The sequence below is a fragment of the Triticum aestivum genome, chromosome 6D (assembly GCF_018294505.1).
Source record: "Triticum aestivum cultivar Chinese Spring chromosome 6D, IWGSC CS RefSeq v2.1, whole genome shotgun sequence".
In the NCBI taxonomy this organism is placed as follows: Eukaryota; Viridiplantae; Streptophyta; class Magnoliopsida; order Poales; family Poaceae; genus Triticum; species Triticum aestivum.
This window is the reverse complement of record NC_057811.1, coordinates 477,760,950-477,833,038: the sequence shown is the minus strand read 5'-3', so window position 1 is coordinate 477,833,038 and position 72,089 is coordinate 477,760,950. Positions and strand designations below refer to the sequence as shown.

General features: G+C 46.1%; 1 long non-coding RNA gene across 1 annotated transcript; it reads left to right on the top strand.

The window, feature by feature from the left end:
- The first annotated feature begins 41,463 nt into the window (after positions 1–41,463).
- On the top strand, positions 41,464–44,734 carry LOC123142145 (uncharacterized). The gene is made up of 3 exons (XR_006470534.1): positions 41,464–41,929; positions 42,066–42,168; positions 42,502–44,734. It is a non-coding gene; the product is annotated as an uncharacterized lncRNA (long non-coding RNA).
- Positions 44,735–72,089: the final 27,355 nt, after the last annotated feature.

The following is a 72,089-nucleotide window of genomic DNA, read 5'->3' as shown; positions in this document are numbered from 1 at the left end:
TCGCCCGCGCTGTGAGCCCCTCTCCTCCAATTGAAGCCGCCGCGCCGCCGGCGCCGTAGGTGCACACGCGCACACGCGTGCACACACACGCACATACACACACACACACGCACACACACACACACACGCACACACACACACACACGATTCTGTTTTTAGTTTTTTCTGTTTTTTCTCTTTTTTATACAAATGTTTTAGATGAATTAATTAATTAGATTAGATTAATGTCAAATAGTATATAGAAATGTTAGAAATGTTAGAAATTTTAGAAATGTTAGTTTTAGCTAGATGAATTAGATTAATTTCAAATTGTTATAGAAATGTTAGTTTTTTGTTTCTTATAATTTTAGTTATAGAAATTTAGAATTTGCATATAAGTCACAATCCAATCATTTAAAAAATGTTACTTTTTGCGGGCATATAGTATTTGTTCTCGACGATGCTCGGCCCGCATCCTCGCCGTCGACCCGTTCGCGATGACGTCCGACTGACCCATGTCAGGGCCTGGGCTCCGCCGGGCTGGCACTGGGAGGTGCTACCTGGAGGGGCACGCCGCTTGGTGAGGAACCCGGCCTCGGGTCCCGTCGTCGACCCTGATCTCCTTTGGTGGCATTCGCGTGGGCTACATTCGGTGCAGATGGAGCCGGCCCCACCGGAGGTGGTACTTCGCCGTGTCAGGGAGGAGGACGAGCACGTCCATCACTACATGGCTGTTATGGACGTCAGGTTCTCCAATACCTGGCAGGTTCTTTAGGCAGATGACCGGAGATATGATCCTGTGATGGTTCCTTCTCTTTGGGTGTCCACCGCCCGCGCCCCAGGAACCGCGAGTGGCCTAGATTCTTCTGTAGTATTCGATCTTTATTAGCTACCTAGCCAGTGATGTATTCGATATATAATATTTGAGACGATGTATTCGAGATTATATATATTACTAGAGACGATGTACTCGAGATTATATATTATTTGAGACGATGTATTCGAGATTATATATTATTCGAGACGATGTATTCGAGATTATATATTATTCGAGACGATGCATATTATGTACTATATGATTCAGTTTTTCCTTATTGATTGCATCCATGCATTGTAATTTGAATAATAAATTGTTTTATAGTTCTTCTGGATTAGTTAAATAAAAGCTATGGCGGACAATACCGGTAGAGAGGGAGAAGAGGCCCTGTTCGAGATCATACGCAGCCCTAACAGGCCAGATGATATGAATGAAGCGGATGACGGCTCCCAATATCTGAACAATACTGGGGAGGGTGATGATAAGATATTCGATCTCGACGACCGAGCTGATGAAGTCATGAACTATGATTATGATCATGATGACGCAGACAATGATTATGATGACGCATACAATGTTGATCTTGAAATAACAAAGACTACCGGCGAGGTATATTTATATAAGCAGGCATCTAGTGATCATCACATGTTTTTTTTATTTGAAGATATATTAACGAATCGATCTTTCTTCTTTCAGCCCTCCGGATCGAGCAAATTTGCTTCTACAGACAGCAGGACAAAGCGAGGCCCGGGCAAAAAGTTGAAGGAGGGTGTAAAGTACAACATTGATTCCATCAAAGCTAGTGGCGAACCCCTCACGCCTAAGAACATTGCGAACAAGTTCGTTCGTCAGTGCGGAGTTCTTGTGAAGGACCAACTCCCGATCTCCATTCAAGAATGGAAAGAGCCAAAAACTAAACGTCCAGATGTTACTTGGGTCGACGACATAGCAAAAGAAAAGCTTTGGGAATCTCTGATGGAACATTTCACCCTACCATATTATTTCACTGATGCAGATGTGCAGAAAGTCAAGGACGCTGCTCTTAAGAAGATGGCAATTGCATTCAACACCCACAAGAAAATTGTATGGGCCAACTATGTCGCTGCTGAAAGGAAGACTCCAGAATTCAAGGGAACACTGGAGAAGCAAAGAGAACACTGGCCCGCTTTCGTGAAATTCAAGGAATCAGAATTATCTAAAGAACGGTCGAGAAAAAACAACGCCAATGCCGCAAAAAAGACGCAGTTCCATAGGCTGGGGCCAGGTGGCTACGCAGTGGCAATGCCTAAGTGGGATAAGTCTGAGCAAGAGATGGAGGATGCAGGGGTCACTCCGGTTACTAGGAGCTGGCCCCCCAGGTGCAGAACTTGGTTCTATGCGCATGGGGGGCGTTGGACCCGAAGACAGGCCTGGTTTCAAAGAAGGCAAGTCTAAAAGGAGCGGAACAAAATTTACTTGACGCAATAGAAGATGCTCGAAAGGGGGTGTTCACGCCCAACAGAGAGAACGACGAGCTTACGCGCGCCTTGGGAAATCCTGAACACCCGGGAAGAACACGAGGCAAGGGCGTTATTCCCTGGTATGAGGGCTTTTCGGAATGGAACAACGACTACAGGTGTCGTGCAAGAAAGAAGATGGAGGAGGAGAAGAAGAGGAAGCTGGAGGAGGAGCAGAGGAAGCAGGACGTAGAATGCCTTCAAGGCCTAGAAGCAAGGCACGCGAACTTGGCACTCAGATTCCAGCGGCAGCAGCAGCAGATCGACTCACTTAGCCAGGAAAGGGGGTCTCAGCAGCGGCAGCAGCTAGCGGATGATCGTCCAGCATTGGATAGCACCGTCCCATCCATGCCGAGAAGCAGCGTTGGTTCCGCCCCGGGCGACGCACTGCTGGATAGATACCCTGTGGATGACATCATAGAGAACACTAACTGTGAGCTACACTTCAAAATGAAGAACATATCCATGAAGGTGGTGGACGCCGTTGCTTTTACAAATCCCCCCGAAGCAACCTTCCATTGCAACGCGATTCCAGCTGGCTATGCTCGTGTCTTGGTTGATGAGGTGGTGGACCAATATTCGGGGCTAGAGCTTGACATTCCTGGAGGTGACGACGAGCACACACTGGGAGAGGCCATACATCGTATCATCCTATGGAGAAAGGATTGCATCATCTTTCGAAGGTCACCGACACCGCGTCAGCCGACTCCTCCTCGAAGTCCGCCACCGAGTCAGCAGACTCCCGCTCCTCCAAGTCCACGAACGCGTGAGCCGACTCCTCCTCGAAGTCCGTCACCGTGTCAGCAGACTCCCACTCCTCCAGGTCCACAAACGCGTGAGCCGACTCCTCCTCGAAGTCCGCCACCGTGTCAGCAGACTCCCGCTCCTCCAAGTCCACCAATGCGTGAGCAGACTCCTGCTCCAACTCAGCCACGTCAGCCATCTCCGCCGCCTTAGCAATCGCAGAAGAGACACGCCGCAGCTATGGTGCGTAGCGGTACGAGTCGAGGTAGTACAGGAGGTACAGGCGGAGACAAGCGATATAAATATGGTCCAAGCCTCGCTCCTGTTCCTCAGAGGCCTTACGACATGACCGAGGAGCAAAACAAAGCCATAGTGCGGGCCCAAGTGGACGCCCATTTTGGACCGAAACCGGCACCGCCGCCAAGGGAGAAAGTGCGTGAGAAAGTTATTGACCACTTTATTCATATGGCAAGAAAACCAGCTCCCAAGCCTGTTGACTCAGACTATGAGCGCCAAATCAGGAAGGCACATCGAGCACGACTACAGAAAGAAGCGAGCTCGAGCTCGAGCCAACAAGCAGCTGTCAAAAAATGCGGGAAAACCGTTCCCCAGCTGGGAGAACAGGCGGCGCAATCGATCCCCTCGCTTGTTGTGCCAACAACACATGAGAGTATGCGCGCCCTATATATATGTGGGCAAACCGTTAACGTTCCCCAGCTAGGCAATGTGGTAATAACCCAGGAGCATATAATGCAAGCTGAAATGCTCAAGATCACTGTTGGACAACTCTTCGAAATCGAGCCCATGTCTCCGCTTAGAGAGGAGGAAATAAAACGGAAATATGTCCGGGGCCAACCTTTGGTCGAGCCAGACGAGGTCAAGAACCTCCCAACGAGAATGTATGAATTGCATCAATGGTACATGAACATTACCAAGATTTCCAATCGAGAGTCCCTCATGGTGAATATCAAGGAGGAGCATTACTTCCATGAGGAAGCTGTATCCGTTGAGTATTCAGAACTATTTCAGTTATTCAATCAAGATGCACTCGACAAACTATCGTCAGTTGCTATTGTCTGTAAGTGATTTCTTTCTGTAATTGAAGTCTCAAAGCTAGCTGTAGTGATCATTTTGATCAATCATTACATGTAATTATCCTCACTATATTCTTTTCTGTGGTATTATGCAGGATGAAGATGTATGAAATGAAAAAATCTGGAAGCTATAGCATTGGGTTCATTGACCCAAATACCATTAATGAATACACATGGAAAATTCCAAGTTGTCGAGCAAGTTTAGAGGAAAGCATGCTAGAGTTCTTGAAGCGCCTCAATACCAATGAAGATATACTACTTCCTTACAACTTCCTGTGAGTCATACTGTCTTGTAATACAAATTCTGTTTTTGCTTACTAGCTAGCTAGATGTTAATAATTAAGTGTATAGGGTTTAGGGTAGTTGATTAGTGTTGTGCACATGCCCGCTTAATTAAGACATGCAAACATGTGCGCATGCAGTTTCCACTGAATCTTGTTAGACATTAAAGTTGACGAAGGAAAAGTTGAAGTACTGGACTCACTACTTAAAAAAGAAAATGACTACACCATCTTGAAGGGGATAGTCAACAGGTAATTTCAATCATTATTAACTATATCTCGGCCTATTTAGTTCGTCATTTCCCGATATGAACTATTTAATAACCCCTTTATTAATTTTCTTTGCCGGCGGGCAGGGCTTGGGCAAAGTTCATCAAGGTGACTCCAGGAAAATGGGCAAAAAAGCTGTTTTGGTATCGACCCAAGGTAAGTAATTAAGTAGTACTAGCTAGCTAGCTGCCATCTCTTTAATTCTTGTTTCAATACCATTAATTAATTATCATGCTTGATTAATTATTACCTGATTAAATTCAATTCTCGTAAAGGTCCTGAAGCAGGCGCCGGGGACTGATGTGTGTGCATTCTACGTTTGCGAGAACATTCGCATGATGGCGTCCGAAAGGAGCAGATCTGATAGACAGCAGTGGGTACGTTTCACAGAACACTATTCACAATTTTTACATGATTATCGATATTGATCTCCTTCTTAACAGTTACATGACGTGCGGGAGAAGCTCCTACCAATGGAGCGCATACGAGCACTTCAAGAGGAAATAGCGGGATTTTTGCTCGACCAGGTCATAGATCCCAAAGGAGAAAACAAAATTAAAGGAAAAATAAAAAATAAAACCAAAACCCCCTCAAATATTTTAGTACCGGTTGGTGTTACTAACCGGTACTAAAGGGCTCCCCGCCCCGGCGCTGGCTCGTGCCACGTGGGTGCACTTTAGTGCCGGTTCGTGCCTAACCGGTACTAAAGGGGGGACCTTTAGTCCCCACTCTTTAGTGCCGGTTGCGGAACCGGCACTAAAGGCCCTTACGAACCGGTGATACATCCCGGTTTTGCACTAGTAATGATAAAAAAAATATTTTATCATGAATCTAATGCTACTAATTTTATGACATAAATGTTGGTGTATTATTGTATAAATACAGTCAACCATAAAAAGTTTGATTTTTCAATAAAGTTGGAATTACACTCTCTCAACGACCAAGGAAATATGTGCATACGCATACGTACGTGCCGTCAGATTTTGAGAGGGTGATTATTTTGAGCTGGTGCATGCGCTGACTAGTGCTTACGATGGCAACACTTAGTCAGATTGGAATTATGCGTGGACGACGGTGAGTTGTTGAGTGCTGACTGTTGTGCTCGATCGACGTGTAGCCGGAGCCATTACTAAGCAGCACAAAACACGACTACTGTTCCGTTTCTTGCTCTCAAAGCGGTGCGCGCCTAGGCCTCACTTATAGCAAGGTGAAAGGCAACATCGCTTACAGGGAGCCGATGCTGGGATGGCCAGTCAGAATTTGAGTTCGCCACGTTGGTCTCAGCCAAACGTCGCTAATATAGTTTTTTATTTTTATTTTTTTTCATATTTTAAATGAATATATTTTACCAAAACTTAAATTCATTTCTAAAAAGTAAAACCATGAATTTTTTTTGTGGGAGTAAAACCATGAATTTGAAACGGTTAACATCGTATTAAAAAAAAGTTAGGAAACTTTAAGAAACGTTTATAGCTTTAAAACGATGTCCTTGACAATGAATAATGTTCGTGCGTTTCAAAAGGTTGCATGTAGTTTGTTTGATGCATACAACGTAAAAAATGTTTGCATAATATAAGAAAAGTTTTGTACCATTAAAAACATTTTAAAGAAATATTCTCGTGTTTAAAATATATTAAAATAGAGAATATTCAATGTTTATTTGAAAAGATGTTGACCAAGTATTCAAAAAAGTGTTCAAAAACTTGTATTAAAAGAAAAATGCACATTGTGTATTTGAAAAGCGTTCAATGTGCACCGAAAAAATATTCATGCTGACATCATGAAAACTTAAATTTATATTTTAAAAATAAAACCATGAATTTGAAAAATATTAACATAGTATAAAAATTGTTGCGCAACTAAAAAATGTGCACAGGAACGTGTTCGTGACAATGAAACAAGTTCCTGTGTTCGAAAAAACTGTATGGGAAATTTTTGTAAAATGTACACACAATTTTAAAATAGATGTCTGTGTAATATTAAAAAAATGTTTTATACCATTAAACCAAATATATGTAACGTTTTTAAAATTATTATTACATTTAAAAGAAATAATGGAGACATTTACAAAAAAAATTATAAAATGTAAAGAAATGTTCAAGTAGGTATAAAAATGTTTATTATCATAAAAAACTGTTCAACATGTATTTGAAAAAATACCGACCATGTATTCAAAAGTGTGTTCAAAACATGTATTAAAAGAAAATATATTTTGTGTATTTGAAAAATGCTCAACGTGCATCAGAAAAATGGTCAACATGTATTTGATAAAATGTGGACCCTGTATTCAGAAGTGTGCTCAAAACACGTATTAAAAGAAAATGCACGTTGTATATTTGAAAAATGTTCAGTGTGTATCAAAATAATGTTTTACGTGTACTTTAAAATGTATAATGTGTACTGAAGAAAATAGACACATGTTGAACAATACAGAAACTGATGAAAATCGATAAAGAAAAAACGAAAAGAAAATGAAAAACGATGAAAAATAATGCAAAATAGTGAAACCCGAGAAGGAAGCAAAGAAGAAAAAAGAAAAAAACGAGAAAAGAAACAAATAAAAACGAATAAGGAAGAAAGAAAGAAAATTGAAAAAATAGTGAAAGACGAGAAACAAACAAAGAAAAACAAAGAGAAAATAAAGAAAAAAAAGAGTAAAAACATGTAAGAAACAAACAGACCCGAGAAAAATAGATAAACCCACAAATAATTAAATAAAATACATATAAATAAATAGCCAGGACCAAACCAGTACGTCGACCGAGCGGAACAAGCGAGCGACCTGCACTAATGGGCCAACCCATATGCCCGCGCTTCAGGCAACACGGATGCTATACTCCTTATAAGCGAGATATAGTATTCGTGCTCAAAGCAGCCTTCCAAACAGTCAGTCAGCTGGGCTCAGATAATGGCCTGCAAGCAACTCTGGGCTCAGCCCACCGTATTGTTGGTTTTGTCGGCTTGTTTAATTTTGTCTAACAGGTTGAAACTGATTTTGCCTGATATTATCTCTAAAGAGCAGTCTGCGTTTCTCCCTGGACGTTTGATCACGGACAACGTTATTACCGCTTACGAGTGCCTACATTTTATGAAGAGAAATAAAGCTCAAAGAAACAGATTTTGTGCTGTCAAACTGGATATGATGAAGGCGTATGATCGCGTGGAGTGGAATTATCTTGAAGCTATCATGACCAAGATGGGATTTGCACCATCGTGGGTTGCTTCAGTTATGAGGATGGTAAGATCGATCAAATTTTCTGTTATGTTTAATGGTGGAAAGCTTGAGGAATTCACACCTTCAAGAGGAATCCGCCAGCGGGATCCTATTTCTCCATACCTATTTTTGCTAGCAGCGGAGGGCCTTTCGTGCCTCTTAAAAACCCAAGATGAATCATCGCACCACAGTGGAATTCGAGTGGCTCCGTCGGCACCGCCGGTAAGCCACTTGCTATTTTCAGATGATAGCCTACTGTTTGTCAAAGCCAGCATTGTGGGAGCAATGGAGTTATCTTCCTTGATGGAGAACTATTGCAATGCTTCGGGTCAAAAAATAAATCTATCAAAATCCTCGGTCTACTTTAGTAAGGGATGTCCAAATTCTCTTAGAACTGAGGTGAAGACTGCTTTAAATATCACCAATGAATCACTTTCTGATAGATATTTGGGAATGCCATTTGATGTGTCAAACTGTAAGAATGGGGCCTTCAAACTCTTAAAAGACCGAGAATGGAACAAAGTCAAGGGGTGGATGAAGAAGCTGCTGTCAGTGGGAGGAAAGGAAGTTCTAATTAAATCTGTTGCACAAGATGTTCCTGTCTACTCGATGTCATGCTTCAAACTCCCCCGTGGCCTTTGTGAACACATCAACTCGTTGATCAGGAAGTTTTGGTGGGGCAGCAAGGAAGGGAAACGGAAGCCAAGTTGGGTCTCATGGAGCATGATGACACAACCTAAATATTGTGGAGGTCTAGGTTTCCGCGACATAGAACTGTTTAACCTAGCTTTACTAGCTAGACAAGCATGGAGGATCTTAATGGACCCAGGATCTCTTGGTGCGCGCATTCTGAAGGCAAAGTACCACGCTAATGCTGAGTTCTTGCAGGCCGAGCTGGGTTCAGCCCCTTCTCAAATATGGCGGGCCATCCTTGATGGTCGTGAGGTACTAACTCAAGGTCTTATTCGGCGGATCGGGGACGGATAGACGACGCACATTTGGCAGCAGAACTGGTTACCGAGACCAGCGAACATGAGACCAATTTTGAGCAAAGTCGCGAACCCCCCTCAGCTGGTGGGCAAGCTGATCTTGCCAAGTGCAGAATGGAACCGTGCTGTCGTTGCTGACATTTTCTTGTCGACAGATGCCTCCGCGATCATGTCGATTCCTTTATGCACAAGACACATTGAGGACTTTTGGTCTTGGATACATGAAAATAATGGTGTTTTCTCAGTCCATTCTGCATATCGAATGCTTGTGGAGACAAAAATGAGAAGAGAGGCCTGGCTTGAGGGCCGATCAGATTCTTCAAATACGGGCAGAGAGCAAAAGTCTTGGGAGATGATGTGGAAGGTCGATGTTCCCTCAAAGGTGGAAATATTTTTATGGAGATTGGCCCAACAGTCAATCCCTACAGCTGACCTGTTACATCATCGGAATATGTCTACCACTACACGATGTGGGTTACGTGGTGCTGATGATTCTTGGCAACATTCTTTGCTTATTGCTCGATGTGTTTGGGCATTGCACGATCAGGATCTGGTGGAAGCACTGAACAATACCAAGGAGCTTGATGCAAAAAGGTGGCTGTTTACACTTTTGGACATGCTCTCTCCAAAAGAATTCATCTTGGTAACTGTTACCCTATGGGCGCTTTGGCACGCACGGAGGTTAGCCCTTCATGAGCATATTTTTCAGAGTCTGTTATCCATGTATAATTTCATCATGAAGTATATCCGAGAGATTGCGGAGTGTAAACCGAAGAAAAATCTACGGGAAGTACCTCCAAATTTTGTACGCTCGCAGCAAAGATGGATTCCGCCACCGCCAGGTATAGTGAAGATCGGAGTGGATGGGGTTATTTCACGAGATGGTATGCATGGATCTTTTAGTGCTGTTTGCAGGAACTCAACAGGAGACTACATGGGTGCTTCTGTCATTAAGATCCATGGAATAACGGACCCGGCGACGCTGGAAGCTTTAGCCTGCGGCGAGGCATTGGCACTTGCATCAGACTTGGGCCTGACACACATCACCATTGCATCTGATTGCCAAGGAGTGGTCAACAATATTAACCTCCACATGGAGGGAGCTTATGCTAGCACCGTAAAGAAGATTATGGAGACGGCGGAGTTTTTTGCCCACTGTACCTTCATCTTTGAGGGGAGGGCTACAAATATTGAGGCACACAGCCTCGCTAAACATGCTTTCGGTTTGGACTATGGGCGCCATGTGTGGCTGTTAAACCCTCCAGGCCTTCTTTGTATCCCTTTAAACATTATTGAGCAATAAATAAAGTGTGTTTAGACTAAAAAAACTAGCAAAAGAGCATGTCTGTTACAACGAGGGAGAAAATAACACACGCTCTTAACCCAATAACCATGACTCAAGATCCTAATAGGTCCACTTCCTTCATTTCACATGGCATCACATTTGTGTTATTGATGCTGGCCTCTGTGCTCACACAACGAAAACCCGTTTGAATGTGACAGTCCTATGGCGTCTCTCTCTCTCTCTCACTCACACACACACACACGCTCGCTCGGAATAAGATGAGAAATGTGTTATTTTTCCCGTGAGGTTTTCAGGTGTGCATGCGTGGCTATCAATGTTTTCTTTCCTCTCAATCTGGTTTCAATGAGTGTTTTTTTTGCGATTCAGATCACCGCTGGTATGAAAGAAAAACGCACCGTGCACTATAGATTAAGTTTGCACCAAAAATAATATTTTATAAATATTTAACAGCTAAAAATAACATTACATTTAGATTCTGCACATTTTTCTTATCAAATTTCATATATAATATGTTTAAATCGGAGTTACGGTTTTAAAGATATGGATAATTTTGTTTTAGACAAACTATGGGTTGATTAACCAAAAAGTCAGGGGGGTTTATGTTAACATGAAAAAAAGATTCGGCTGACTTAAATATCGATGGCGAGTTGATTACCTGAAACATGAGGGGGTTTTCTAAGAAAATACAAAAAACAGTTCGGCTATGACTAAAACATGTACTGCGGGTTAATTTACAGAAAATAAAGGGATTTTCTTGTAAAATGGAGGGACGGTGAGCGGGCAGAATCAAGAGCAACTAATTGAGGAGCGCTCGTTCGGGAGCCTACCAAGGGTCACTTGGGGTCGACTGAGAGCGCGCCACTTGGCGCTCTCTCGGCTGCCGCCACGTGTCGTGCTCTGCGCGACCCCTCTGGATTTTTATTTTTTTTTATTTTTCCGCACGCGGTTTTAGCTTTTTAAATGGTTTTCTTTTTATTTTTGGCTTTTTTTATTTTCCGCCGGTCATTCTTAGCTTTTGGACAAAAAATAATTCAAAAAGTATTTTTTTTTTTGCGTAAAAATTGCATTTTCCTTTGTTTTTTTTTGCTTCCGCAAGCGGCACAGTTTTGCTTTTGCGAGAGGAACGAATTTGCTTCTGCGAGAGGCACAGCCATGCCTCTCCGAAGCGAAAAAAACGCACTTTTTTCCTTTCGCGGGAGTCAGGGTTTTTCGTCCGGTTTTTTCGTGAAGAAAGTTCGTAAAAACCTATCAACATGGGATTTAGGTTTGAAGATCTCAACACAAGGAATTCAAAGGTGAAAACGATTTAAGATTTGGATGCATGGTTTAAGAGATAAAATGTTTTGATTAAACGGATGTATAAAAAAGGAAAAACTCTTAGGTTGCGACATGTGGCGTACATACAGCGCACAAGGTGTCATAATCTGAGGAGGTGAAAACAATCTTTGAAAGGAGTACCCATCAATTAGTGATTTTGTGGTGTATCCTATTTACTTCCCGCAAGCGTCAAATGGTGAAGGCGACACACACAGGGCGAGCTACTAGGGTCGGCCAGGTCTATCTTTCACTCACACGTGCTTGATTCGTTCGTTGCCCAGTTTTTTTTTCATTTTGCATTTTACTCGCACGTGTTGGGGTACGTTCGTTGCCCAGGTTTCTTTTCATTTCATTTCTGTTATGTTTTTTTTGTTTATGGTTTTGCTTTATTTATAGTTTTTTCTCATTTCTTTCTTTTTTTCATTGGGTTGATTTTCTCCTGGTTTTTCTTCCGGCATTTTAACATACTTAATGAAGATTTTTTAATATATGCTTCGTTATATGGTGAACATGTTTTGAAATATATACGGACATTTTCTAAATGTATGCTGAACATTTATTCTACGTATAGTGAACTTTTTTTAATGCACGATGAACTTTTCTCTACATACATTGAATTTTTTTTAATATAATGAACTTTTTGTAATATACATTGAACATATTTCAAATATAAATTGAACACTATTGTAATATATGTTGAACATATTTCTTTAATATATGATGAAAATTTTACATAATGCATGGTGAACTTTTGTAATGTATGGTGAACATTTTCCTAATATACAATGGTCGTTTTTATAATACATAGTGAGATTCTATTAAATACACACTGAAATTTTTCTAAACACACACAAAACATCTTTTATTAAATGATAAATCTTTCATAAAAATATATATTATTTTGAATAGGTCCTTATATTTTAAAAATCCTAAGAAGATTCAAGCACCGGTTTTTAGAACAAAACCGATCAGAAAACTGATGAAATAAATAACAAATAAAAGAGCAGTGCAACAGAGTGTGTCCGTATATACATGCATGATCCATCCACGCGCGAGACGGTTCGAAGAGCTGACCAACACGTATGTGCACACCTGGATGGATCCTACACTGACCACTGACACGCATGTATGCGACATTCCAGTGAGCGTCCGTACGTTTTTTAGGTAAACGGCGTCCTGGAAAGCGTCACCAGTGGGGACCCCCGGGCCTTGTGGGCCTCTTCTCCATTTTCTGGTCCCCCCTCCCCCTAACCTTCTAAGATTTCTTAATTTTATAAAAAAACATCGTAATTTTTTATCGTATTTGGACCTTCCTATATATGAATTTTCTGCAAAACCAAAAACATACAAAAAAAAGGAATTGGCACTAGGTACTAAATTAATAAATTAGTCTATAAAATAATATAAAAATTAATCAAAATCATATATAATTAATGTAAATATAGTATGAATACTTTATAAATTATAGATACGTTGGAGACGTATCAGCATCCCCAAGATTAATTCCTACTCGTCCTCGAATATGTAAATGGTAAAAGAAATAAGTTATGAAATGTGAATGCTAGAATAGTGCATATGTTTGATCAATGATAATTCTAATCACTTTTTCTAACATCATTATATATCATAAATAGCAACTGTTTCTCATAAAACTTCTCATAATCAAGTAACAATCTATTCACATGTTAAGTGTAGACAATAAACTCTTTTGAAATCCAATAAATTATGTTCTCAGTCATCAAACAATTCTAATTCATGGTATTTTTCAGAAGAGTCTATGTAAGAGCTTTTGTTTAGCAAACTTTGCATAACTATCATATAGTCTTTAATGATTGCTGGCACTCAAGAGCATATTTGAAGAACAGACTGTTTTCATCAGAGACAAAGGAAGATGGGGATTTAGTGTTTCTCCGCTCAACTTACTTATGTTAGGGGTAAATGTTAACATTAATAACTCATGATCATATATATTCAACTAGATATATGTGTTTGGATTTTTCCCCAACATACAATGTTTGCGAAGTGAAGAATAATGAGCTTGGAATAAGAAGTTGACTCAACATAAAAAATAAAATTGACAGAAATAGTAAAAGATAGGTCCTTCGCGGAGAGAAGTTGAGTCTTGTAAAATCCTCCACACCTGGCGTGCAAGCAAAGCGAAATTGAAAATCTCCATATCCCTGAAACACAATCCCCCTTTGTACTTCGGCATTACCATTGTATCCGAAGATACCCACGCAGTTTCTCGCTCTCCTTTTTTACTTCCCCACCAGAATTTCTGTAACAAGGAAGTGATATGTTGATACCCAGACTAGCGTCACCAAGTTTTACGACGTGGTTCGTCAGCTCGAGGCAAGGTGGCCATTGCACGCGGCAGAAGACGAGATCGTAAGTTTTTCTTTCTCTTGCTCAACTTGTTGATTGATTCATTCACTCAATGTTGGGCTACGCGTTATATCTAGCCCGCACACGCTGCCGTGGTGTACCACAAGGCAGAGGAACAGCCATTTACATGCACACACTGTTGGATGAAGCTGAAGGGGAAGTTTGTGCGGAACGACATGATCCGTTGATGAAAAACTTATCTAACATCCGGAATCTAGTCAAATTTAAGACGTTGTTGTGCTAGACTTAATTTGCATGCTATGTATGGATAATTTATGCTATGTCCTATCCGAACTTATATGAATATCGACCGGTTTGCATGAATTTTGTCCGATTAATTTAAATGTGGGTTGAAATGTATGCGGCTAGCTTTAGATGGCATCCTCCCACATCCGTGTCCGCTGACTAGTCCCTTTATCCACAGACAGATGCGGGAGGAATTTTGCGAGTTGGCCTTGAACAAGCCCTTAGTCCTCCGACAACGACAATCGCAAGATATCCATGACTCTTGCATGCAGCCGGCACTGGTGCGGTCAGCGTCTAGGTACGTCGGAGGCATGGAGCCAAACAACAAATGCGTTGTTAACCCTGATACTCCCTAAGCAGAGGCAGGAGCACCACTCAAACCTAGCCCTTTATTTAAAATGTAGTTTAGTCTTTTTCATTTGACCTTATCTAATCCAGTATCTGTCACTAAAAAAACAATTCCCAATCTGATCGTAATTCTCGGCTGTCGGAAGAGAAACTCCCGGGTACCGTTCGTGATGACCTCTACATTCTTTCGCACCACCATGGCCGCTGAGGCCGCCGCCACTTGCACGCTTGCTTGCATCTCGCCCGCATCGCTCGTCTTCCCTACGGTGACCACGCCGCAGCCATCTCATCCCCTCCGTGCGTGTTAACTAATCGATTACGAAAAATTGAATCAGATTTTGCAGTTCTTTTTTCTGCAGTACCGTGACGTGAGCATGAAAAAGGTTCAAGAATCCGTTTTCTTACAAGGGCTAAAATCACTTATCTTTTTTCGCTTTTTGATCCCATGTTATAGTCTGGATCTCGAAAGATAGGAAAGATCTCCCTCCAAGCTGTACATACGACTTTTATCTAGATCTCAATTAAGCAATATACCGGAGTCCGCCAATACCCGATACTGGCGTGCAGTTCATTAGAGCATCTCCAACAGCCGCGCCAAACAAGCGCCGCGCCGCAAAATTGCCCATTTTAGCGCGCGCGCAACCGGTATAGTGGCTCCAACGGGCGCGCAAAAACCGCGCGCGGGGCATATCTAGTTCAGCGCGCGGGCCGAAACTCCATCGCGTGCCGCTTATTTGCTGTGCTCGCTCGCAACTCACCCCCCTCCAGCCACGGCGCCGCTGCCGCCCGCGCCACCCGGCGACCGTTTCGGCGCTTCCCCGGCTGGCATCTATCCAAAGTGGCAAACCTTTTTGAAGCCGTTGAAAAAGCCGGAAGGTAAGAAAAATCTTGATTTCTATAATGCTCAGGCGGCGGCTAAAAATGATGTGGAGAGAGCTTTTGGGATTTTGCAAGCCCAATTTACTATTGTGAGAGGACCGGCTAGATTTTGGGATCAAAAAATGCTTTGATACATCATGCACGCTTGTGTGATCATGCATAACATGATCATCGAGAATGTGCGTGACTAAGATGTAAACTACTCTCAGTATAAGCTCTTGGGACATCCCGTGCGAGTGCGACGGAGGGCTGAAAGGGTGGCCCATTTTGTTGCCTCCTGTTGGAAATATGCCCTAGAGGCAATAATAAATGGTTATTATTATATTTCTTTGTTCATGATAATTGTCTATTGTTCATGCTATAATTGTGTTATCCGGAAATCGTAATACATGTGTGAACACATAGACCACAACGTGTCCCTAGTAAGCCTCTAGTTGACTAGCTCGTTGATCAACAGATAGTCATGGTTTCCTGACTATGGACATTGGATGTCATTGATAACGGGATCACATCATTAGGAGAATGATGTGATGGACAAGACCCAATCCTAAGCATAGCATAAAAGATCGTGTAGTTCGTTTGCTAGAACTTTTCCAATGTCAAGTATCTTTTCCTTAGACCATGAGATCGTGTAACTCCCGGATGCCGTAGGAGTGCTTTGGGTGTACCCAACGTCACAACGTAACTGGGTGACTATAAAGGTACACTACGGGCATCTCCGAAAGTGTCTGTTGAGTTGGCACGGATCGAGACTGGGATTTGTCACTCCGTATGACGGAGAGGTATCTCTGGGCCCACTCGGTAATGCATCATCATAATGAGCTCAATGTGACTAAGGAGTTAGCCACGGGATCATGCATTACGGTACGAGTAAAGTGACTTGCCGGTAACGAGATTGAACAAGGTATTGGGATACCAACGATCGAATCTCGGGCAAGTAACATACCGCTTGACAAAGGGAATTGTATACGGGATTGATTGAATCCTCGACATCGTGGTTCATCCGATGAGATCATCGTGAAACATGTAGGAGCCAACATGGGTATCCAGATCCCGCTGTTGGTTATTGACCGGAGAGGCGTCTTGGTCATGTCTGCATGTCTCCCGAACCCGTAGGGTCTACACACTTAAGGTTTGGTGACGCTAGGGTTGTAGGGATATTAGTATGCGGAAACCCGAAAGTTGTTCGGAGTCCCGGATGAGATCCGGACGTCACGAGGAGTTCCGGAATGGTCCGGAGGTGAAGAATTATATATAGGAAGTCCAGTTTCGGCCACCGGGAAAGTTTCGGGGGTTATCGGTATTGTACCGGGACCACCGGAAGGGTCCCGGGGGTCCACCGGGTGGGGCCACCTATCCCGGAGGGCCCCATGGGCTGAAGTGGGAAGGGAACCAGCCCTTAGTGGGCTGGGGCGCCCCCCCTTGGGCCTCCCCCTGCGCCTAGGGTTGGAAACCCTAGGGGTGGGGGGCGCCCCACTTGGCTTGGGGGGGAAGCCACCCCCCTTCCCCCTTGGCCGCCGCCCCCCTTGGAGATCTGATCTCCCAGGGCCGGCGCCCCCCCAGGGGTCCCTATATATAGTGGGGGGAGGGAGGGCAGCAGTACCACAGCCCCTGGCGCCTCCCTCCACTAGTAGAAAACAGGGCATAGGTCACAGGGCAGTTTTCACATTAGCCCCGGTTCAGTCACGAACCGGGACCCATGGGGGCATTCGTCCCGGTTCGTGAGCCCAGGGGGCCGGCCGGGGCCTCGTGGGCATTGGTCCCGGTTCGTATGGAACCATTTGTCCCGGTTCGAGCCACGAACCGGGACTAATGGTCCTCGCTCCTGGCCCACAACCATTTGTCCCGATTCTTGGCATGAACCGGGACAGAAGGCCCGGATTTAGTACCGGTTCATGCCACGAACCGGGACCAATGAGGTGCCTATATATACCCCTCGCCCGCGAGCAGAGCACTCCAGTGCTCTGTTTTTCTCTGGCCGGCGAGGGGAGGGCTTTGTGGTGCTCTAGCTCACCTCCTATGCACATGAGGTGTTCGATGAAATGCCCGAGCCACACTAGTTAAGCTTTGTCCTCTCGAAGCTCGACCTCAAAGCTCCATTTTCCTCGAGATTTGTCTAGGTTTAGCGGCCCGTCACGTCCCATTCCCGTCTTCACCGCCGTCGACCGCCCGCACCGATCTCGTCGCCGGCAACACCGTGGTGAGCCTCTTGTTCTTATCTTCTTTTTGAAACAAAAAAATTCTTACTTTAGATAGATACTTGTCTAATTTTCTTACTATTTTATTCCTTCTTATTACATAGTGCGATGGTTTTGGTATCCGCCCCCGTCGGCCCTCGTCCTGTCTATGATTCGGATGTGGTATATATTATCTTTTTATAACTATTTGATTCATTTATTGTTTATGACAAATATACCGACCAGCGTGACATAGATTTTATTTATCTAGGAGGTGGTTGAACCGGAAATTCTAACCGACCCTATTGTCGAGAGGTTAAATTTAGTTGAAGAAGAAAACAATTACTTGAAGGAAAAAATAAAAAAAATTGAGGAGGAGAAGATGATATTGGAGTTGCATGTTGCGGATGTCGTCGATGATCACAAGATCAAGATGGATGCAATGCGCTTGAAGATTAGAAAGATTAGAAAATATGACATTCATACCGAGGCTTGGTATCATTATGCCATTGGATCAATTGTTACCTTGGTTGCGATTATGATCGCATTTGTTTTCGCATTGAAATGTTTTACATAGTTTCAATGTATGGTTTAATTAATTAGATGCTCTGGAGAGCTATATATATGTTGTTAGATGAGAACTATGTATGTACTTTGGTTCTAATGTGATGATGAACTTTTATTAATTTGGTCACTTAATTATCTATTCATGATGTTCTGTAATGATTTTTGACACACTTAATTATATATAATGCACGCAGATGAACCGGCAATGGATGTAGGGTGACAGACAAACCTCCGAGTACATTAAGGGCGTGCATGATTTTCTCGAAGTGGCTGAGGCAAACAAGCAGAATGGTTTTATGTGTTGTCCATGCCCTACATGTGGGAATATGAAGTCTTACTCTGACCGGAAAATCCTTCATGCCCACCTGCTTTACAAGGGTTTCATGCCACACTATAATGTTTGGACGAGGCACGGAGAAATGGGGGTTATGATGGAAGACGGCGAACAAGAAGAGGACGATGACAACTATGTGCCCCCTGAATACGGTGATGCTGCAACGGGGGAAGCTGCTGAAGATCAAGAGGAACCAGACGATGTGCCCAATAATGCTGCAAGGGGGGAAGCTGCTGAAGATGAAGAGGAACCAGTGCCCGATGATGATGATCTCCGCCGGGTCATTGTTGATGCAAGGACGCAATGCGAAAGTCAAAAGGAGAAGCTGAAGTTCGATCACATGTTAGAGGATCACAAAAAAGGGTTGTACCCCAATTGCGAAGATGGCAACACAAAGCTCGGTACCGTACTGGAATTGCTGCAGTGGAAGGCAAAGAATGCTGTGCCTGACAAAGGATTTGAGAAGCTATTGAAAATATTGAAGAAGAAGCTTCCAAAGGATAACGAATTGCCCGACAGTACATACGCAGCAAAGAAGGTCGTATGCCCTCTAGGATTGGAGGTGCAGAAGATACATGCATGCCCTAATGACTGCATCCTGTACCGCGGTGCGTACAAGGATCTGAACGCATGTCCGGTATGCGGTGCATTGCGGTATAAGATCAGACGAGATGACCCTGGTGATGTTGACGGCGAGCCCCCCAGGAAGAGGGTTCCTGCGAAGGTGATGTGGTATGCTCCTATAATACCACGGTTGAAACGTCTGTTCAGAAACGAAGAGCATGCCAAATTGATGCGATGGCACAGTGAGGACCGTAAGAAAGACGGGAAGTTGAGAGCACCCGCTGACGGGTCGCAGTGGAGAAAAATCGAGAGAAAGTACTGGGCTGAGTTTGTAGCTGACCCAAGGAACGTATGGTTTGGTTTAAGCGCGGATGGCATTAATCCTTTCGGGGAGCAGAGCAGCAATCACAGCACCTGGCCCGTGACTCTATGTATGTATAACCTTCCTCCTTGGATGTGCATGAAGCGGAAGTTCATTATGATGCCAGTTCTCATCCAAGGCCCTAAGCAACCCGGCAACGACATTGATGTGTACCTAAGGCCATTAGTTGAAGAACTTTTACAGCTGTGGACTGGAAACGGTGTACGTACGTGGGATGAGCACAAACAGGAGGAATTTAACCTGCACGCGTTGCTGTTTGTAACCATCAACGATTGGCCCGCTCTCAGTAACCTTTCAGGACAGACAAACAAGGGATACCACGCATGCACGCACTGTTTAGATGACACTGAAAGTATATACCTGGACAAAAGCAGGAAGAATGTGTACCTGGGCCATCGTCGATTTCTTCCGACCAACCATCAATGTCGAAAGATAGCATGCCAACTTTGTAATAGACGAGTATGATACCATTGTCCGTTTTGTACAAGAAGTGCATCTAGTTTTTGCCATAACCCTCTCAACTTTCTTGCACATGCTATGTGGATGAAATGATGATACCATGCTAACTTTCAACCTTTTCAGAGTTCATTTGAAATGCTTTATAAGCCCTGAGTGCAGAGAGGTTAGGCCCGTAAGCCTGCTTTAGAGAGGAGCTCGACAGCTCAGGCGCACCGCACCTTATAAACAGGTGCGGCTCTCTCTTAGCTAGCGAGGTGGGACTAAACTCACCACCACGCCGCTGTGCAAGGCCATTGGTCCCGGTTGGTGGCACGAACCGGGACCAATTCCACCCTTTGGTCCCTGTTGGTGCCACGAACCGGTACTAATGAGGCTGTGGCCCCACGAGCACCTTTAGTACCTGTTCGTGGCACGAACCGGTACTAGAGTTTCTTACTAGCTAAGCAGTTTTTTAGTCCCACCTCGCTAGCTGAGAGGCACTAGGAGCGGTTTATAAGCACTGAGTGCAGAGACGATGAAGAAGAGGCGCAATGCTCACGTTGCTTAGCTTCAAGCCTTGAGGAATAAGGTAGACTGCATCGAGCTATGTGCAGTGCAGTCTACACTATTCCGAAAGGCTTGAAGCAAATCAACGCGCATTGCGCCTCTTTTTTATTTTTAATCATTAAAAGCAAAAAGAATTTTCATAAAGAACTTTTTTTGATAGAAACTTTAATAGCAGAAAGAATTATCATAAAGTAAAATAAATAAGTAATTAGAAACAAAATAAAATAAAATAAATAAGTTTTTTGTTGTAAGTAGAAATAAAACAAAATAAATATAGCAAAAAAGAAAATAAAAAAACTAAATACAGCAAAAAGAATTTTCATAAAGAACTAATGGCACTAATAGAAAGTTTATATGTTTTCTAAAACTAATGGCACTAACAGACATTTTATAATTTTGCTGACCTAAAAGCAAAAAGAATTAAAAAATAAAGCAAAAAACAAAAGAAAATAAATAATGCAAAAAATTTAAAAAACTGCCACCTATTGGGCCACCACGGCCTGAATACGAATAGAAACCCAACCTGGGCCAGGATTCAGGCCCGCAAAAGGCCCAATAGGCCAACAGACAGCACAGTGTGACATTAGGCCCGTAAGCCTGCATTTCAGAGGAGCTCGAGAGGGCAGCCGCAGTGGAGCTTATAAACCACTCCGAGCCCCTCTCAACTAGCGAGGTGGGACTAAACTTTTGGCCGCGGGCAGCGCAAGGCCTTTGGTCCCGGTTGGTGGCACCAACCGGGACCAATGCCCCCCCTTTAGTCCCGGTTGGTGCCACCAACCGGGACCAAAGGCCACCGCTTCCCGCCCTTTGGGCTGCTGAAAAGAGGCCTTTGGTCCCGGTTGGTGGCACCAACCGGGACTAATGCCCACCTTTAGTCCCGGTCGGTGCCACGAACCGGGACTAAAGGATTTGCTATATAAGTCCACACTTAGGAAATTTTCGACATACCTCGCCAGTTGCCCCCGACGCCGCCAGGCTGCCCGTGCTCGCCGTCACCGCCCGCTCCTCATCGCCGTCGCCCCGCGCCCTTGCCTCGACGGGTCGCCGCCCGGTGCTTGTCGCCGTCGCCCTGCCCCCACGCGCCGCCCCGCCTCGTGCTCCCCTGCTCGCGCGCGCCGCCTCGGCTCCCCGTGCCCCCTGCCCGGCCCGCGCGTGCTCGCCGGCGCCCTCGCCGCCCCCCCGTCCCGGCCCCGTGCGCCGGCGCCCTCGCCGCCCCCGCCGTCGCCATTGTCCTAGCCGCCCCCGCTGTGAGAGCCGCCGCCCCGGCTCTGTTTTTATTTTTTTATTAGTTTAATTTTTTTACCTACTGAACCCGGCGCAACCTACCACTGCCGGCCGATTCTTGAAGGATATGCTAGGGTGATGGTGGATGAAATAACGGAGGGATTTGAGGACCTCCAGCTTGACCACCCTAGCGGTGAAGGGGAGACTCGGCTGGGTTTAGCTCTGAAGACTCCATGCCTATGGCGGACGGAGCTCATCAAGCTTCCAAACTGGACGACTCCGGCGAGTAAGGGCACTCCGCCTCCTCCTCCGCCTCCTTCTCTGGCGAGTGATCAGGGCACTCAGCCTCCTTCTCCGGCGCGTGGCGGCACTCCGCCTCCTTCTCCACCAGCGCCGGCGCGCCAGAGCAGCCAGCCTCCTCCTTCTCCGCCTCGTCAGCAAAGGCGGAAGAGACCCGCCGCCGCTGCGGCTGCTCCGGCGCGTCGTAGTCCTTCTCCTCCGCCTCGTAAGCAAGGAAAGAAGATAGCCGCAACCGCTCCGTCTGCTCTGCCGGCGTCTAGCAGTACAGCTGCCAGAGGCGGGAGGCAATACAGATTCGGTCCTTCTCTGAAGACTCCAGAGAAGTTACCATATGAGAGGACCGAGGAGGAGAATGCGAAGATCGTGCGAGCCGAAGTGAAGAACTTCTTTGAAGGGGACAAAGCAAAGAAACATCCACCTCCGGAGGAGAAGGTAGATCCGGTGAAAGCAAAGCGCACTCTGGCTGCCCTGACAAAACCACCAAAGTCTCCGCCAAAAGGCAACTATGAGCGCGTTCTTGCAAAGGCATATGCCGAAGCGGAGCGGTCGGGAAGTACTGTTAGTGATAAAAGGATGAAAGAACGACGAGCTGGGAAAAAAATTGCCCAGCTCGGCGAACAAGAGAACCAATCGTGCCCCCCGCTCAAGGTGTCAAAAGACATCGTCGCTAATGATCCGGGTATGGTGCCCGGTTATACCGATCTTGGAGATTACCTGCCCGACGATGTACATTATGAAATCATGGAGGTGGACGAACACAAATACCATTACGGGAAGCCTCTCGTCAAAGATGTCAGTTCTCTAAGCACGATGATGCGAAGACTACATGATTGGTACATGAAAACCTGCAGAGAGTCTGATGGGATGAGTACTTTGACGCTGAGAGTTAAACCGGAGCATGACCTCGTTGGAATTGAACTGCTGAATGTTCCATTTGAGGATTTCTTCCAGTTTTACAATCTAAAGTCCATCGATAAAACAACGATCACTTGCTACTGTCTGTAAGTAGTACTACTTCTGTCATTAAGTCTCTCTATATAGGTCAGCTCTTTCATTGCATGTATTTATACTTATCCTCACTATATTATGCAGATTGAAGATCGCCGAATTGAAGAAAAGACAAATCGGTGATATTGGGTTCATTAACACAAATCTCATAGATGATTATCAGGTTAAATTTCATGCCAAAGATACCGAGGCCAACTTGCTACAATCGTTGGTAATAAATCAAAACAAAGATATAATACTCTTTCCTTACAACTTCAAGTGAGTGTTACTGTCTTTTGCATATTTGGTTTCCCTTTATTAGTCCAGGTTATGGTAATGTAATTGATGACTTATGCATGCATGCGCAGCTTCCACTATATTCTCCTAGAGATTAAGCTTGAGCCGGGAGTAGTAACCGTCTTAGACTCGAGACGAAAAGATCCCCAGGACTATGCGAACATGACTCAAATGCTCCAGAAGTAAGTTAAATCGATCATTATCCACCATATCAGCAACTTTGTTCATTTCCTGATATCAAGTAATTGTTTTCTTTGTCTGGCAGGGTTTGGAGAAAATTCACCTCAAAAGCCCCGGGACTGCCGAACCAGCTGCAATTTAGACACCCGAAAGTAAGTACTATAGTAGCATGTTCCGCGCATCTCCTAGTGATTCAAGCGCTAGTTTGATCAATACCATTTAGCATGCTTGCTTATCAGTTTGATTGACCTCTATTTCTTGTAAAGTGGTTGTGGCAGCAACCCGGGAATAATTACTGTGGATACTACATTTGCGAGTCCATCCGCTACCATACCTGTGAGCGGGGCTACACTGAAGAACAATATGAAGTGCGTAAGCAATAATATTCACAATTTTATTTTATTACCATCATTTGTGTTGAGTTTCATTTATTCATATATATATGTATTGACCCCCTTCTTCAAATTAGATTTTTCGGAAGCGGGATCAACTCCTAGCACCAGATCGTATGCGAGGAATTCAAGAGGAATTGGCGGCATTCTTCCTTGACCACGTGATCGCTGAAAACGGAGAATACTATGTGGACCCTGTGTTCCTACAATATAATTAGGAGATTGTATTGTAAGAGATAATTATTGTATATATGTAGCCGGTAGTGTCGGATAGATATACGAGAACTTGTTGTTCGACCAATATCTCGGAGAAGGAGAGGTGGTCGATATCACTTCTCTCTGTATGCATATATATATGTTCATGACGATCTTCTGTTTCCTTCATTTGATTACTAGCTAGCGTGTCTACTCCTCTCCATACGTATATAGTACGTAGCGTCGACAAAGCACGGAGATAAGAGAGGACACTTCTCTCTATTAATTAGCTAGCTAACACAATATATGAAACACCTAAATTAACCCCCCAAAACCCCTAAACCACCCCCTTTAAAAAAACAAAAACCTCAGCTCCTGCCAGGTGCTGACGCGTGGATGCCTATTGGTCCCGGTTGGTGGCACCAACCGGGACCAAAGGCCCTCCTGCCTGGGCTCCCCGCACCGGCCACGTGGACGGCCTTTAGTCCCGGTTCGTGTAAGAACCGGGACTAAAGGGCTAGGGCATTAGTAACGACCCTTTAGTCCCGGTTCCAGAACCGGGACTAAAGGCCCTTATGAACCGGGGTAAAAGCCCCTTTTCCTACTAGTGCTCTCCCCCTGCAACACCTCTCCCTCCCGCTTGCGCTTGGCGAAGCCCTGCCGGGATCCCGCTACTTCCACCACCACGCCGTCGTGCTGCTGGATCTCCATCAACCTCTCCTTCCCCCTTGCTGGATCAAGAAGGAGGAGACGTCGCTGCTCCGTACGTGTGTTGAACGCGGAGGTGCCGTCCGTTCGGCACTCGGTCATCGGTGATTTGGATCACGGCAAGTACGACTCCATCAACCCCGTTCATTAGAACGCTTCCGCTCGCGATCTACAAGGGTATGTAGGTGCACTACTTTTCCCTCATTGCTAGTATACTCCATAGATGGATCTTGGTGATGCGTAGAAAATTTTAAAATTCTGCTACGATCCCCAACAGTGGCATCATGAGCCAGGCCTATGCGTAGTTACTATGCACGAGTAGAACACAAAGCAGTTGTGGGCGTAGATGTTGTCAATTTTTCTTGCCACTACTAGTCTTATCTTGTTTCGGGGGTATTGTGGGATGAAGCGGCCCGGACCGACCTTACACGTACGCTTACGTGAGACAGGTTCCACCGACTGACATGCACTAGTTGCATAAGGTGGCTAGCGGGTGTCTGTCTCTCCCACTTTAGTCGGAACGGATTCGATGAAAATGGTCCTTATGAAGGGTAAATAGAAATTGGCATATCACGTTGTGGTTTTACGTAGGTAAGAAACGTTCTTGCTATAAACCTATAGAAGCCACGTAAAAACTTGCAACAACACTTAGAGGACGTCTAACTTGTTTTTGCAGCATTTGCTATGTGATGTGATATGGCCAGAAGATGTGATGAATGATATATGTGATGTATGAGATTGATCATATTCTTGTAATAGGAATCACGACTTGCATGTCGATGAGTATGACAACCGGCAGGAGCCATAGGAGTTGTCTTTATTTTTTGTATGACCTGCGTGTCATTGAATAACGCCATGTAAATTACTTTACTTTATTGCTAAACGCGTTAGCCATAGAAGTAGAAGTAATCGTTGGCGTGACAACTTCATGAAGACACAATGATGGAGATCATGATGATGGAGATCATGGTGTCATGCCGGTGACGAAGATGATCATGGTGCCCCGAAGATGGAGATCAAAGGAGCAAAATGATATTGGCCATATCATGTCACTATTTGATTGCATGTGATGTTTATCATGTTTTGCATCTTATTTGCTTAGAACGACGGTAGTAAGTAAGATGATCCCTTGTAATAATTTCAAGAAAGTGTTTCCCCTAACTGTGCACCGTTGCAAAGGTTCGTTGTTTCGAAGCACCACGTGATGATCGGGTGTGATAGATTCTAACGTTCGCATACAACGGGTGTTGACGAGCCTAGCATGTACAGACATGGCCTGGGTGTTGGAAATATGCCCTAGAGGCAATAATAAAAGGTTATTATTATATTTCTTTGTTCATGATAATCGTCTATTATTCATGCTATAATTGTATTGTCCGGAAATCGTAATACATGTGTGAATACATAGACCACAACGTGTCCCTAGTGAGCCTCTAGTTGACTAGCTCGTTGACCAACAGATAGTCATGGTTTCCTGACTATGGACATTGGATGTCATTGATAACGGGATCACATCATTAGGAGAATGATGTGATGGACAAGACCCAATCCTAAGCATAGCATAAAAGATCGTGTAGTTTCGTTTGCTAGAGCTTTTCCAATGTCAAGTATCTTTTCCTTAGACCATGAGATCGTGCAACTCCCGGATACCGTAGGAGTGCTTTGGGTGTGCCAAACGTCACAACGTAACTGGGTGACTATAAAGGTGCACTACGGGTATCTCCGAAAGTGTCTATTGGGTTGGCACGGATCGAGACTGGGATTTGTCACTCCGTGTGACGGAGAGGTATCTCTGGGCCCACTCGGTAATGCATCATCATAATGAGCTCAATGTGACTAAGGCGTTAGTCACGGGATCATGCATTGCTGTACGAGTAAAGAGACTTGCCGGTAACGAGATTGAACAAGGTATTGGGATACCGACGATCGAATCTCGGGCAAGTAACATACCGATTGACAAAGGGAATTGCATACGGATTGATTGAATCCTCGACACCGTGGTTCATCCGATGAGATCATCGTGGAACATGTGGGAGCCAACATGGGTATCCAGATCCCGCTGTTGGTTATTGACCGGAGAGGCGTCTCGGTCATGTCTGCATGTCTCCCGAACCCGTAGGGTCTACACACTTAAGGTCCGGTGACGCTAGGGTTGTAGAGATATATGTATGCGGAAACCCGAAAGTTGTTCGGAGTCCCGGATGAGATCCCGGACGTCACGAGAGGTTCCGGAATGGTCCGGAGGTGAAGAATTATATATAGGAAGTCAAGTTTCGGCCACCGGGAAAGTTTCGGGGGTTACCGGTATTGTACCGGGACCACCGGAAGGGTCCCGGGGGTCCACCGGGTGGGGCCACCTATCCCGGAGGGCTCCATGGGCTGAAAGTGGAATGGAACCAGCCCTTAGTGGGCTGGGGCGCCCCCCTTGGGCCTCCGCCCATGCGCCTAGGGTTGGGAACCCTAGGGGGAGTTCCCCCTTGCCTTGGGGGGCAAGGCACCCCTTCCCCCCCTTGTGGCCGCCGCCCCCCTTGAGATCCCATCTCTTGGGGCCGGCGCCCCCCCAGGGGGCCTATATAAAGGGGGGAGGGAGGGAAGCAGGACACAGCCTTGGGCGCCTCCCTCCTCCCCTGCAACACCTCTCTCTCTCTCGCAGAAGCTCGGCGAAGCCCTGCCGGAGACCCGCTACATCCACCACCACGCCGTCGTGCTGTTTGATCTCCATCAACCTCTCCTTCCCCCTTGCTGGATCAAGAAGGAGGAGACGTCGCTGCACCGTACGTGTGTTGAACGCGGAGGTGCCGTCCGTTCGGCACTCGGTCATCGGTGATTTGGATCACGGCGAGTACGACTCCGTCATCCACGTTCATTGGAACGCTTCCGCTCGCGATCTACAAGGGTATGTAGATGCACTCCTTTCCCCTCGTTGCTAGTAGACTCCATAGATGCATCTTGGTGAGCGTAGGAAAATTTTAAAATTATGCTACGATTCCCAACAGTGGCATCATGAGCCAGGTCTATGCGTAGTTACTATGCACGAGTAGAACACAAAGTAGTTGTGGGCGTTGAGTTTGCCAATTCTTCTTGCCGCTACTAGTCTTTTCTTGTTTCGGCGGCATTGTAGGATGAAGCGGCCCGGACCGACCTTACACGTACACTTACGTGAGACAGGTTCCACCGACTGACATGCACTAGATGCATAAGGTGGCTAGCGGGTGTCTGTCTCTCCTACTTTAGTCGGAACGGATTCGATGAAAAGGGTCCTTATGAAGGGTAAATAGAAATTGGCAAATCACGTTGTGGTCATACGTAGGTAAGAAACGTTCTTGCTAGAAACCTACAAACCACGTAAAAACATGCAACAACAATTAGAGGACGTCTAACTTGTTTTTGCAGCAAGTGCTATGTGATGTGATATGGCCAGAAGATGTGATGAATGATATATGTGATGTATGAGATTGATCATATTCTTGTAATAGGAATCACGACTTGCATGTCGATGAGTGTGACAACCGGCAGGAGCCATAGGAGTTGTCTTTATTATTTTGCATGACCTGCGTGTCATTGAATAACGCCATGTAAATTACTTTACTTTGTTGCCAAACGCGTTAGCCATAGAAGTAGAAGTAATCGTTGGCGTGACGACTTCATGAAGACACAATGATGGAGATCATGATGATGGAGATCATGGTGTCATGCCGGTGACAAAGATGATCATGGTGCCCCGAAGATGGAGATCAAAGGAGCATGATGATATTGGCCATATCATGTCACTATTTGATTGCATGTGATGTTTATCATGTTTTTGCATCTTATTTTCTTAGAACGACGGTAGTAATTAAGATGATCCCTTATAATAATTTCAAGAAAGTGTTCACCCTAACTGTGCACCGTTGCGAAGGTTCGTTGTTTCGAAGCACCACGTGATGATCGGGTGTGATAGATTCTAACGTTCGAATACAACGGGTGTTGACGAGCCTAGCATGTACAGACATGGCCTCAGAACACACGCAATACACTTAGGTTGACTTGACGAGCCTAGCATGTACAGACATGGCCTCGGAACACGGAGGACCGAAAGGTCGAGCATGAGTCGTATAGAAGATACGATCAACATGGAGATGTTCACCGATCTTGACTAGTCCGTCTCACGTGATGATCGGACACGGCCTAGTTAAAGTCGGATCATGTTGCACTTAGATGACTAGAGGGATGTCTATCTGAGTGGGAGTTCATTAAATAATTTGATTATATGACCTTAATTATCATGAACTTAGTCTAAAATCTTTACACTATGTATTGTAGATCAAATGGCCAACGTTGTCCTCAATTTCAACGCGTTCCTAGAGAAAACCAAGCTGAAAGATGATGGCAGCAACTATACGGACTGGGTCCGGAACCTGAGGATCATCCTCATAGTAGCCAAGAAAGATTATGTCTTAGAAGCACCGCTAGGTGAAGCACCAATCGCAGAGAACCAAGACGTTATGAACGCTTGGCAATCACGTGCTGATGATTACTCCCTCGTTCAGTGCGGCATGCTTTACAGCTTAGAACCGGGTCTCCAAAAGCATTTTGAGAAACATGGAGCATACGAGATGTTCGAGGAGCTGAAACTGGTTTTTCAAGCTCATGCCCGGGTCGAGAGATATGATGTCTCCGACAAGTTCTTCAGCTATAAAATGGAGGAGAACAGTTCTGTTAGTGAGCACATACTCAGAATGTCTGGGTTGCACAACCGCTTGTCTCAGCTGGGAGTTAATCTCCCGGATGACGCGGTCATTGACAGAATCCTCCAGTCGCTTCCACCAAGCTACAAGAGCTTTGTGATGAACTACAATATGCAGGGGATGGAAAAGACCATTCCCGAGGTATATTCAATGCTGAAATCAGCGGAAGGGGAGATCAGAAAAGAACATCACGTGTTGATGGTGAATAAAACCACTAAGTTCAAGAAGGGCAAGGGTAAGAAGAACTTCAAGAAGGACGGCAAGGGAGTTGCCGCGCCCGGTAAACTAGTTACTGGGAAGAAGTCAAAAAATGGACCCAAACCCGGGACTGAGTGCTTTTATTGCAAGGGAAGTGGTCACTGGAAGCGGAACTGCCCCAAATATTTAGCGGACAAGAAGAAGGCCGGCAACACCCAAGGTATATGTGATATACAAGTAATTGATGTGTACCTTACCAGTACTCGTAGTAGCTCCTGGGTATTTGATACCGGTGCGGTTGCTCATATTTGTAACTCAAAGCAGGAACTACGGAATAAACGGAGACTGGCAAAGGACGAGGTGACGATGCGCGTCGGGACTGGTTCCAAGGTCGATGTGATCGCCGTCGGCACGCTACCTCTGCCTCTACCCACGGGATTAGTTTTAAACCTCAATAATTGTTATTTAGTGCCAGCTTTGAGCATGAACATTGTATCTGGATCTCGTTTAATTCGAGATGGCTACTCATTTAAATCCGAGAATAATGGTTGTTCTATTTATTTGAGAGATATGTTTTATGGTCATGCCCCGCTGGTCAATGGTTTATTTTTGATGAATCTCGAACGTGATGTTACACATGTTCATAGTGTGAATACCAAAAGATGTAAAGTTGATAACGATAGTCCCACATATCTGTGGCACTGCCGCCTTGGTCACATTGGTGTCAAGCGCATGAAGAAGCTCCATGCAGATGGACTTTTGGAGTCTATTGATTACGAATCATTTGACACGTGCGAACCATGCCTCATGGGTAAGATGACCAAGACTCCGTTCTCCGGAACAATGGAGCGAGCAACCAACTTATTGGAAATCATACATACCGATGTGTGTGGTCCAATGAGTGTTGAGGCTCGCGGAGGATATCGTTATGTTCTCACTCTCACTGATGATTTAAGTAGATATGGATATGTCTACCTGATGAAACACAAGTCTGAAACCTTTGAAAAGTTCAAGGAATTTCAAAGTGAGGTTGAGAATCAACGTGACAGGAAAATAAAATTCCTACGATCAGATCGTGGTGGAGAATATTGAAGTCACGAATTTGGTACACACTTAAGGAAATGTGGAATAGTTTCACAACTCACGCCGCCTGGAACACCTCAGAGATATGGTGTGTCCGAACGTCGTAATCGCACTCTATTGGATATGGTGCGATCTATGATGTCTCTTACCGATTTACCGCTCTCATTTTGGGGTTATGCTTTAGAGACTGCCGCATTCACTTTAAATAGGGCTCCGTCGAAATCCGTTGAGACGACACCGTATGAATTATGGTTTGGGAAGAAACCTAAGCTGTCGTTTCTAAAAGTTTGGGGATGCGATGCTTATGTCAAGAAACTTCAACCTGAAAAGCTCGAACCCAAATCGGAAAAATGCGTCTTCATAGGATACCCTAAGGAAACTATTGGGTATACCTTCTACCTCAGATCCGAAGGCAAGATCTTCGTTGCCAAGAACGGGTCCTTTCTGGAGAAGGAGTTTCTCTCGAAAGAATTGAGTGGGAGGAAAGTGGAACTTGATGAGGTGATAGTCACCCCTTCCGAACCGGAAAGTAGCGCAGCGCGGGAAAATGTTCCTGTGGTGCCTACACCGACTGGGGAGGAAGTTAATGATGATGATCATGAAGCTTCAGATCAAGTTACTGAACTTCGTAGGTCCACAAGGACACGTTCCGCACCAGAGTGGTACGGCAACCCTGTCCTGGAAATCATGTTGTTAGACAACGGTGAACCTTCAAACTATGAAGAAGCGATGGCGGGCCCGGATTCCGACAAATGGCTAGAAGCCATGAAATCCGAGATAGAATCCATGTATGAAAACAAAGTATGGACTTTGACTGACTTGCCCGATGAGCGGCGAGCCATAGAAAACAAATGGATCTTTAAGAAGAAGACGGACGCGGATGGTAATGTGACCATCTACAAAGCTCGACTTGTCGGTAAGGGTTATCGACAAGTTCAAGGGGTTGACTACGATGAGACCTTCTCACCCGTAGCGAAGCTGAAGTCCGTCCGAATCATGTTAGCAATTGCCGCATACTATGATTATGAGATATGGCAGATGGACGTCAAAACGGCATTCCTTAATGGCTTCCTTAAGGAAGAGTTGTATATGATGCAGCCGGAAGGTTTTGTCGATCCTAAGAATGCTAACAAAGTGTGCAAGCTCCAGCGCTCAATCTATGGGCTGGTGCAAGCATCTCGGAGTTGGAACATTCGCTTTGATGAGATGATCAAAGCGTTTGGGTTTACACAGACTTATGGAGAAGCCTGTGTTTACAAGAAAGTGAGTGGGAGCTCTGTAGCATTTCTCATATTATATGTGGATGACATACTATTGATGGGAAATGATATAGAATTCTTGGAAAGTATAAAGGCCTATTTGAATAAGTGTTTTTCAATGAAGGACCTTGGAGAAGCTGCTTATATATTAGGCATCAAAATCTATAGAGATAGATCAAGACGCCTCATTGGTCTTTCACAGAGTACATACCTTGACAAGATATTGAAGAAGTTCAGTATGGATCAGTCCAAGAAGGGGTTCTTGCCTGTATTGCAAGGTGTGCAATTGAGCACGGCTCAATGCCCGACCACGGCAGAAGATATAGAAGAGATGAGTGTCATTCCCTATGCCTCGGCCATAGGGTCTATTATGTATGCCATGCTGTGTACCAGACCTGATGTAAACCTTGCCGTAAGTTTGGTAGGAAGGTACCAAGGTAATCCCGGCAAGGAACACTGGACAGCGGTCAAGAATATCCTGAAGTACCTGAAGAGGACTAAGGATATGTTTCTCCTTTATGGAGGTGACGAAGAGCTCGTCGTAAAGGGTTACGTCGACGCTAGCTTCGACACAGATCTGGATGACTCGAAGTCACAGACCGGATACTTGTATATTTTGAATGGAGGGGCAGTAAGCTAGTGCAGTTGCAAGCAAAGCGTCGTGGCGGGATCTACATGTGAAGCGGAATACATGGCAGCCTCGGAGGCAGCACAGGAAGCAGTCTGGATGAAGGAGTTCATTACCGACCTAGGGGTGATTCCCAATGCGTCGGGCCCAATGACTCTCTTCTGTGACAACACTGGAGCTATTGCCCTTGCGAAGGAGCCCAGGTTTCACAGGAAGACCAGGCATATCAAGCGTCGCTTCAACTCCATTCGTGAAAGTGTTCAAAATGAAGACATAGATATTTGTAAAGTACATACGGACCTGAATGTAGCAGATCCGTTGACTAAACCTCTCCCTAGGGCAAAACATGATCAACACCAGGACGCAATGGGTGTTCGATTCATCACAATGTAACTAGATTACTGACTCTAGTGCAAGTGGGAGACTGTTGGAAATATGCCCTAGAGGCAATAATAAAAGGTTATTATTATATTTCTTTGTTCATGATAATCGTCTATTATTCATGCTATAATTGTATTGTCCGGAAATCGTAATACATGTGTGAATACATAGACCACAACGTGTCCCTAGTGAGCCTCTAGTTGACTAGCTCGTTGATCAACAGATAGTCATGGTTTCCTGACTATGGACATTGGATGTCATTGATAACGGGATCACATCATTAGGAGAATGATGTGATGGACAAGACCCAATCCTAAGCATAGCATAAAAGATCGTGTAGTTTCGTTTGCTAGAGCTTTTCCAATGTCAAGTATCTTTTCCTTAGACCATGAGATCGTGTAACTCCCGGATACCGTAGGAGTGCTTTGGGTGTGCCAAACGTCACAACGTAACTGGGTGACTATAAAGGTGCACTACGGGTATCTCCGAAAGTGTCTATTGGGTTGGCACGGATCGAGACTGGGATTTGTCACTCCGTGTGACGGAGAGGTATCTCTGGGCCCACTCGGTAATGCATCATCATAATGAGCTCAATGTGACTAAGGCGTTAGTCACGGGATCATGCATTGCGGTACGAGTAAAGAGACTTGCCGGTAACGAGATTGAACAAGGTATTGGGATACCGACGATCGAATCTCGGGCAAGTAACATACCGATTGACAAAGGGAATTGCATACGGATTGATTGAATCCTCGACACCGTGGTTCATCCGATGAGATCATCGTGGAACATGTGGGAGCCAACATGGGTATCCAGATCCCGCTGTTGGTTATTGACCGGAGAGGCGTCTCGGTCATGTCTGCATGTCTCCCGAACCCGTAGGGTCTACACACTTAAGGTCCGGTGACGCTAGGGTTGTAGAGATATATGTATGCGGAAACCCGAAAGTTGTTCGGAGTCCCGGATGAGATCCCGGACGTCACGAGAGGTTCCGGAATGGTCCGGAGGTGAAGAATTATATATAGGAAGTCAAGTTTCGGCCACCGGGAAAGTTTCGGGGGTTACCGGTATTGTACCGGGACCACCGGAAGGGTCCCGGGGGTCCACCGGGTGGGGCCACCTATCCCGGAGGGCCCCGTGGGCTGAAAGTGGAAGGGAACCAGCCCTTAGTGGGCTGGGGCGCCCCCCTTGGGCCTCCGCCCATGCGCCTAGGGTTGGGAACCCTAGGGGGAGTTCCCCCTTGCCTTGGGGGGCAAGGCACCCCTTCCCCCCCTTGTGGCCGCCGCCCCCCTTGAGATCCCATCTCTTGGGGCCGGCGCCCCCCCAGGGGGCCTATATAAAGGGGGGAGGGAGGGCAGCAGGACACAGCCTTGGGCGCCTCCCTCCTCCCCTGCAACACCTCTCTCTCTCTCGCAGAAGCTCGGCGAAGCCCTGCCGGAGACCCGCTACATCCACCACCACGCCATCGTGCTGTTGGATCTCCATTAACCTCTCCTTCCCCCTTGCTGGATCAAGAAGGAGGAGACGTCGCTGCACCGTACGTCTGTTGAACGCGGAGGTGCCGTCCGTTCGGCACTCGGTCATCGGTGATTTGGATCACGGCGAGTACGACTCCATCATCCACGTTCATTGGAACGCTTCCGCTCGCGATCTACAAGGGTATGTAGATGCACTCCTTTCCCCTCATTGCTAGTAGACTCCATAGATGCATCTTGGTGAGCGTAGGAAAATTTTAAAATTATGCTACGATTCCCAACACTGGGAACACATGCAATACACTTAGGTTGACTTGACGAGCCTAGCATGTACAGACATGGCCTCGGAACACGGAAGACCGAAAGGTCGGGCATGAGTCGTATAGAAGATACGATCAACATGGAGATGTTCACCGATCTTGACTAGTCCGTCTCACGTGATGATCGGACATGGCCTAGTTAACTCGGATCATGTTTCACTTAGATGACTAGAGGAATGTCTATCTGAGTGGGAGTTCATTGAATAATTCGATTAGATGAACTTAATTATCATGAACTTAGTCTAAAATCTTTACAATATGTCTTGTAGATCAAATGGCCCACGTTGCCCTCAACTTCAACGCGTTCCTAGAGAACACTAAGCTGAAAGATGATGGCAGCAACTATACGGACTGGGTCCGGAACCTGAAGATCATCCTCATAGCTGCCAAGAAAGATTATGTCCTAGAAGCACCGCTAGGTGATGCACCAATCCCAGAGAACCAAGACGTTATGAACGCTTGGCAATCACGTGCTGATGATTACTCCCTCGTTCAGTGCGGCATGCTTTACAGCTTAGAACCGGGTCTCCAAAAGCGTTTTGAGAAACATGGAGCATATGAGATGTTCGAAGAGCTGAAAATGGTTTTCCAAGCTCATGCCCGGGTCGAGAGATATGAAGTCTCTGACAAGTTCTTCAGCTGTAAAATGGAGGAAAATAGTTCTGTTAGTGAGCACATACTCAGAATGTCTGGGTTACACAAACGCTTGTCTCAGCTGGGAGTTAATCTCCCGGATGAGCGGTCATTGACAGAATCCTTCAGTCGCTTCCACCAAGCTACAAGAGCTTTGTGATGAACTTCAATATGCAGGGGATGGAAAAGACCATTCCTGAGGTATATTCAATGCTGAAATCAGCGGAGGTGGAGATCAAAAAGGAACATAAAGTGTTGATGGTGAATAAAACCACTAAGTTCAAGAAGGGCAAGGGTAAGAAGAACTTCAAGAAGGACGGCAAGGGAGTTGCCGCGCCCGGTAAGCCAAGGAATGGACCCAAGCCTGAGACTGAGTGCTTTTATTGCAAGGGAAGTGGTCACTGGAAGCGGAACTGCCCCAAATACTTAGCGGACAAGAAGGCCGGCAACACCAAAGGTATATGTGATATACATGTAATTGATGTGTACCTTACCAGTACTCGTAGTAGCTCCTGGGTATTTGATACCGGTGCGGTTGCTCATATTTGTAACTCAAAACAGGAGCTGCGGAATAAGCGGAGACTGGCGAAGGACGAGGTGACGATGCGCGTCGGGAATGGTTCCAAGGTCGATGTGATCGCCGTCGGCACGCTACCTCTGCATTTACCTACGGGATTAGTTTTAAACCTCAATAATTGTTAGTTAGTGCCAGCTTTGAGCATGAACATTGTATCTGGATCTCGTTTAATGCGAGATGGCTACTCATTTAAATCCGAGAATAATGGTTGTTCTATTTATATGAGAGATATGTTTTATGGTCATGCCCCGCTGGTCAATGGTTTATTCTTAATGAATCTCGAACGTGATGTTACACATATTCATAGTGTGAATACCAAAAGATGTAAAGTTGATAACGATAGTCCCACATACTTGTGGCACTGCCGCCTTGGTCACATTGGTGTCAAGCGCATGAAGAAGCTCCATGGAGATGGACTTTTGGAGTCTCTTGATTACAAATCATTTGACACGTGCGAACCATGCCTCATGGGTAAGATGACCAAGACTCCGTTCTCCGGAACAATGGAGCGAGCAACCAACTTATTGGAAATCATACATACCGATGTGTGCGGTCCAATGAGTGTTGAGGCTCGCGGTGGCTATCGTTATGTTCTCACTCTCACTGATGACTTAAGTAGATATGGGTATGTCTACCTAATGAAACACAAGTCTGAAACCTTTGAAAAGTTCAAGGAATTTCAGAGTGAGGTTGAGAATCAACGTGACAGGAAAATAAAGTTCTTACGATCAGATCGTGGTGAAGAATATTTAAGTCACAAATTTGGCACACACTTAAGGAAATGTGGAATTGTTTCACAACTCACGCCGCCTGGAACACCTCAGCGAAATGGTGTGTCCGAACGTCGTAATCGCACTCTATTGGATATGGTGCGATCTATGATGTCTCTTACCGATTTACCGCTCTCATTTTGGGGCTATGCTTTAGAGACTGCCGCATTCACTTTAAATAGGGCTCCGTCGAAATCTGTTGAGACGACACCGTATGAATTATGGTTTGGGAAGAAACCTAAGCTGTCGTTTCTAAAAGTTTGGGGAGGCGATGCTTATGTCAAGAAACTTCAACCTGAAAAGCTCGAACCCAAGTCGGAAAAATGCGTCTTCATAGGATACCCTAAGGAAACCATTGGGTATACCTTCTACCTCAGATCCGAAGGCAAGATCTTTGTTGCCAAGAAAGGGTCCTTTCTGGAGAAAGAGTTTCTCTCGAAAGAATTGAGTGGGAGGAAAGTGGAACTTGATGAGGTGATAGTCACCCCTTCCGAACCGGAAAGTAGCGCAGCGCGGGAACATGTTCTTGTGGTGTCTGCACCGACTAGGGAGGAAGTTAATGATGATGATCATGAAGCTTCGGATCAAGTTCCTGCTGAACTTCGTAGGTCCACAAGGACACGTTCCGCACCAGAGTGGTACGGCAACCCTGTCCTGGAAATCATGTTGTTAGACAACGGTGAACCTTCGAACTATGAAGAAGCGATGGCGGGCCCGGATTCCAACAAATGGCTTGAAGCCATGCAATCCGAGATAGAATCCATGTATGAAAACGAAGTATGGACTTTGACTGACTTGCCCGATGATCGGCGAGCCATAGAAAATAAATAGATCTTTAAAAAGAAGACAGACGCGGATGGTAATGTGACCATCTATAAGGCTCGACTTGTCGCTAAGGATTATCGACAAGTTCAAGGGGTTGACTACGATGAGACTTTCTCACCCGTAGCGAAGCTGAAGTCCGTCCGAATCATGTTAGCAATTGCCGCATTCTATGATTATGAGATATGGCAAATGGACGTCAAAACGGCATTCCTTAACGGCTTTCTTAAGGAAGAATTGTATATGATGCAGCCGGAAGGTTTTGTCGATCCTAAGAATGCTAACAAGGTATGCAAGCTCCAGCGCTCCATCTATGGGCTGGTGCAAGCATCTCGGAGTTGGAACATTCGATTTGATGAGATGATCAAAGCGTTTGGGTTTACACAGACTTATGGAGAAGCCTGTGTTTACAAGAAAGTGAGTGGGAGCTCTGTAGCATTTCTCTTATTATATGTGGATGACATACTATTGATGGGAAATGATATAGAATTCTTGGAAAGTATAAAGGCCTATTTGAATAAGTGTTTTTCAATGAAGGACCTTGGAGAAGCTGCTTATATATTAGGCATCAAGATCTATAGAGATAGACCAAGACGCCTCATTGGTCTTTCACAGAGTACGTACCTTGACAAGATATTGAAGAAGTTCAATATGGATCAGTCCAAGAAGGGCTTCTTGCCTGTATTGCAAGGTGTGCAATTGAGCACGGCTCAATGCCCAACCACGGCAGAAGATAGAGAAAAGATGAGTGTCATCCCCTATGCCTCGGCCATAGGGTCTATTATGTATGCCATGCTGTGTACCAGACCTGATGTAAACCTTGCCGTAAGTTTGGTAGGAAGGTACCAAAGTAATCCCGGCATGGAACACTGGACATCGGTCAAGAATATCCTGAAGTACCTGAAGAGGGCTAAGGATATGTTTCTCGTTTATGGAGGTGACGAAGAGCTCGTCGTAAAGGGTTACGTCGACGCTAGCTTCGACACAGATCTGGATGACTCGAAGTCACAAACCGGATATGTGTATATTTTGAATGGAGGGGCAGTAAGCTGGTGCAGTTGCAAGCAAAGCGTCGTGGCGGGATCTACATGTGAAGCGGAGTACATGGCAGCCTCAGAGGCAGCACAGGAAGCAATCTGGATAAAGGAGTTCATTACCGACCTAGGGGTGATTCCCAATGCGTCGGGCCTGATGACTCTCTTCTGTGACAACACTGGAGCTATTGCCCTTGCCAAGGAGCCCAGGTTTCACAGGAAGACCAGGCATATCAAGCGTCGCTTCAACTCCATTCGTGAAAGTGTTCAGAATGGAGACATAGATATTTGTAAAGTTCATACGGACCTGAATGTTGCAGATCCGTTGACTAAACCTCTCCCTAGAGTAAAACATGATCAACACCAGAACTCTATGGGTGTTCGATTCATCACAATGTAACTAGATTATTGACTCTAGTGCAAGTGGGAGACTGTTGGAAATATGCCCTAGAGGCAATAATAAATGGTTATTATTATATTACTTTGTTCATGATAATTGTCTATTGTTCATCCTATAATTGTGTTATCCGGAAATCGTAATACATGTGTGAACACATAGACCACAACGTGTCCCTAGTAAGCCTCTAGTTGACTAGCTCGTTGATCAACAGATAGTCATGGTTTCCTGACTATGGACATTGGATGTCATTGATAACGGGATCACATCATTAGGAGAATGATGTGATGGACAAGACCCAATCCTAAGCATAGCATAAAAGATCGTGTAGTTCGTTTGCTAGAGCTTTTCCAATGTCAAGTATCTTTTCCTTAGACCATGAGATCGTGTAACTCCCGGATGCCGTAGGAGTGCTTTGGGTGTACCCAACGACACAACTTAACTGGGTGACTATAAAGGTACACTACGGGCATCTCCGAAAGTGTCTGTTGAGTTGGCACGGATCGAGACTGGGATTTGTCACTCCGTATGACGGAGAGGTATCTCTGGGCCCACTCGGTAATGCATCATCATAATGAGCTCAATGTGACTAAGGAGTTAGCCACGGGATCATGCATTACGGTACGAGTAAAGTGACTTGCCGGTAACGAGATTGAACAAGGTATTGGGATACCAACGATCGAATCTCGGGCAAGTAACATACCGCTTGACAAAGGGAATTGTATACGGGATTGATTGAATCCTCGACATCGTGGTTCATCCGATGAGATCATCGTGGAACATGTAGGAGCCAACATGGGTATCCAGATCCCGCTGTTGGTTATTGACCGGAGAGGCGTCTTGGTCATGTCTGCATGTCTCCCGAACCCGTAGGGTCTACACACTTAAGGTTCGGTGACTCTAGGGTTGTAGGGATATTAGTATGCGGAAACCCGAAAGTTGTTCGGAGTCCCGAATGAGATCCCGGACGTCACGAGGAGTTCCGGAATGGTTCGGAGGTGAAGAATAATATATAGGAAGTCCAGTTTCGCCCACCGGGAAAGTTTCGGGGGTTATCGGTATTGTACCGGGACCACCGGAAGGGTCCCGGGGTCCACCGAGTGGGGCCACCTATCCCGGAGGGCCCCATGGGCTGAAGTGGGAAGGGAACCAGCCCTTAGTGGGCTGGGGCGCCCCCCCTTGGGCCTCCCCCTGCGCCTAGGGTTGGAAACCCTAGGGGTGGGGGGCGCCCCACTTGGCTTGGGGGGGGGGGGGAAGCCACCCCCCCTTCCCCCTTGGCCGCCGCCCCCCTTGGAGATCTGATCTCCCAGGGCCGGCGCCCCCCAGGGGTCCCTATATATAGTGGGGGGAGGGAGGGCAGCAGTACCACAGCCCCTGGCGCCTCCCTCTCCCCCTGCAACACCTCTCCCTCCCGCTTGCGCTTGGTGAAGCCCTGCCGACATCCCGCTGCATCCACCACCACGCCGTCGTGCTGCTGGATCTCCATCAACCTCTCCTTCCCCCTTGCTGGATCAAGAAGGAGGAGACGTCGCTGCTCCGTACGTGTGTTGAACGCGGAGGTGCCGTCCGTTCGGCACTCGGTCATCGGTGATTTGGATCACGGCGAGTACGACTCCATCAACCCCGTTCATTAGAACGCTTCCGCTCGCGATCTACAAGGGTATATAGATGCACTCCTTTTCCCTCGTTGCTAGTATACTCCATAGATGGATCTTGGTGATGCGTAGAAAATTTTAAAATTCTGCTACGATCCCCAACACCTCCTATCATGCCATTCGACGTCCCGCAGCGCATGATGATCTTCAGAAGGATCTCATTGAGGAGTGGTGGGCATGGAATGGACGACAAAGAGCATCATGATTTGTGCGTTCGATATTGTATTGTTGAACTATTTATTGTGTTTATTGCACTATTTGTTGTATTGAACGATAAACTGTTTGTTTGAGTTGTAATAACGAAATTGAACTATTTATTTTGATTTATTTTGTTTGTGTTTGATCTTTTTTGCTTATGTTTTGGAATGCATATGTTGTTTGTGCGAGAGTCGCTCGCGCTGCATTTTTTGCGCTGCTACAGCTGCGCGCGCTGCATTTTAGCGCGGCTGCTGGAGCCAGCGCTGCCCGCCGTGCCAAACCAGACGACGGGCACACGGCAAAGTAGCTTTTAGCGCGCGGCGTGTTCGGCGGCTGTTGGAGATGCTCTTACGAGTCTCGGTCGGCGCAAATTCTACACGCTTGCCGCCGGCGTCTCTCCCGCTTGGTAAAGAGTTCCATGAATAACCAACAGTGATAGAGAGAGTGTATGACCTGCATCAGCCGTAACACGCTCAAATTTGATACGGATAGAAAAATCAATCATAACTGCTTTTTTTTAGAACAATCATAACTGCTTCTTGATTACGTTTTCACCGTTTAAACGCGAGATATTTGTAGCTGATCCGTGCGCATCTCGCGTCGCGTTATCTGGAAAACTCTGGCCGGCTTCCACGCTGCAGCTCTCCTTTTCCCCCACGTCTCCTCTCCCCGATTGAGAGAGGCGGCGTCCTCCTCGCCTTCTTTCCCGTCTGGCGCCGCTGGTCTCTTCCAGCTATGCTGCCGCCGCCGGCCCCCACCTTTCCCTCTTCAGGACGAGGTGTAGCCATGGCGGCAACGCCAAAGGAGGAGGAGAGGGGAGGATATATATATATGCCGCTACAAGATCGAGTACCAGGGTGGTGATGATCAGGCAACGCAGGCAACGCAGGTCGTGATGATCACGCAACGCAGGCTGATCATCATGAGCGCCTGGATGCATTCACCACCGGCGCCGTCTGCAGGTCTTCGTCTATGGCGACGCCGTTAGTGCTTCGCCTGGATGCATCCACCACCAGTGCCGGCTCCAGGTCATCGTTAGGATGGGCACGGAACAGCAGCAAGCAACGCGGCATCCTCAGGCCGTGACGACAAGAGGTGCTGCCAAGAGGAGAACGCTCAAATCTCTTCAGTCTATGTGAAATTCAGAGAATAGCAGCTTTTTGGCATGTTTTGTTCCCTTCTGATTAGGGTCTTGGCTAATTGCCTTTCCTTTCCTCTGTTTTTTTGTTAGATTAGATGCGTTCGCTTCAGATGCGGTTGTTCTTTCCAGTGTCCAGGCCAGGGATTCGTCAAGGAACATACATGTGGTCTCTGTCGACCTGCTGTCTCATGCGGTGAGCGCTTTTCTTCTCATTCCTTTTTTTGTTTTTATTAAGTACTCCGTTCCAAAATTCTTGTCTTATATTTATCTAGATACGGATGTACCTAATTCTTGTCTTAGATTTGTCTAGATACGGATGTACCTAATACTAAAACGTGACTTGATACATCTGTATTTAGACAAATCTAAGACGAGAATCTTGGGACGAAGTACATAAACACATAAACACTAATTATTTTCCGTGTGTTTGTTGTCTTTTTTTGTTTTCTTAGTTTCTTTAAAGACAAAATTCCAAGGCTTGGTGATTCGGGACAACTTTGATCAGTTTGTTGTTTCTTACTGTCAGCTCAAGAGGTTGATCTCAAGTTGTTTATTTGGCAGCATAAGCAAGTTTCTTTTGGAGGACAGAATTTTGCCCTGGATAAAGAGCTGTGAACTCACAAGTAACCGATTTAATTTGTTAGAGAGAGACACAGTGTTCATATATTCTGTCAGTTCGGTTTTTACACCAAATATCCATTGGTTTTATTTACATGTTTTCTGTTGAAAGTTGTTGGTTCAGGACAAGTTCGATCAGTACGGAAAGTTTATAAGCTACTGAAGGTGGAACCGATTGACTAGCATCTGCATGCACAGCATTGATCAGTATGTATGTTTGCTTGAATTAGTGTACCCGTTATGATAATATGCTTTTGACTTCCAGTGGTAGTCTTTTCATTAGCCTTCCGTGAAGCTAACTGCCCATTTCTTACTTTTAGAGGAAAGGAATTCACCCAACTTTATAAATAGAGATAAACGCACCATTCGTCATTGAACTCTTGTGAGATGAGCACATTGGTCACTCTTCTCTCAAAATGTGATGAACCGGTCACAACACTCAATTTTATGAGCAAACTGGTCACTCTGCCGTTTTCAGCGTAACGGGCGCTAAGGTGGCATGCTGACTCAGCGTTGGGTCCACGCCCATGGCACATGCGCATATCAGAGGGCGGGATATTTTGCAAAAAGGACCCTGAAAAGATGTGGAGCATCAGTTTGGACACTGGGAGGATTGTTTGCTCGTGTTGCTCATTCTTGACTGGAACTCGTCGTGCGCCAAGCTAAGCCATGGGCTCTTGTTGGGATCCAGGAACACCGCCGCTGACCCGCCATTGCTGTCGGCGGGGTCGCGCATGCTGAGCTGCAACACGCCGTGCCATGCCTCGACGCCACTGTCGGCGCACGCCACCTGCACCGCTGCTAGCCTGCTACTGCCGCTGACGAGCGTGATTGCGAGCCCGTGGCATCTTTCTCTCTGTGACCACAGCTGGTGCGGCGTGGTGTTCCAGCAGTTAGGGCCGAGGTTCCTTCCTCCGCTAGCCTGCTGCACCGCGCTACCTCGTGCACTCCATGGCCACCTGCTACGGCCGAGCGACCCGCGCGACTAGAGAAAAAGGACGCACTGTGTCCAGCTGAAGCCGCCGTAGATTTGCTGGAGCCAGGACGTAGTAGCCTGGAGCCGCAGCCGCCATGTATTTAGCCTGGAGCCGCAGCCGCCATGTATTTGTCTAAATTTGTGTCGCTAACGCTGTAACCTGTATGTCTTGCCGTCCATGAAGACATAGACATTCTATGTCCAACCGCATCCGTGGGGCGCGCGGTGTAGCACTGTGCCAGCCCGCCTTGCCCGGAGCACCGCCTCGCGTTCCTTGCACCGGACCACCGGCTCCAGGACCACTGGCTCCGTGCCGACGTCGTCCGACCTCGCCGCCATGGCTCCCTTGATCAATTCCTCTCTGTGGTAAGCTAGAGGACAATTTATCTCACCAGAAGGTCATCCGCCATGTATCACTATCATCTGACTATAATAACCACAACATCGCCACCCAGGCACCTGCATCTTGTGTCTGCCGTCTTGTCCATAGGCTTCACCGAGATTCCCTGTAAATTGTTGCCAAAGGAATCAAACTCGGAGTCCATGTATCACCTACGCCACAGCCACACTATTCTTCTCCCCCTCCGGCGGAAGATTGCCGCGCACCGATCTACCTTCTTCTTATTCTCGGCTAGGTAGGCCCCATGGAGATCGTCTGTAGCTTATGGCGACATCCCATCCATGCCGTGCATCCTCGAGAAGGCCTCATCTACTCCGGCCGCTGCCTCCGTCAGCCGTGGCCTCGCATTCGAGCTCCGTTGTCATCTCCGTCCGCTCAAGCCTGATCTAGGTGAGCCTTCGATGCTGGTGCACCTCTTCTCCATCTCTTCCGTCCTCTCTAACCCGCATGAGCCCTAGTGCCGCTGAAGCCGCCACGGGAGGTCACTGTCGATGTGTCTGCGGCCAGCCCCCGCACGCTACCACCACCCCAGGCCGGTGCAGCCTCACTCCCGCATGGCCCCCGTGCCAACTCTCACCTCACGTAGCTCTCTTCTGCGCCTACGCGCGCGTCGCCGCCGTGCCGCGCTCGTAACTGGCGTCTAAGCAGCTTGTGTATGATTCGTAAGAGGCTTGCAGGTGGGCCATAAACCGGTGCAACCTTGACCTATTCCGAGTTAATGTTTTCAGGGTCTTTTTTGCAAAAAATCCTGCCCTCTGATATGCGCACATGTTGCAGCTGTGGTCCCAACGCTGAGTCAGCATGCCACCTAGGCGGCCGTTATGGCTGGAAACGGCAGAGCGACCAGTTTACTCATAAAATTGAGTGTTGAGACCGGTTCATCACATTTTGAGAGAAGAGTGACCAATATGCTCATCTTGCAAGAGTTCAGTGACCAATGGTGTGTTTATCTCTTATAAATAAAGCCACTAGGCAGAGTACGCACTAACAAAGCGACGCAGAAGGTAAAAGGATAAATCACAAGCATGGCCTACAACCAGGCGAATAGTCCCAAACGATCACACGGCACGCAAGCCGGCACAAAAGCAAAACAATGTCTGCTTCTAATTTACAGTTTAGAATTTATACACACTATTTTTTTTGGATCTGAACACTGATGTGCGCCAACTTTTCTTTTGGCCAAAGACAAAGGTTTATGCACCCTTTTTTCAATATTTTTCATGACTCAGAATCGGGTCCATTAGCAATCCTTTCTCCATCAAGAGCATTCATACCATCGTCGAGGTCGAGCCATAGGTAAAGTTCAACTTCCTCGCTTTCTCTACAACCAACTATTTTTGGTACTTTAGACATTTGAATTGATCTCATATTTTGCAATTCCTAAACTAGGATGATTAGAACCATCTCCATCAAGCTGCCGTATAACATGATGTATTTGCACATTGATGTGCTGGAATTTATCCTTTATAGGTGCATGACACATATATTCACTTTTTACTTAAGGATCGACTCGTAGATTAATTATAGAACCCAATTGTAGTAAAAAGATGAAAATTTATATGAAGTTACTGCATTCACAGAATGTTCTCTCTCCTTTACAATGACATGTTATGTTGTGCATCCCAATGTAGAAGACATTCAATCTACTCATTACCTGCTTTGATTTTAATTAGCACGAAGTTTGTCATTTTGAAGCAGATGTCCCAGTTCCTGGTTCAGAATTTGATGTTCCTTAAGCCATTTTATGTTGGAACTCTGGTACGGAAGAGCGCCCCTGATGTTGTCCAGTTAAGCTATTGGCTATCTAAGTTTGTTGGTGATATTGTCATTGCAATGCATCGAAGTTCTTATGCGAACTTAAACCACTGATCAATGGCTGCTTGTGTTTGCTGCTAAAGAGTTCAATACATAGCAAGTAGAGAAGGGAGGAAGCACATCCTGCATTTTCTACAGCCAGGTGGTCTGCCTGCTGATTTCCTTCTTTTCTGATTACAAAAATGCCGAGGCAGCTGCAGAAGGAGATCAGGTGGGCTGAGCGGCCGGACGGCGCTGCACGTGGCGCTATCATCAAGAGTGGCATCGCCAGGTACAAGACAATGCATCCATCCAAAATTCTGCTTAATGTAGCACAGACCCATGCTTTGCTTTTTCCTTGCATTTTTTGGTTGTACCAGCATCATGTTGCCTGCAAGGTGTTTGCTGAAATGTTTTTCCTGTGTTTTTTGCTGCAGGAGACCGACAAGGGCACCAACTACACCAAGAAGTTCAGGTATGATGTACTCCTCCAATGATTTAGAGAAACTATCATACACCTGATCCCTTCTTCTATATCTCGAGTTAATGTTTCAGTCTAAATACTCTCTTCTTGATCAGTGGATGACGGCAGACCGTGTCATCATGCACTTGGAGATGCTGGAGACACATGTATGTACCATATCTTATGAAACCAACTTATGGAACAATTTCTTTCAATGCCCTGCAAATGCTTGAACAATGTCAGGATGGAGCCATGGTACCAGGTGCTATAGAGCAAGGGCATAATCCAGGCCAAGAAGGATGGTATCAAGGTGCAATTATCGTTGAGGAAGCCTTGAGGGTGTGGTCAACAGCATACACACGGACGCTGATGGTACATGGATTTTGCATCAAGAAGGACCCCATGTAGAAGGTAATGGTCCGGTCTATTAGATGCAGTAAGATATATCTTACATGTTACTTCCTTCTCAGTTGTTGTGTCCATTGAAATTATTATTTTTCTTTTGTTGGAGCATCTACAGCCGTACTCCTCAAATTGACCGGGCGGGCACGGGACCATTGACCGGACAGGAGAGAGAAGTAAAAAGTAGCAAAAAGTTGACCCAACCGAACCCCTCATATCTTTTCTATATTTCCGGGCTGTCCGCAAACCCTCATATCCATCTTAAATATGGAGAGGATATGAGGGCTCGCGGACATGCCCGAGCGCACCCGATCAATCCGCCACGTAGGACGCGGCCCCACCCAGGACCACCTTTTCTCTTTCTTTACTCATTCTTTTCTTTCTCTCTCTTCATCTCCACCAATCACGTGCAAGTGACCGGACAAATGAGGAAGAAAATGAGGATTGTGGTTGCGCGGATGGATAAATAGGAGTTCAAAACGGACATGTCCGGTCATTGACCGAGCTCGTCCGCGGACGTTTGAGGGGTCGAATTAGAGGTACGTGGTTGTAGATGCTCTTACTCTAGTTTTGAAGTTTGTTGACCTTTTTTTAGGCGTACCGTGCCTAGCATTTATAGAAGAATATATTTCTTAGATTCTCCTTTGTGATGCATTTTTATTTTCATTTTTCCTTTTGGATGTGTTGCCTATATCTGAATGTAAATGTGAACCCGAAAAAGAAAACCTTTCATGGCTGCAAGAGATAGAGCATTTTAAAAACCACGAATGCCTAGAAAGTAGAGGAAATGTCACCCAGTGACATTGAAGCCTACATTCAGAGAACCTGCAGCCAGAAGAAAGGGCCGGCCACCGTAGACCACAGCAAGAGCGGCATGAAGGAGATAATTTTTATTTCCTCTTCCGACGACGAAGCCTCCCGAACCAGGCCAAAAGCAGCAGCCAGCAGCCACTAGTGACATGGTCGGACCAGACTGCCAAAGCCAAGTGAAGCTATCTTGGCAATCTTAGTTGTTGATCCATACCAAGGATACCACATCGATAATCAGAGGACATGTAGGGGCTATGGTATCTTTTTAGGTAGGAATGAACAATAGGCCTTTTGACGGAAGATAGAGCAATATGTTCTTGGGATGTGCCACACGAAAACATGACAGTTTAGCCCAAAAGGTAGTATGTTGGTTTTACTGGTAAAAAGGGGAAATAAGAGATTTGGCACGATGTTAAAACAGGACCATTGATGCATCTTTTAGAGATGGATTTGGTTCCAAACTTGGCTACCGCATCCATGCTTCGAGAACAAACAACAATTAAGGTAAGCTAATAGTGGTACATAATGAATGCCTCAGCTATAACCTGATGAGTCACTTGCCCTGAGTAAGATGCAAGATCCTTCACAGATCATTGTGTCTAGATCATGCAACAGATTTGAAAGATGCATGATCGCAACCCATCATTAATCAGTAACCAGAAAAGAACAAAGACTGGAGAAGATGAATATGGCTAATATGTTCTTAAATAGAAGTTCTAGAAGAATTAATATCGACTTTTTTAATCTTAAACAGTAGAACCCCTGAATCACCAATCCATTCTGAACTGCAGCTGGGTCCAAAAAAATTTCATTGACTGACCCAGCAGTAAGTAACATGCACGACAACTTAACCTATGAAACCCTCATCCACACAACACCAACAACATCACCGCCGCCACCAACTGAAGGGGAACACACGCCTATTCCCCGACAATATCACTAACATCTACCATGTAAAAAGACATCTATGCACGTGGATCAAGAGTGGGATCGATGAGTACGTACCATGATGCTGAGCGGGGTCGGCGTACATTGCCGAGCCGAATATGATGCAGAGGATGCCGTAGAACACACCCAGAGCATGCAGTTGAGCAGCGTCACTAGGTACGGGTCCGACTTGAACTCCTCCACGTCCTTGTTCTAGATGATCCGCCAGAACGTCGGCCTCCTCTGGTTGTGTTCTGGGTGTGTTCTACATCATCCTCCGTGTCATATTCGGCTCGGCAATGTACGCCTCCCCGCTCACCATCATGGTACGTACCCATCGATCCCGCTTCTGATCCACATGCATAGATGTCTTTTTAGATTTATATTGGTAGATGTCAGTGATATTGTTGGGGAATAGGCGTGTGTTCCCCTTCGGTTGGTGGCGGCGGTGATGTTGTTGATGTTGTGTGGATGAGAGTTGTGCATGGTCACTTATTGTTGGGTCAGTCAAGGATTTTTTGGACCCAGTTATCAGTGACATGTTGCTTTGCAGTTTAGAATGGATTGGTGATTCAGGGGTTCTACTGTTTAAGATTTAAAAAGACGATATTAATTCTTCTGGAACTTCTATTTAAGAACAAATTAGCCATATTCATCTTCTGCAGTCTCCAGGTTCTTTTCTGATTAATGATTAATGATGGGTTGCCATCATGCATCTTTCAAATCTATTGCATGATCTTAGACACAGCGATCTGTGAAGGATATTGGGCAAGTGACTCATCAGGTTATAACTGAGGCATTTATTATGTACCACTATTAGCATACCTTAGTTGTTGTTTGTCTGGAAGCATGGATGCGGGAGCCAATTTTGCAACCAAATCCATCTCTAAAAGATGCATCAATGGTCATGTTTAAACCATCGTGTCAAATCTCTTCTTTCCCCCTTTTTACCAGTAAAAAGGGACGTGATACCTTTTGGGCTAAACTGTCATGTTCGTGTGGCACATCCTAAGAACATGTTGCCCTATGTTCCGTCAAAAAACCTATTGTTCATTCCTCTACCTAAAAGGATACCCACTAGTGCAGAACCGGGCTTTAGCGCCGGTTCGTAAGGGCCTTTAGTGCCTGTTCTACAACCGGCACTAAAGAGTGGAGACTAAAGCCCCCCCTTTACTACCGGTTCGGCACGAACCGGCGCTAAAGTGCCACCACGTGGCACGAGCCAGGCCCGGGTGCTGGTAGACCATTAGTACCGGTTGGTAGCACCAACCGGTACTAAATGTTTGGGGGGGTTCTGGTTTTAATTTTTATTTTTCCATTAATTTTGTATTTTCCATTTAATTCTTTTTTGTTTGCTGGTATTTTACGATACTACATATTATACACATTATGCATATATATAAATAGATTTTCTCGTAGAACCGATCATATATATATATATATATATATATATATATATATATATATATATATATATATATATATATATATAATCGAATGTCTCACAACCACCATTAATTATTCACACATACACATGTATATATATACAATTTCTCCTACATGTTGCCTTGGTGCCTTCGGAGCACGATGACAAATGGTTCATGGGGGTGGTAGCGGGTAATAGTATTCTCCTTTGGGATCTATGACCTGGTCGAGCAAAAATCCCGCTATTTCCTCTTGAAGTGCTCGTATGTGCTCTGTTGGTAGGAGTTGGTCCCGCACCTCTTTGGTCCCGCAAGTGTATTAGTTGTGTGACTAGATATCGACAATCATGTAAGATTTGTGAATAGTGTTCTGGCAAACGTACCAAGTCCTGTCTATCAGATCTGCTCCTTTCGGACGCCATCATGCGAATATTCTCGCAAACGTAGTATGCACACACTTCAGTCCCCGGCGCCTGCTTCAGGGCCTTTACGAGAATAGAATTTAATCAGATAATAATTAATCAAGCATGTTAATTAATTAATGGTGTTGAAACAAGAATTAAAAAGATGGTAGCTAGCTAGCTAGTACTACTTAATTACTTACCTTGGGTCGATACCAACATAGCTTTTGTCGCCATTTTCCTAGAGTCACCTTGATGTACTTTGCCCAAGCCCTGCCCGCCGGCAAAGAAAATTAATAAAGGGGTTATTAAAAATAGTTCATATCAGGAAATGACGAACTAAATAGGCCGAGATATAGTTAATAATGATTGAAATAACCTGTCGACTATCCCCTTCACGATGCTGTAGTCACTATCTTTTTTAAGTAGTGAGTCCAGTACTTCAACTTTTCCTTCGTCAACTTTAATGTCTAACAAGATCCAGTGGAACCTGCATGCGCATACGTTTGCATGTATAAATTAAGCGGACATGTGCATAACACTAATCAACTATAACCCTAAACCCTATACACTTATTAACATCTAGCTAGTAAGCAAAAACAGAATTTGTAGTACAAGACAGTGTGACTCACTCGAAGTTGTAAGGAAGTAGTATATCTTCATTGCTATTGAGGCGCTTCAAGAACTCTACCATGTTTTTCTCTACATCTTGTCTACACCATTTCAATTTCCATGTGTATTCATTAACGGTATTTGGGTCAATGAACCCAATGCCATAGCGTCCAGCTTTTTTCATTTCATACATCTTCATCCTGCATAATACCACATAAAAGAATATATAGTGAGGATATATAATTATAGGTAATTAATAATCAATCAATGAGCACTAGAGCTAGCTTGAGACTTAAATTACAGAAAGAAATCACTTACAGACAATAGCAACTGACGATAGATTTGTCGAGTGCATCTTGATTGAATAACTGAAATAATTCTGAATACTCAACGGACAGAGCTTTCTTATTAAAGTAATGATCTTCCTCGACTTGCACCATGAGGGACTCTCGATTGGAAATCTTGGTAATTTTCATGTACCAATCATGCAATTCATACATTCTCGTTGGGAGGTTCTTGACCTCCTTGGGCTCGACCAAAGGTTGGCCCCAGACATATTTCCGTTTTATTTCCTCCTCTCTAGGCGGAGACATGGGCTCGATATCGAGGAGTTGTCCAACAGTGATCTTGAGCATTTCAGCCTGCATTATATGCTCCTCGGTTATGACCACATCGCCCAGCTTGGGAACGTAAACGGTTTGCCAACAATAATATTGGGCGCGCGTACTCTCATGTGTTGTTGGCATAACAAGCGGGGGGATCGATTGCGCCGCCTGTTCTCCCAGCTGGGGAACGGTTTTCCCGCATTTTTTGACAGCTGCTTATTGACGCCATACAACATAGATTTGAGCCTGTAGTCCAACCAATCATTCACACGGATATGAAGGCAGAGTTGTCATTTCCTTCCCAAATCACGGGGAAGCCTACTTAGCGTATATGATAGCGTATATGATTTGCCCACCAGCAGAAGACCATACCACTTCGGAACCAATGACACAAACATGCACCTGATGAGAGTAACAGCAGACAACAGAATTGCCGTGTCTTTTAGAGGCCTCCCTAGATATCTTTGGTCACCCGAGCAAATATTAAGCCCATACCGCATGTTTGATTTTTTTTCCAGGTGATATGAACTTAATGGACGACCTATCAGAATTCACCTGTATGGCCCGCACACAACAAAGTGAGCAATTTTTTTCGAATTTTGTTCTGGATCTGGTACGTTCTTTGTGCCGGAGAGCTCCACATGTGGCTGGAAGTAGAGGAGGCAGGAGAGGAGGGAGGAGGAGGGAGGAGAGAGGAGAGAGGGAGGAGAGACCGTGAGGAGGAGGGAGGAGGAGGTCGCCGGAGAGGAGGAGGAGGAGGAGGTCACCGGAGAGGAGGAGGTCGCCGGAGAGCCGTGAGGAGGAGGTCGTCGGAGAGCCGTGAGGAGGAGGGAGGGGCATGGAGGAGGGGAGGAGGAAGAAGAGGTAGGTAGAAAAGGGAAGAAGTGATGGAGGGGAGGAGGAAGAGGAAGAAGAGGTAATATATATGGTGGTTGTGGCGTTACAGACTTAGTAGTGGCACACCATGGGTGTGGTGCGCCATTACTAGTTTTGACACTACTAACTTTGTTTATTTTTTTTTGAATTTGGAAGGTGGGAAAATTACTAATGGCGCACCACACCCACGGTGCGCCACTACTAATTTTTTTATTTTTTTGAATTTTTTGCCTCCAGATCTTAAAAGCATCGTAACTTTTTTTCTGTTAGGTTTTTGAGGATTCTAGAAAATCGATAACAGGCGTAGCAAGTCAAATTCGGATGTAACTTTTCGAGTAGATGATTTTTCGTATAAAAAACTTTTTCATCGGAGGTCGTATGCAAAAGTTACGGCCATTTTACCGAAACACGGCGGCCTTTTGTAAAAAAATTCAAAATTCATGTTTGTTAATTGTCCTAACAACTAGAAGACATAACACATGGGCATCTATTTTTTTGAATTTTTTTGAATCTTTTATCATTTTCTTTTATTTTTTTAAAAATCTAAAAAGCGATCCGGGGGGTGTTTGAGACGTTAGTAATGGCGCAGTGCGCCATTACTAACCTCACACCACAAACACCCCCCACTGCTATGTACATAGCAGTGGCGCACCTAGGTGTGGTGCGCCATTGCTATGTCTGATGGGGGGGGAGGGGTGGACCCAAAAAAATAGCAATGGCGCACTGCTCATGTGGTGCGCCATTAGTAAAAACATAGCAATGGCGCACCTGATTGGGGGATGGACCCAAAAAAAATAGCACTGCTCATGTGATGCGCTATTAGTAAAAACATAGCAATGGTCTGATGCGCCACTGCTATGTAGCACTGGCGCACCACCATCATGGTGCGCCACTAGTAGAGATATTGGGGATAAACCTTTTTCTAGTAGTGGCGCCACCGGTCTGGATTCCTCAAGATGATTGATAAACTGCGGCGTGGATTCCTCTGGGCGGCGGACGAGGCCGCTCCGGCCGACAAGTGCCTGGTAATTGGAAGGAGGTGTGCAGGCCCCACGAACTCGATGGCCTCGGGGTGCATGACCTGCAACGCCAAGGGGATGCGCTGCGCGCCCGATGGCAATGGTTAAGCTGGACCGATGACGCCAGGCCGTGGCGAGAATTGGTGATGCCACATGACCCAACTGCCGAAGCCATATTCAGAGCCTCCACGGAGATCGTCATCGGCGACGAGCGGAAAACAAACTTCTGGCGTGTGCACTAGGCTCAAGAGTGCAGGGCGACTGATAGATGCCAGGAGCTCTTTGCGCACTGCAACGGACGGCGGCTAACCCTCCGGACGGCACTCGAGGGCAACGCTTGGCTGAGCTATGTCAAGCCAAACCCCAGCGCGGCAGTGCTGCACCAACTATGCGAGCTCTGGGAGATGGCTGCGGGCATCACACTGCAGGAGGGGATCACTGGATACTTTGCGTTGGAAGTGGACGGCAGATGGAAAGTACTCCGCAGCCTCGGCATACCGGATAATGTTCCAAGGGGCCATCCCAACCAACGACAGAGAAATCATATGGTCGGCCAAGGCGGCGCCACGAGCCAAATCATTTGCATGGATCCTGCTGCGGGGCAAATGCCTCACGGCGGACAATCTTCAACGCTGGCAAATACCTCACGACCCGATATGCGCGCTTTGCCACGGGGCACCGGAGACGGCGCACCACCTCATCGCGACATGACCATTCTCTGCACAAGTCTGGTACAAGACGGCTCAATCGCCGGGAAGCCCCTTGTCCAACATGGCTATGCCCACGGATAACCGCCTTCGAACGCGGTTCCGTAATCAGACTCGATCGATGCCGCATGCAAACCGGGCTACCTGGCGAGCCACTTGCCTGCTCGTATCCTGGTGCATTTGGAAGAAGCGAAACGAACGGATTTTCAGCGCTAAAGCTAGCACGGTGGCCCAGATGCACTCCAGAATCATAGACGAGGCCAGAGCGTGGGTGTAAGCGGGTTTAGCCCCAATGGCCAGCTTCTTCGAACCACCATGAGTTCTGGTAGAGGCCAGTGTATTTACGCGAGGCTGCTGGCGCTTCGCTAGACCGCTTTTTTCTACTTTTTTCTTTTCCATCCAGTTGCCTGTAAGTGTTCTCAATGAAAATCAATAATCTGCTGCTTTTTCATCAAAAAATTTGTTTGGTTCGGTTGTGTGTGGACTTTCGTGCTCGATCATCGTCTGAACGCGGTGCATGTATACTCGTACACCATGCATGCTAGCGCATCAGTGCATCGGCTGTGAACAGAAAAAAACTGTGGAAATTAAACTGGCCAGTGTCGTATACTCGTACACCATGCATGGCCCGTCCGTCTCTGCGAACCACCGTGCAGCGTGCACTCTGCGTGTCGGAGGACGCCGAGCAACAGTAAGCGAGCTGACTGTAAAACTTGAAGGGTTGATGTAGGCATTAACTGTATCATCAAGTCAATTGCGGAAAACCACCACATTTGTGACTAAGTTTGCAGAAAACCACCAACTCGTTAATCCGTTGCAAAAAGCACCACATTAGCAGCAAACTTGTTGCAAAAAGTACTGATCGGGTGATTTGGCTCATTTAATCACTTTCTGACAGATAGGACCGAGTTGTAAGGTGCTGATTTGGCAATCAAATGTCATACACATCACTGTATCTAAAAATTAAAAGCAATCAACCCCCTCCCAATCCCCTGCTCTTGATGGCGCAGATGCCCTGAGCCGCCGTGCCTTGCTCCAACCTGCTCCCACCGGCTCCCATCGCCGCGCCGCCCCCACCGGCTCCCGTCGCCGCCGCTAGAAGCCCACCCGCTGCCCTCCCTCGATGGCGCAGACACCCTGAGCCGCCATGCCTTGCGCCAACCTGCTCCCACCGGATCCCGTTGCCGCGTCGCCCCCACCGGCTCCCGTCGCCGCCGCCGAAAGCCCACCCGCTACCCTCCCTCGATGGCGCGGACACCCTGAGCCGCTGTGCCTTGCTCCAACCTGCTCCCACCGGCTCCCGTCGCCGCGCCGCCCCCACCGGCTCCCGTCCCTGCCGCCGGAAGCCCACCCACTGCCCTCCCTCGATGGCGCAGACGCCCTGAGCTGCCGTGCCTTGCTCCAACCTGCTCCCACCGGCTCCCGTCGCCGCGCCGCCCCCACCGGCTCCCGTCGCCGCCGCTAGAAGCCCACCCGCCCTCCCTCGATGGCGCAGACACCCTGAGCCGCCGTGCCTTGCGCCAACCTGCTCCCACCGGATCTCGTTGCCGCGTCGCCCCCACCGGCTCCCGTCGCTGCCGCCGAAAGCCCACCCACTGCCCTCCCTCGATGGCGCAGACGCCCTGAGCCGCCGTGCCTTGCTCCAACCTGCTCCCACCGGCGCCCGTCGCCGCCGCCGGAAGCCCACCCGCTGCCCTCCCTCGATGGCGCGGACACCCTGAGCCGCCGTGCCTTGCTCCAACCTGCTCCCACCGGCTCCCGTCGTTGCCTTCGATTCCCTGAGCCACCATGTCCTAAGCTCGGTTGAGACGGGATCCATCGAGGGGAGGTGCTGCAGCCATGGCCGCGTCGGCGTTGTTCACCTAGAAGAAGTTGAGGTAGGGCGCGAGTGCTTCTGCCGTGGCAGCGCCAGAGCGGCTTCCGGCTTGAGCTCATCCTCTTCCATGGAGGAGGGTGACGGGAACGGCTTGTCGAGCAGGTGGAGCTCGTCGCCTCCTCCCCCTCCACCCTCTTCGTCGACCACATCAGAGGAGGGGGGTGCCGCTCCTCCGCTTCGGCTTCCGACGCGTGCTCCACATTGCTGCAGCACCGGCAGGCCAACGCCTCGAAAATGCGCACACCCCGGCCGCCTCCTCGTCCTCTACCGTGTCCGTACCGGTCTCCGATGCCGACGAGGGCGCCGCCGTGCCTACCGGACGGCAGGACCAGTGCACTGCGGTTGTCCACACCGAGGGGGCTGATTGCACTTTTTTAAAGATCTAGGGTGTGTGTGTCAATGTATTGTCAAGTCAGCTCTTGACAGCCAGGCCCCACTTGTCAGAAAGCGATCAAACGGGCTAAATCACCCGATCAGTGCTTTTTGCAACGACTTAAGTGATTTTGTGGTGTTTTTTGCAACGGATTAACGAGTTGGTGGCTTTCTGCAAACCTAACCAGAAATGTGGTGGTTTCTTGCAATTGACTCCTGTATCATCACTGCTCCGTCCGCTAGTGCAGGATAGGAGTATTGATCATCGATCTTCCGGTGTGGCTTGTGAATTAAGAACAGCTCACACAGTATGTATTTTAGCTGAATTGTACTGTACAATATGCTTATCCTTATTCCTCCTCCAGCTGGTTTAGTTAACTGTTTCTCTGACCAGGAATGGAGCAAGTTGACGACACACGCTACACTTACAATGCCAGGACACCCCCCCATGACTCTTGCATGCAGCCCGCACCGGTGCGGTCGATGTCTAGGTAGGTTGGAGACTTGGAGCCAAACAACAAATGCATTGTTAAAAAGAGGACGTGAAGCGGAAATTGAAATCAAAATGAAAAACTGGAAAGCTCGATCGATGCATCGTATACAAAGCTCGGTTCTGACCTCTGACGGAGGGATACTCATCTCATGCAGTGCCATGCTCGCGCGTCTTCTTCCTGTGGGTCGGAAGTAACATGACCCAGCACCAGCATACAGGCTCACAGTAGGGGGTCCATTCCCTCTTCGCCTCAATTGGATATGTGGGCCGACGGCGGCGGATGCAGGTCTCATGGGCTCTGCGAGACAGCAACTACTACGCCATGGCAAACTTTCTTTCTCTACCTCAAAACAGAAAAACAATTTTCTGGAGTTCTTCTGGTACGGCCGGCAACCAGGACGACATCGTAGGTACGTCCGCAGATCTTCATTCCCCGGTCGGCCGACGACCCACGACGTCAACGAACGGCAGGGATGTATAGGCCGGCCCACCGGGGACCGTGCACGTACTATCCGGTACGTACTACGCAATTCCTCCATGACCATCGTCTGAACGTGATGAATATATCTTGGGGCCATGACGAGTCATCGGATAACTGCATCACACGCTCAATGGCAGTACCAGTACGTGCATGCTAGCAAATCCGAAAGCCTGCGCAAATAATTAGCTTAAGCTAGTGTCGTACTCCATTCATGCATGACCCGTACTCTACGTCTCAGCGCGCCATGCTCACAATCAAGAATCCATCGTGCCACGCCGCCACGACATGACCCGCGCATTACTACTGCTCTATCCGGTGTATACGTACTGACGGAGCGCTCGATTGATCCGTCGCATGCATGCATGGTTTAGATCAACTTAATTTCTTGCTACTTTCAGAGAACTTCATTCCTTTTACGGTCATCGTCCACCGGCAGCATGGGTCGGAGTCTCTCTGGCGTGCAGTTGGCTGTGCAATGCCAAATTTTGTTTCACCACTGCCACGTCAAGAATATTTTAGCTGAACTTGTACTGTGCTGTACCACACGCTTGTCCTTATTCCTCCTACGCTTAATAAAATGTTTCTCTGACCAGGAATGTCACAAGTTGACGGCCCACCTAAACTTGCCAGTGCCTGGACACCCATGACTCGTGGTCGTTTATTATCATACGAGTACAATTAATATACTCCCATCTGTTTCAAAATAGATGACCCAACTTTATATATATTTTTTTAAAACTTTGTATTAAGTTTGTACTAAAGCTAGTACAAAATTGAGTCATCTATTTTGGAACGGAGGAAGTACTTACGATCGGCGTCTAGGTGCGTTGAACATCAGGCTTGGAGCCAAAGACTAAGTGCGAAACCATCTAAGAAAAATATGTGAAACGAGAAAGCTCGATTGATGCATCGCGCAACATCTACTAGCTGACCCAGATCGGGAAAGAAGTAAATATACTGGTCCTGCAGGAACACGCAGCAACCAACAACACAGAGCTACCGCCTGCCGCAAGCGCCCAAGTTGTGAAATGCCAGACTGGTAGGAGTACATGGGGTCCCGGAGTACGTGTGCATCCTCACCTCCCCGCCCGCATTCCGGCCGGCCAGTGTATGTTGATCGACTGATCCGTCGCCCACAGTAACATCAAGTTCAATGCGCCCAATGGAAATCTTTGCGTCGGTTTTCCAAGCTCCCAAGTTCCCAACCACCACACCAAACTATACTGCTGACAGATATCAGTGAGCATGCTGCATGCATGAACGTATGCCCTGGAGACGGGTCACAGACTTCCGGTCAATCCGAGTGTACAGAAAGGTGGCAAGTGATCCGCTTGGGCCATCTATTCGCCTCAGAGTTAATTACACGATAGTACCATATTTGAGGCGGTGGTGGCGAACTGGTACCACTTTTGGTAATTTTTACGTGTCAGTACCACGTTTGGGGAGAACCGTTGCAAATTGGGCTAAACTTCCTATTTCTACTTATTGACGCTGGAACTAACCGCCCGGGCCCGCGCGTCAGCTGCCACGCTGGCGAATCAGCACCCGCCCACTCGCTCGATAGGTGCGGTCCGGCTCGAACCGGACCGGCTCGTGCTCTGTCTCTCCCTCTCCTTTCCTCTCTTCCTCTGTTAGTCGACGAACCCTAGCTCCCCCGCTCGTCTCTACGGCGATGCCGGCGGCGATCCCGGGCGGTGGTGGCGGAAGCGGCGACGGCGATGGCAGCGGCGCAAACATTCCCCTTTTCGGCAGCGGCGTGGCAGGAGGAATCGAGGGCGGCGACGGCTACTCGAGCTTTGAGTATTCCAGCGACGACGACGAGTTCATGGAGCCCGCACTGTCCATGGAGCAGCGGGTACGGCTGGCACAACAATGGGTGACGAACCCTAGCAATATCCATGAGCTGACCCACGGGCTCGGCGGCGTCTTGTAAGTTTCTGTCTTTTTTCTTCTCATTTATTTTCTAATTAGGGTTATAGTGTACTGATTAGGCAAATTGCATGTGAATTGTAGTTTATATGAAGACATATGGAATGTTAGGATCCATTTTGACAATAATGATCTGTTAGAGAGGAAGTTAACCTGTTCACATGTGACATATCTGAATATGGTTGCATTGATGGAAACACAAGGCATTAGTATTGATGATTCACTGATGTTTTACATGGAGACCCCAGGAGAGCAGGGTTTGGAATTGGTTGATAGTAATGTTAATCTACAGTTGATCAAGAGGGAGAATGAGGAGAGTTTGGTGCTTAATTTGCTATTTAGGGCTTGTCCACCAGCTGTCAGTGTAGCACAGAAGGGTTTTGTAGAGAAGCAAAAATTAGATCCAATTATTTATTCTGAGCCTGTGGTTTATGATCTGGCTGATCCTCCTGTTTATGATGTTGATCAGCAAGGTGTTGCTTATGAAGGTCAGAGTAGCTGCTCTATTGCAGCTGTAGGCCCTGCTATTTTAACACAAGAGAGCAGGAGTGTTCTAAATCCAAAGTTAGAAGTTGTGGACGAAGAACAAGATGACTATGATGGCAGTTATGCATCTTCATCTGAAGGGCAATATGACAGTGACACTAACCCTTATTATATGGGGGATGTAAGGCCTAACTATAATGAGGAAATGAATGATGCTGAAGACATGGAGATGGAAGAGGGAAACAAACAGAGAGAGGAAGAAGTACAAGAACAACATGAGGAAGAAACAGAGGATGAAGAATCAGAAGAAGAAACAGAGGAGGAAGAACAAGTGCATTATGAGGGTGACACAGAGGTAGAGGAATTATTTGATTTGGAGGATGATGACCCTATTGTTCCAGAAGAGGAAGAAAAAATATCTGTGCCAACAAAGAAGAAGCAGAAGCTGCAAGTAAGGAGGGGACCAACAACAAGGTCACATTCCAGTGTTTTAGAAGAAGTGAAACCTGATTGGAAACCATCATCAGATGAAGAAGATAATAGTTTACTGAAGGACAGTGAAGATGATGGGTTTCAGCCACTAGCATTTGCGCTACCTCAAAGAAGAAAGAGCAGGGCAAAGAAGAGGCCACCTAGAGTATGGTACAATGAGGATTTGGAGCAACCACACCAACAACTACAACTGCATATGTGTTTCATAGATCAACATCAATTCAGAGATGCTTTGTTGAGCTTGCACATCACTCAGTGCACAGACTTCAAGTATCACAGGAGCTCAGATCAGAGGATCATTGTGCATCGCAAGAATTCACAATGCAAGTTCTGCATTGTGGCAGCTGTTATAAAAGGGGAAAACACTTTTGCAATTAAGAAGATGAGATTACAACACACTTGCCCTAGTTCTACTGAAACAACCAGGATAAGTGCCAAGTGGCTTGCAAAGCAATATGAGCCACTATTCAGATCTGATGTCACTACTAGCATACATACACTTATTGATGCCTGCATGGAAAAAGTATGGCGTGGATGTGCCCAAGGCTATGGCATATAGGGCAAAAAACCTAGTTGTTGAGGCTGTGTTGGGAGATCATAAGAAGCAATACCCAAGGCTGAGAGACTATGCTCAGACTGTCATGGATACAAACCCTGGGAGTAGAGTTGTAGTCACCACTGTAACTCCAAGAGCCACTGAAAATATCCCACATCCAGGACCCAGATTCCATGCAATGTTTTACTGCATCAATGGAGCAAGGGAGGGATTTCTACAGGGGTGTAGACCATTCATTGGTTAGTTTATTTTAGCTTGTACACTACTTTGATGTTGTTAGTTTCAATAGCTTGCACATATAAATGCATTTAACATGTTATGTTTACTTCCTGTTTTAGGTATTGATGGATGTTTTATCAAGCTGACCACTAGTGCACAAATCCTTGCTGCCACTGGTAGAGATGGCAATAACAACATATACCCACTGGCATTTGGCATTGTTGGACAAGAGGACAAAGCAAACTGGTGTTGGTTTCTACACCAACTGAAAAATTGTCTTGGAGGAGAAGTTGGACAGTATGGTCCATATACTATAATGTCTGACAGACAGAAGGTATGTCTATCCACCTTGCATTGCCTGCTAAATATGTGTTCATGTGTATTAGACAATAGCTTAGCTGTTTAAATTGTGTGCACCAGGGGCTACTGTATGCAGTGGATAGAGTTTTTCCTAACAGTCATCAAATATTCTGCTTAAGACACATATATGCAAACTTCCAAAATGCTGGCTTTAGGGGGGAAGAGCTTAAGAAGTGCATGGATAATGCCAGTTATGCATATAATGAACACAAATTTAATATAGCAATGGATGATCTCAAAGCTGAGAGTGAGGAAGCTTGGCAGTGGCTTAGTGCAATACCCAAGAAAATTTGGGCTAGGCATGCATTTGACACAAATTGCAAGACTAACTTGGTTGTCAATGATTTGTCTGAGGTGTTTAACAAGTACATCCTAGATCATAGAAAAAACCAATAAGAACTATGTGTGATGGCATAAAGGATAAGCATATGGTTAGGTGGCACACCAATAGAGAGAGTGGAAAGGAAGCTAGATGGGAGATCACACCACATTATAGTGAGAAGTTGGAGACTGAAAAGGAAAGGGCCAGGTACTGCAAACCCATTCAAGCAGGTGTTAACTTGTGGCAAGTAACTAGTGGGGAGCAAACACATGCTGTCAATTTAGAACTTGAAACCTGTGGTTGCAGAAAGTGGGACCTCAGTGGCATCCCATGTAACCATGCCATCTCAGCAATTAACAAGGCAAAAAGGTTTCCAGAGGACTTTGTAAGCAAAATTTTCAAGAAACCATATTACTTGGCGGCATATGAACCAATGATATATCCTGTCCTTGGTGAGCATGACTGGACAAAGACCCCAGGTCCAGACATAGAACCACCAGCATTTAAAGTCAAGAAATGAAGAAAGAAAGAGAAGAGGATAAAGGGAAAATTTGAAGTTCCAAAGCCAAAGTCCACCTCAAGAATGGGGACAATAACTTGTAGCAATTGTGGATTACAAGGGCATAAATACACAAGCTGCCTTAAATAGTTGAAACCTGAGTTGGCCTTGAGAAAGAACAAACATGTGGTAAGCCCCTTTGAACTAGTTCTTCAATTTGATGTTTCTGTAAATTACCTTTCTCCATTGTACATTTCTTACTTGTAGTATTATTACGTGTGTTTCCTTTGAATTGTTTTGCAAGCCTGCCGCAAGGAATTCACAAGGAAGAGGTGTTGCTCCTACAGCTCCTGCAGCAACACCTAGAGCTCCTGCACCAACAACTAGAGCTCCTGCACCAACACCAAGAGCTGCTTCAGCTGGAGGAAGAACTGGAAGTGCTGCTGGTAGAGGTGGTGGAAGTGCTGCTGGTAGAGGTGCTGGAAGAAGGGCTGGTGGTGGAATAGGATCTAGAAGAGCATCTTCTAGTGCTCAATCTTCTGTTTGGAGAGCTGCTCATTCTTCAAGGCCTTTCTCTGCCCCAAGGCAGTATGGTGCCTCAACTTCTAGTGCTCCTCCACCAACTGATGGCACACACACTGGATGGATGGCCTGGTTCAATGCTAGTAGAGGTGGCAGAAGGTGATGCAAACTTCTGCTGATGCTACAATGTGTACCTGCTACAATGTGGAATGTTATCTTTTGGTTTGATGCCACTGCAGCAACTTGTGCTGATGATACATTGTGCTTTATTTTGCTTCGATGACACAACAACAACTTGTGCTCATGCTACAATCTGTATTATTTAGAGTTTGATGCCATTGCAGCAACTTGTGCTGATGATACATTGTGCTTTATTTTGCTTTGATGACACAGCAGCAACTTGTGCTCGTGCTACAATCTGTATTATTTAGAGTTTGATGCCACTACAATGTGTTTTCTTTTGGGTTTGATGCCACTAAAGCAACTTGTGCTGATGCCCATGGATATGTTGATGGTTCTGTTGGGGATAACTTGATGGTTCATGGATTGATGCCACTTGGGTGGATAACTTGATGGTTTATGTTCATACTTTAATGGCATTGTTTTGCTATTTTGGTCATGTGGATGAACCAACCTAAACCTAAGCATTAGTGTTTACGGTGCCTCGGGGTCGACGGAACCACTAAAACCTAAGAATTAGTGTTTATGGTGGCTAGGGGTCGACGGAACCACTAAAACTAAGCATTAGTGTTTATGGTGGCTAGGGGTCGACGGGACCACTAAAACCTAACCATTAGGGTTTACGGTGCCTCGGGGTCGACAGAGCCACCTAAGCCTAAGCATTAGGGTTTATAGTGCCTCGGGGTCGACGGAGCCACCTAAACCTAACCATTAGGGTTTACGGTGCCTCGGGGTCGACGGAGCCACCTAAACCTAACTATTAGGGTTTACGGTGCCTTGGGGTTGACGGAGCCACCTAAACCTAACCATTAGGGTTTACGGTGCCTCGGGGTCGACGAAGCCACCTAAACCTAACCATTAGGGTTTACGGTGTCTCGGGGCCGACGGAGCCACCTAAACCTAACCATTAGGGTTTTCAGTGCCTCGGGGTCAACGGAGCCACCTAATCCTAACCATTAGGGTTTACGGTGCCTCGGGGTAGACGGAGCCACCTAAACCTAACCATTAGTGTTTATGGTGGCTAGGGGTCGACGGAGCCACTAAAACCTAAGCATTAGGGTTTATGGTCGCTAGGGGTCGTTGGAACCACTAAAACCTAACCATTAGTGTTTACGGTGCCTCGGGGTCGACAGAGCCACCTAAGCCTAAGCATTAGGGTTTACGGTGGCTCGGGGTCGACGGAGCCACCTAAACCTGACCATTAGGGTTTACGGTGCTAACATAACCATCAAATAGTCTTCCAATGCTAACATAATCATCTAATATAAAACCTAGTGCATGAGAAATCATAATCTGAAGTCTAGCAACCATAACACAGAATATCTGATCCATCTTCCAATGCATGATATATCATCATTTCAAGTCTAGCAAACATAACACACAATGCTTCTTGGAGTTCAACATATTATAGGGTACACAACCATTGTTCGCAATACATAGTGGAGTTTAGATGCATAGTTCATACTTTTCTCACAAAAGGATGAAAAGCATATCTACTACATACATACACAGCCATAGTTCATCTTAGAGAAGTTCACATTTAGTAGAGCCATACACTACACAACCATCATGCCCAAAAGGTCAGCATTGCCCACTAGTCTCATATTCATTTTCTTCACTTCTCTAAGATGGCCTGGATCCCCTTGATCTTCTCCTTCAGCTTCTCCTTTGCCTTCATCAGCTCAGCAATCTGAAGCTCTAGTTGCCCCATCTCTTCACCATGCTTTTCCTTTCCCTTAAGCAAATCAGCAACCTGAAACTTCAACTCTAGCTTATCTTGGGTGAGCTTCTCCTCAGACTTTGTGAGCTCTGCATTCTTCAACTCCAAGTTAATCTTAGCTTCACTAAGCAATTGCTTGTCTGTAATATGCTTCAACTTCAGGTTCTGGATGACTGTTGCTTGAGCTCTTGTCAGGTTCAGTAGCACTTCATACTTCTGATTAAGCTTCTCATACTCTGCATCTTTCTGTGCCATCTGTGCCTTCATATCAGCCACCAGTTCACTTCTGCATTGCTGCTGATATGTAATGCTAGACTGCAGATATCTGAAATCCACCACCCTCTCCTCCTGGAAGCTCATAAGCTCATGCACATCTTGGACTAGCTTGTCATAGTTGGCCTCCAGCTTGTTCTTCTCTTCTGTCAGATGGTGGATAGTGAAAGAACTTTCAAGATTATCATTCACCCTAGCACTCTTGCTATCTTCAACCGTTGCCCACAGCTTCAACAATGCATTTTGCATTGTTGGGGGCCACTGGTGATCAACCCATTCAACAAACCCACAATTCTGCCCTTCCTGCAAGAAGAGCAAAAAGATAAAAAATAAACAAGTTAGTTCATACCATAGGTAAATAACTAGTGCAAAGCAATAGCACTGCTTTTCCTTTCTACATTGGTAATAATAGCACCACTAAGCTACACTGGTAATTGAGATGTACCTACCCACTAAATAACAGCATGACAAATTACAGCACCACTCAGCTACATATTTGAACTAGATTTTGCTAATCAGCTACAAAACAAGAGCAATCTCAGACTGCAAACTTGGTGAACTACCAAAGCATATGTAGTACATACTATCCATTCAACTGAATATTTGTAGCATTTAGATACATAACAGCAGGTGCATCCCAACATAAAAGTAACAGTTCACTCAATATTTAGTTCCAAATAGGAGCAAAAGTGTAACAACAACATAAAACCTGTAGAAGTCCCAAACTGAGTATTTCACATGATAGAAGGAACAATGCCACTGGAAAATAATAGTACCACTGTCATTAAACTACACAAGCTACTGCGGTTGCAAAAGTGAATATGACCTAATAATCAGGCCTTGTACTCATGTTCAACATGCCACTGTCAAACCAACAATAATATGACACTATCAACCTAAATATAATATCCCACTATCAGCCTACAATTCATACCGGCTCTGCACATGCTAAGAACCTTCTCCTTGTGTCTGTTCCTTCAAATGCGACAAGCCTCTCAGATGCCTTGCCGTGCTTCTCACATGGTGACATCGTTTCCAGCTCAAGCCCCTGGTAATCTGGATCTTCAACGCTCAAAGGGACCTGCCGAAGCTCGTACAAACAAAATGCCCAAATCAAAAGCGAGCGAAATCAACCAAATCAAAAAGCCCCAAATCCGAAACCCTAACCCTAAACCTAGCTCAAGGAAAATCACTTGGTTAAGCCCGTCCGTGGATGAGGTCGAGTGCATGTACCGCAGGCTGGACGTGTCCTCACTGCTTTCGTCTTCGAAAACCATGGCGGGAGGCGGCGATCAGGTCCGGCAACGCTGCGGGCGACGACGAGGGCGACGAGAGAGAAGCGAGGAGGGAGGCACGAGCGAGGAGGAAGATAGTGGAGCACGAGCCGGTCCTGTTCGAGCCGGACCGCACCTATCGAGCGAGCGGGCGGGTGCCGATTCACCAGCGTGGCAGCTGACGCGCGGGCCCGGACGGTCAGTTCCAGCGTCAATACGTAGAAATACGAAGTTTAGCCCGATTTGCAACGGTTCGCCCCAAACGTGGCACTGACACGTAAAAATTACCAAAAATGGTACCAATTCGCCACCACCGCCCCAAATGTGGTATTATCGTGTAATTAACTCATTCGCCTCGAATGGGTACGTGGGCAGGTGGCAGCCACCGATCACATGGGATCTGTGAGAGAGGCAACTGCGCCTTTATTTGACTGACAAACTTTCTTTCCCCGGAGTCTTAATCCACTGGCTGGCAACCAGAACCAGGATGGCATTGTAGGTACCTACTAGTTAACCATTTGAAAGTTTGACCCAGATTATAGAATAAAATAACAACATCTGGAATACCTAATAGATAAAATATGAAACTGCTTTTCATGATAAATCAAATGGTATAAATGTCGTATTGTGGATATTGATATATTTTTCTAAAAACTTAGTCAAACATGCACCCGTTTGACTTTTGAAAAAATAAATACACCTAATATAAAGAAACGGAGGGAGTACTACTTAGTACACAGGGACGTCAACGAAGAGCTTCGAGCTAGCACGGCGGCAGCAATGTATACATGGTTTGATCCGCCGGGGACCGTGAACGTACTATCAGTACCAGGTACTACTACACTATTGACGATCTTCATCTGAATGGTGAACACGATGCATATCTCGGGGCGACGACTGACTTAACGTCGTCTAACTGCATGTGTCACATGCTAGTAATTAGCTAGCTAATGTCGTACTCAGTGGCGGAGCTTGAAAGAAATCTCGGGAGGGGCGAAGCTGCAAAAAGAAAACCCAAATATGAAATCGTACGAATACAACAAGTTATAGATATTGCAAACATCGAGAAACTTAGATAATTATATTGATCTTCTCCACATTAGCTTACAAGATACTATTTAATATTAATTATACATATAACCTACTCCAGAACAAAAGAAACTATACCAAAATACTATTTAACCATGGAGCATTTGGTTCACAACAGATTAACTCTTCGTTTCTTTAAACCCTTAAAGTGCATAAGAACATCTTCATAGTTGTACTTCTCCGCGATTTCACTCTCTTACTAGCAAGTTATTGGGTAGATAATCATCTTCCATAGTATTATAACAATCTTCAAAGTAGAGAATGCTCGCTCGGCACTTGTTGTAGAAACTGAAAGAGTTAGATGCAATCACAACAATCGACCAACCAAATTGTAGATAGTATGTCTCCCAGTCTCAAAGAGATGTCGACAAAGATTTGTTAAGGTTGACACATTTTTCAACCCTTTATCATTGGAGGTGTCTACAACAAAGTGTTTTAGTTGCTGCTCCGATCCATAGATTTCCTTTTGGGTGCAATCAGCTGGATAATATTTCTTCACTAACTCGCAAATATCATCAGCCTTGCTATTTTGGAATTGAAGGATCCGGTCCTTGTTGCTCAAGTTCGAGCAACAAGAGAGGCTAGACAGGTGTTGCTTCGGTTGATGTTGGTTCATCAGTTCCACATTCAACTGAATCACCCCTCTTCCTTCTCAAAATTGCATCAATTGTTTCCCCTTGACCATCACGGCATCACTCCCTCCGTTTGTAAAAGGAAATTTTCTATTCAGTACAAACTACAAAATCCAATTGACAAATCCATGACCTAATTAGAAATTTCCTCAACTAAAGATGAAAGAAACTGCCGAGTCAATCAATCAAAATACTTGAAGTTTCCACAATTTCCAGAGGGGAGAGAGATCTAGCAACTTAGCAAGGGCAGTCTACTCACAGACGTTGACTGTTGTTGTCCTCGGCGGCGACGAGACAGCTCGGGAGGGAGGAGAGCAGAGGATCCAGTGAGATGAATCCCTAAGGGCAACTCCAGAGCCTCTAGTTGCGTTGGTCGCCAACAACCTTTCTGTATCAGCGGCATTTGGCTGCCTCAAGTACTCAGGGCCAAACACTGCCACCACGGCCTTGCAGAAGTTGTACAGTGACAGCAGACATGTGGACTCACTCATATGCACATACTCATCCACCAGATCGCCTGGAATTCCATATGCAAGCATGCGGATGGCCGCGGTGCATTTCTGATAAGAGGAGAATCCATGCTTGCCAAGGGCATCCATCTTGCACTCGAAGTATGGGTCATGAGCAACCACTCCCTCTCGGATACGATTGAACAGATGCCTTGCCATACGAAAACGGCGACGGAATTTATCCGGCATGAAGAGCGGGGTGTTCGCAAAGTAATCGACATAGAGCAGGGCGTGGCCTCTCTCTCTGTTGCGGTCCAAGTTGGGAGCACGGTCAGGGACTGACCCCCTGTACCGAGGAAGCTGCCGTTCAATGTGGTCATGAACAACCAGTGCAGCCACCACAAGATCTTCGTCATCCGAGGATGAATCGTCCGATGAATCAATAAAGTGGTGGAAGAAAAAATCATCTCCACTGTCCAAACCTTTGTGGGCAAAGTGTCAGACACCTAGCGGTCGTGGTGGCAAAGAGGCCGCGATGATCACCTCGATGCAGCAGGGGTGGTTGGCGGCCGGCTACTAGCCGCTCTGGAGCACTCGACGGAAGCTGCCGTGGTCCATAACCGTCGTCGGCGGTAGTATCCCCTCTGGTACCGGCTACGACGGCGATGGCCAAATCTCCTCCAAGCGACGGCCAAAAGTCCTACGAAAGCGCGGGTGTGGTGGCGGCCATGTCGAGACGTGGGTTGGTATGGACGGCCAGGGGGGTGAGCAGTGAGGAGGCGGCTGGAGAATAGTGGCCGCGCTGACGGCGGGGTGGGCCGGGGGAGAGCGGGTGGAGGCGAATGGACTGCTAGTGTCCCCGACAGGCGGGCCACGGGAAGGACAAGGGCGTGCGTCCAACCCGTCCGCGCGATGTCCGTTTCACCCCAAACTCGGCGCAAGTTTGGGCCGAAAATGGGTCAAAAACGGACGAAATCCGGACATTTGTCCGTTTGGGGCCGCGGGTTGGGCCGCGCTATTTATCCGTTCTATCTTAAACAGACGCACCCAAACAGGATGTGGTCGCGCGCTGGAGTTGGCCTAACCGGCCGCCCGCCAACCGGCCAGCGGTCACCCTTCAGTCCTCAATGTCGACAAGCCGTAGCGACCAGTACGCCGGACGCGGGTGCCCCACCCCCACGCTCACGCGTCGGCCGTTGGTGGTCGCATCTCGCAAGTTCGCTTCATTCGTCTCCAGCCATGGCACTAGGGAGAGAGGGTGTGGTAAGTAATTACTGGGCCAGTGGGCCTTGTCGGCTGTAATACATATAGGGGTAGTAAAAAAGGTACTTTTTTGCTGGGGGGTGGGGGGTGGGGGGGGGGGGGGGGGGCGATGGCCCAGGTTCGCCCCATGAAGCTCCGCCTACTCCATGCATGCATGTATGGCCCGTACGCCTCTGCCCAACCACTGTTCCTTCGAGTGGCAGAAGAAGCGATATACTTATCTTTATACCTCTTCCAGGTTTAATTAATTGTTTTCAAAAATGAAAGAAATAGGGAAGCAACACTACACTCATATGCAAGGACACCCATGACTCATGGTCGTTTTCTACGTGCATTACAAAACATCTCTCTGGCGTCGATGTACAATGGTGCTATTTTAGTAGTGCCACGTAGGATAAAAGATGAGGTGGAGGAGATAGAACTCATAAGAAAAAGCTTGTTTTTTTATTTAAGAGAAGACAAGAGATGATCTCTTAGCCCAATATATGTCTCACCACGTTTTTAGGAATAGCTAGTTAGGGAAGATAAGAGTAAGAAATGACCCATTGTAGACATCTTTTTTTGTCATCTTTAAATTACATGCAAGACTTAAGATAAGACTATTTTATCAACCATTGTACAGGCCTAAAAGTCTGCCCTGTTGTCGCCGTCACAACGGACATGCACGGGATCGGTTGGACAACATCGTTGTCTTGATTCTTTTTTTTCTTTTTTTTGAGGGAGCTGTCTTGATTCTTGGGTGGACGGATTCGCGTAAGAATAATACGAGTATAGATCGCCAATCCAATTGGTGACAGCCTAGCACTAGTAGAAAACAGGGCTTTGGTTCGGCCAGAAAAGAGCATTAATCCCGGTTGCATTACGAACCGGAACTAATGTGAGCATTAGTCCCGGTTCGAGCGGCTAGGGCACCTTACATGCATTATTCCCGGTTCAAATGGGACCTTTAGTCCCGGTTGGTGCCACGAACCGGGACTAAAGGGTGCGATGCCCATTAGTACCGGTTCGTGGCACGAACCGGTACTAAAGGTTAGACTTTTAGTCCCGGTTCGAGCCACCAACTGGTACAAATGGGTTGATGCATTAGTACCGGTTCGTGGACCTTTAGTACCGGTTGGTGCCACGAACCGGTACTAATGGTGCAATATTCAAATTCTACCCCCCCCCCCGGTGTATCGCCTTTCAGTTTTGTAAAAAGCAAAAGAAAATGATAAAAAATTCAAAAATTAAAATCCTTCGAGATGTAGTTATGTTACTACATCTACTAGTTAGGAAAATTTAAAAACTTAAATTTGGACATGTTTTGCAAAAAGTGTAGGGAAAATGTAAAACGGCTATAACTTTTGCATACGATGTCAGAAAAAAACATATAATATATCAAAATGTTCAGCACGAAAATCCGCATCCGATTTTGACTGCCTACGGCTTGTTTGTAAATTTTTAGAATCCTCAAATTCTAAAAGGAAAAAAAGTTATGCTCAAATTTCAGTTTTTTTGAATTTTTGTTAAATCTGGTCAAACTATGGTCAAACTACTTATTCAAGAAGTATTAGTGTTACTAAATAATTATTCAAGAATATTAGTGTTACTAAATAATTATTTCAGTTTTTTGAATTTTGGTCAAATCTGGTCAAACTACTTATTCAAGAAGTATTAGTGTTACTAAATAATTATTCAAGAATATTAGTGTTACTAAATAATTATTTTAGTTTTTCTGAATTTTGGTCAAATCTGGTCAAACTGTGGTCAAATAATGGTCAAACTACTTATTCAAGAAATATTAGTGTTACTAAATAATTATTTTTTTAGAACGATAGTTTCAAACTCAAACAGTGAAATGTGTGACTTCATGCTCAAGCTAAACTCCTGAGGGTTAATAGGATTGACATCTTACTATTGTTAGAAAAAACAACAAGTGCAGACTTGGAAACGAGGAAGAATAGAACCCGGAAGTTAAGCGTGCTCAGGCTGGGGTAGTGAGAGGATGGGTGGCCGTCCGGGAAGTTAGATGATTTGGAATGATGAGGGGTGATTAGAGATTAGAGGTTAAATTGAGCAGTGATAAGTGGTGTCGTGATTAGAGATTAGTGGTTAAAATAATTCAGAAATTTGAAAATTCGGAAAAAAATTTCAAAAAAATTTCAATTTTTTATATAAAATTTCCTTTAATACCGGTTGGTGTTACCAACTGGGACTAAAGGTGGACCTCCATGCAGCGGCCACGTGAAGGGCCTTTAATCCCGGTTCGTATAAGAACCGGGACTAAAGGGGGGGCCTTTAGTAACGACCCTTTAGTTCCGGTTCGACCCTTATGAACCCGGACAAATAGCCCTTTTTCTACTAGTGTAGAGAGCCCTTTGAAGTAGCTCAAATGAGTACCCATACACTCACATAATCTGCTTTGGGGTACCTAAAAACCATATGTGACTTACGATGGCTGTGGCCTTTGTAGCACTTCAAATGAGGACCCACAGAGAGACGTGATGTCCTTTGGGGTACCCAGAAACCATATGTGTTCTGGTTAATGGAACCGGGGAGAGGCCTCCCTGTTCATCGAAAAAAAAAACCCATATGTGACTTGCGATGGGATGTG